The 72,089-nt window shown below is 42.0% G+C and overlaps 1 protein-coding gene across 1 annotated transcript; it reads left to right on the forward strand.

Moving 5' to 3' along the window:
* Nucleotides 1-263: 263 nt before the first annotated feature.
* SPOCD1 (SPOC domain containing 1) lies at nucleotides 264-33,309 on the forward strand. The gene is made up of 13 exons (XM_087939544.1): nucleotides 264-311; nucleotides 2,836-2,940; nucleotides 5,685-5,769; nucleotides 11,086-11,209; nucleotides 13,521-13,680; nucleotides 17,455-17,568; nucleotides 18,666-18,791; nucleotides 19,913-19,961; nucleotides 21,824-21,965; nucleotides 23,915-24,062; nucleotides 26,285-26,374; nucleotides 27,363-27,549; nucleotides 31,724-33,309. The coding sequence occupies exons 1-13, from the start codon at nucleotides 300-302 to the stop codon at nucleotides 32,644-32,646; spliced, it is 2,265 nt and encodes a 754-aa protein (XP_087795670.1). The 5' UTR covers nucleotides 264-299; the 3' UTR covers nucleotides 32,647-33,309.
* Nucleotides 33,310-72,089: the final 38,780 nt, after the last annotated feature.

Consider the following 72,089-nt stretch of genomic DNA (forward strand, 5'->3'; position numbering starts at 1 on the left):
CAATGTACCATTTCTTAGGTGCAAATTTCAGTCCCATCTTTCAGAGAAGGGAAACTTAAAATCAAGAGCAGTCTATGAAACATTTTTATTTGGACCTAGTGCCCAACAGAATAGTCAAGAAGAATCTTTGTGTTTGATTTTGATGATGGATTTGAGGGAAAACAGATCAGGAGACGATCCTTTTGTGTAAACAGGTCACTAAAAAAGAGATAAACTAATATGAAAGGATGACTTAAGGTTTGTATGTTCTTTCTAAGGAAGAAGAAGGCTTTCTGCGGTGTCAGTCTCAGAGCGTAAAAATGGTCTTTTATGTAAGTTCCTTTTCTTTTTGCAGCATAATAGATAGAAACTGCCTTTGATTAAACTTCTCCATTGGAGTAATTGTTAAACGTGCAGCACAGATATTTTGTTCCAGGTTCAAACTGCAATTTCTAGAGTGCAAATTCTGAAGTTACTAGTTTTTAGTGGTCTTGGTGTTACAATCACAACAACAGTCCCACCTGGAGGCAAGAGTTCCAAAACAATTTAAAGAGCCAAATGTTTACAGGTAGCCCTCAGCTTAGGACTGTAAGTAAGCCAGAATTACATTTGTAAGTCATGCTGTTCATTAAGGGTCGGTCCCATAGTCATGTGACTACAATTTATGATATTTTGGTCAAAAACTGACATTTAGCAATAGCTCTTAGACTTATATACCGCTTCATGGTGCTTTACAGCCCCCTCTAAGCGGTCTACAGAGTCAGCATATTGCCCCCAACAATGTGGGCCCCCATTTTACCCACCTCAAAAGGATGAGTCAACCTTGAGCCTGGTGGGATTTGAACTACCAAATTACAGTCAGCTGCAGTCAGCAGAAGTAGCCTGCAGTACTGCATTCTAACCACTGCGCCACCAAGGCTCAGTACATCAAATTAATGGCAAAAAACATCCCATAGAGAACAATAGGTTCATTTAAAAATGAAATTGCAAAAAGAATCACGTGATAATCCACTTTATGATCATCACAATTTACAACTGTAATGGACAGGCTCCATTAAGATCAAAAATATTCATGTAAATATTCATATTTAATTTATAATATCTATGTAGTTATATTGTATACTGAAAAATATATAACATACGTCCTTTTATAGTTAGGGAATAGAGAGCAAAGTACATAGACTATAATTATATAGATTTATGTCTGATTTCTCTCTCTCTCTCTCTCTCTCTCTCTCTCTCTCTCTCTCTCTATATATATATATATATATATATATATATATATATATATATCTATATCTATATCTATATCTATATATATATATCTATGGCATTCAGCTTTGTTCGGTATTCACGTCCTGTAGTTGTGCTTTTAAAGTTGTAGCAACGTGCAGAATCTCATCTGCCATCATCCAGAACATACAGAACATACATCCAGTACATACAGAAGCCTGATGATGGAGATGAGATTCTGCCGAAACGTTGCTACAACTTTAAAAGCACAACTACAATGACGTGGAAAAATACCCGAACAAAGCTGAATGCCATACATGTAAGTACCCGCGAAAACTTAAGAAAACAAATATCTATATCTATATATCTATATCTATATATCTATATCTCTAAATCTAACTATCATCTATCTATCTATCTATCTATCTATCTATCTATCTATCTATCTATCTATCTATCTATCTATCCTTAGTGTTACTATGATATTTTTCTTTTTTGAACCAATGACCTATATTCATGAATCACTTTTTATTAATATTATTAAGGCATTGTGAATTAGTATTACCAATACTATGAGTAACTGTCAAGTATTAATTGTATGTATGGTATTTATTGTACTGTCAAGAAAATGATGTTGAAAAATATTGACACATCTTCTATTATAGAAATTTTTGTAATTTTTTTAATTATTTGAATTTTTATAATGTATTAATATTTTGAATTTCAATAAGGAATTTTTAAATTAAAAAAAGATCAAAAATTGAGGACTATCTGTAGATTTTATAGTTATGCTATAGGTGAAAAAATGGGGAAAATTGTTAAGAGTGTTTTCATGTGTAAGCTTTGAAAGAGTTTTGTGAGTTTTGACATCCTTGTCTGTTAAGATTCACAGATGCAGGAAACAATAAAACTGTTTAGAATAAAACTGATAAAAACCCAAAGCTACTTGGAACTTCACCCAGGCATTTACTTCTGCATCCAGTAGAAGTATTTTAGGATTGCTGTCTAGAAATTTAAAATGTCCTCTTTCCCTAAAGATGTATATTTACAGAAGTGTTTTTTTTTTACAAAATGATATAAATTTACAATCTATAGTACTAATATATTATCCCTTTAAAATATCATTGCTCTTTATGTGATTATTCAGTTCTAAAATAATTCAGAAGAATTTTTTGTCAGAAATTTTTAGTATATGGATAATCCTCGACTTACAACCCCAATTGAACCCAACGTTTCTGTTGCTAAGTAAGGCAGTTGTTAAATGAATTTTGCCCCATTGTATGAGCTTTCTTGCCACCACTGTTAAGTGAATCCCTGCAATTGTTAAGTTAATGACGTGGTTGTTAAGGGAATCTGACTCCCCAATGACTTTGCTTGCCAGAAGGTTGCAAAAGGGGTTCACAGGACCTTGGGGCACTGCAACCATCATAAATACAAACCAGTTGCCAAGTTGCTAGTTCTCTGAATTTTGTTTATGTGACCAAAGAGATGCTGTACCAGTTGTGAGTGAGAAAAACAGTCATCAATCACTTTTTTCAGTGCCGTTGTAACTTTGAATGGTCACTAAATGAACTGTTGTAGGTCAAGGATTACCTGTAATTGTGTGGGGTTTTTTTTCCTTAGGAACTTTTTGGGTCACTAGTGAAACTTCTTGGAAGTCCCAGCGTTAATCAGAAAAAGTCCAGATTGGGAAGACTTACAGAACTGGAGGATTCTTCAAATGCTGAGGTGAATCATTCCATAGTTTCATTCAGAGTTGTTATTTTGCACTTTCCTTTGCAACTTCATGGAATAATTGAATAAATGACAGAACAGAACAGCTGTGAATGACAGAAAGATGGAATAGAATGCACGCATCATTCAGGCAAAAACTTAATAATTTGTGCCAAGAAGAATTCTGATAAATTTCCATCCAGTGAAGTTGCAGGAGAAAAGACCGCTCTCACCAATTCAATATTTAATGTATTGATCATTTATTGGTTCATTTTTTCCCTTCTTCTCTTTCTGGTGGTCTTGAGTGGATTATCAGATTCAAAATCAGAGCATTCATCCAAAAGAGTACCTATACAACAAAATCAATTATTTTGAACATACTTTCCAGGGCTCATTGCTATGAAATACTTTTGGATATCTGAGAGTTTGATGGCTTCTTGTTTGTTCTATAACTCAGTTAAAGTAATACTGATTTATTTAGAAATTCCTAGTGAAGGAAAGATCCCAAGACCCCCTTCCCCTAAAAAAATTAGCATCTGCCAGAAATTCTTGTTTTTGCTTTGCAGACCTTTTGCAATCAGTTGCTAATGTATAAGGGGTGGGGGGTAATGAAAACAGCTTGGTCAGTAAACCCGCAGAAATGCCTGCTCTGTTGAAACCCTAAATGGTGTCCAACCTTTCCCTGGGCCTAGAATGAATTTGGTTTGGGCCACACTAAAATAAAAAACAAGATACGATCATCCCAAAAGCCTAAAAACTAGTAACTTAAATTTTTTGGAATAAAGTAGTGGTGTTTTTTTTTTTTTATTATTAAAAATATTTTTTTTTATCACAGCCATGGTATAAGGAGGCCTCATAAAAAAGGAACTTGGGGATAGTAAATGCTAGGAATTGTTTAAATGATTAATTATATATTGATTTGCTGAATATAGAACAGGGGTGGGATTCAAATTTTGTAACAACTGGTTCTGTGGGCATGGCTAGGTGGGCATGGCTTGCATTTTTTGGGCAGCACCACCCCACCTACCCTGTTTGGGGGGCCTTCTGGGCCTCAGGCAAGCCTCCTGAGGGGTGTTTTTGCTCCCAGGAAGCTTCCCTGGGGCCCAGGAAGGAAAAGAACAGTGCCCCCCTCCATTTTTTGTCTTCCTGGGCCTCAGGGAAGCCTCCTGGGCAAAGCAGTAAGTAAGCGAGGTGGATCCCGGCACAGCTGATCATCGGAACAGCTGATTGTTGGGAAAAAAAGAAATGCCTTAAGGAGTGACTGGGCTGGGGAGAACGCTGCCAGAGATGTTGGGCATGCGCGCAATGTTGCACATGCACGATAAGGACTGACTGGGCAGGGAAGGGAGAGGCGGGCAGAGGGGCGGGAGCCAGGGGCACAATTTGCTGGTTCTTTGAACTGTGCAGAATCAAAACAACCGGTTCTATAGAACTGGTCTGAACCAGTAGAACTCCACCCCTAATATAGGGGATGGAAGTGGGTTGGTCTTTTAGGTCAGGGGTCCCCAACCACCAGTCCCTGGACCGGTACCGGTCCGTGGATCATTTTTTACTGGGCCTCAAAGCTTGGGCGCCACCATCTTGTTTCGACAGTGCTTCCGGGTTTTCAGTTGCTTCCGGTTTTTCAGTTGGAAAGCGGCATTTGGGTGCTCGCGCCTTAGTTTCATCGAAGCGGGGTGGTGGCTTCGAACGAAGAGCCATCCCGATGGCGGTGGAGTCTCACATTACTCAGGTACCAGTCCGTGGAAGAATAAATAATCGTGAAACTGGTCCCTGGTTTGAAAAAGGTTGGGGGCCACTGTTTTAGGTGGTCTTGGGAGATGGCTTCTGGGGCCTGTGAGCAAATAAATCTGTAAAAATGTACTGTTTAAATCAGGGGTCCCCAAATTTGGCAACTTTAAGACTTGTGGACCTCAACTCCCAAAATTCTTCAGCCACAAGTCTTAAAAGTTGCCAAGTTTGGAGACCTCTAGTTTAAGGCATGGAGCGATCCCCCCATATCCTTCTTTTGTGCAGAAAAAAGTCTTTTCAAATCTCCACTTCAGTGTGTGGTTCCATTAGGTGTTGCCCACAGGGCAGGACCAGCTTTCTGGGGCAGTATCATTTATTTTTTTTAAAAAGCAGAATTGTTATTGTTTCTAAAATAAATGCTTAACATATGTGCTAAATGGGAAATTCTGAGCAGCTTCAATATTAGCTAACAGCTAAATACCAGTTGACACCTCAAGTCAAGGAAAGACAAAGATAAAAATAGAGCTTATGCTAGCAAAAACTAGGTTATAGTTAAACTGTTAAACTGGGGATGTGACACAGGCAAGCAGGCTTTTTTGAGGGGAGTAGGTACCATATAAAGTTGATGTCTTTGACAGGATGCGGGGCCAAAGTGGTGGCAGGGGAGGGTGAACTTCTGTAAGGAGATAAAAAGCTGGTGAATGCTTCCTGCTGGGCCCAGCTTGTGTGCACCCGTGTTTGCAAATAAAATGAATAAATCCTTTGCTGCTTCCAAGCTATTGTCTCAAGTTGTTCTGTCTGCAAACTCGTACTGTTTCTAACAGTAGCAATAGTTAAACAATCCATGGATTAATCTGATGCCTGAGCCCATTTCTAGGGTAAACTTCCTTTTTCTCCTATGCAACTGTGGGCTGCATACTAATGACCAACCAGTGGGTAATTTAATTTGAATTCATGTCTGGAAGAGGCCATTAATTTAATCCTGTTTTTTTTCCCTTGCATTATTGTCATAATTCCTGCAATGCAAGAAATATGAAGGCAGTGGGGCCAGGCTCTGTTCAAAGAGAAAAGAAGAAGATAGCCTCTGTTTGCTAAACAGAGCCATATGTTTAGGTAAGTTGCTGCTAGTTTATTTATTTATAGAATTTATAACCAGCGAAGAGATCTGGGCATCTTATAAAAAAGTAAAGGTGACTTTATCTATGTCAGGTTTCCAAGTGATGAAATCCATTTAAAAAGAAAAGAACAAAGCCCATCTTCCACGACAAATTCTTTTATTTAGGAAAGCATCGAATTGGCAAAGTCCATGTTAATTCTGGGTTGTGTCCAGTCTTTTTCTTGAAGACATTTTACTTCTCATCCAAGTAGTTTCTTCAGTGCTGATTGATTGGTGGAGAATGGAAGCATTTTATGTTCCTTGAAGTAACTTAGTGCTAATGACTAGATTGATGGCAAGGAATATAAATCCTTCCATTCTCCACCCTTCAGTCAGAAATGAAGAAGCTTCTTAGATGAGAAGCGAAATGTCTTCAAATAAAAACAAAGCAAGTCCAGTTGCCTTTTGAAAAAGCACCTTTGGGACAGCTATGTCCTGGATGACGGAGAATCTCCATAGACACTGCAGTCCTTCATATTGTAGTAGAAAGGAGACTGTCAGATAATTAAGGACTTGCTTATTTTATATGTTCAGGAGCCAATTAATAGAGTGAATTAAGGTTGAACCCATGATCAGTGACTCCCAGTTTGAGGGCTGGGACAACACTGGGAATGTTGAAATTGCATTTTGGCTGTGTTACCCAATAGCTATCGTGGTCAGCTTCCAGTTTTAAAAAATGAAAAAGAAAAACTAAGGATGCTTCTCACCAATATTGCAGAGTACGTCATTCGGCTCAGCAGCTTATTTTTCCTGTAATTCTCAACAAAGAGGCAGATTTCCAAAGAAAACAGCCCCATTTATTTTTATTTTATAGGAATGTTATGGCCCCTAGAGGCATTTTTTAAAATACGGACGATGCTAGAAGCTGATGTTTTCCTTTATAACTTCCCCATTTCTTCCTTAATTTTGTTTTCTATTATTTTTTAATTGAACATCCCATTGCACATAGGGCCTGGAGGGCGCAAACGGAAATGTCTGTAGTGTTTTTAAACCCTGCCCTGGGGACTTGTGTGATAAGCTTTATGACAGAATAAGGGTTTGAACAAATGTCAGGTTGCTGTGGGCCTGGCCCCTCTATCACATTGACAATCAACTGGGAATTGTGAGATTTATTGGTCATAAAGTGTAAATAGAACTTATAAGAGCTCTCGGTTTGATCCGTTGCAATGGAGTAATGGGATAATTTATGGGATGAGCAAGACTGTCTTGTTTGTGGGGGCAGTTTTTTAGATGCTGATCCTCAACACTGGGGATATCTGTGGATGATGCAGGAGCCACTGTTGAGTCCACCATCACCCTGGAAAATCCTCCCCGGAGGGACCCCAGCATGGGGCATGGCCCATGGCTCGAGGAAGGGAGGCACCCCTCTAGAGTGAAAGGTACCCCCCGGGGTCAAGTTTGATGGGGACCCCCCAACAACTGGAATTTTTCCTCGTGGACGTGCTAACCTACATGCAGGAGTATGGGAGGGAACTCCCCCCAGAAGGAGCCAAAGCCAGTCTTCACCCTGGTCCTAGAAGAGGGGGGTGCATGTTGGATGGTGACCTGCCACAATGCAGAAAGAGTTCCGAAACATCAACTGCTTTATGACGGCTCTGAGGCAAAGATTTGAGGACCCCCTAACTGATCGAAAGGCTAGAGAAAGCATCAGGCGCATCAGACAGGGAGACCAACCAGTGGCTGAATACATCAAGGAATTCTGAGACCTGGCCAGCCACGTGGATTGGCTAAGGAAATACTGGTGAGCTGGTTCAAGGATGGGCTCAACGATAATGGCCTGTGTGGCCCGCGGAGCCCCACTGCCTATATGACTAGCATGTTTTGGCTGAGGAAGCTGAAATCAACCAAGCCCGGAACCAGTACTGCACGAGTCACACCTGGAGGAGGTCCCCACCTGAATAGAGAAGAGAGATGGCCAAATCTTGCTCTGCCCCACCGCATGCGACCACCTCTTTTATCTGCAAGAAAGAAGGCCACTGCATGGTTGATTGTTGTGCAAAGGCCCCTGCCCAGAAGGAAGAGAACCAACCATAGGAACGCCTGCAAAACCACCACAGCATCCTAGGGACAGCACTTTGAAGAGTCACATGGTCATGCAGTTTCTGCCAGAGTCACCTCCGGCACTGGGAACTCTAACCCCTCCAGCAGAAGAACCTGACCATTCAGGGAGTGACTACAAAGACCCATTGGTAAGTGGGAAAGTTGAACCCCATAGAACTGTTAATCCCACTAACGAGGAGAAAAGTAAGATTTAAAGCGTTGTTGGACTCGGGAATGCACAAGGAACCTAATAATCCCTACTTTAGTCGGAAGACTGGAGATCCAACTAAGGTCATTAAAAACTCCAGGCTCTTTTTGCCAGCTTGATGGATCCATTGTGGGAAGCACCCCAGCCACTTGTGCCACTGAACTGTTGGAGCTCACCACGGCAAACCACTCCAAAACCATTGCTTTCGTTGTAACACCAGGGATTGAGTGACTACTAGTTTTGGGACTAACCTGGCTAAAGAAATAGAACCCGAGGGTGGACTGGATAGAAGGGACCCATGGATTCCCTAACAGTGAATCGGCCCAGATGGAGGAGCCTCACAAGGCAGGAATGCCACACCATCTCACAAGGCAGGAATGCCACACCATGAGGAAATAGTTCCTGCTGTGACAAGCAGATCCCTATCAGGCATCCCCAGAGAGTACTGAGACTTAATTGATGTGTTTAGTGAAGCAGCTCCAGACAAACTCCCCTCTCATAGACCAACAGACTGCCATTGAGATTCTACCAGGGTCCAAACTACCTAAGCCAAAAATGTATGCCGTGACCCCTTGGGAACTGGATGACCTGTGCTGATTCATAGACAAAAAAACTCGAGTGCGGCTTCATCGAACCTGTCAGTCCCAAGATGGCAGCCCCAGTACTGTTCCAAGAGAAAAAGGACTGCTCACTACGTCTATGAGTGGACTATAGAAATTTGAATGCTATTTGCAAGGATAATCTGTACCCCCTACCCCTGATAAAAAACATACTGGCTCATTTAATAAAAGGGAGGATTTTCTCCAAATTAGATTTAAAGGAAGCTTATTAAGGGATCTGAATTTGGGAGGGAGAATCAGTAGAAAACAGTGTTTAACTGTCCGTTGGGGTGTTTTCAGTTCAAAGCTTTGGTGTTCCGACTCCAGGGGCCCCCAGCTGTTTTCATGCAGCTGATTAACGAAGTGCTGCATGAGCACTTGTACAAAGGGGTTTTGGTTTATTTTGATGACATATTGATTTACACTGAAACTAAGGCTGAACATATTAAGTTAGTGTGGGAAGTCTTGAAAAAGCTACGAGCAGTTAAGTTGTTTGCCAAACTGTCCAAGTGCAAATTCCACCAAAGTAAAATAAATTACTTGGAATACCGAATCTATCATCAAGGAGTGGAAATGGATTCAGAAAATGTCAGGCTGGTGCTGGAGTGGGAAAACCCCTCATGTCCGCAAGCAATTACACAGCTTCCTGGGTTTTGCCAACTTCTATCAGAAATCCCTTCTTTTGCCCAAATAGCACTTCCAATTACTAACTTGTTGGAAACCAAAGGGGTAGATAAACCAAAACCTAGCTAGCCACCAAAATTGTCTATGGAAGGCCAAGCAGCCTTTGTAAAGCTGAAAAGATTTTTTCAGCCAAACTGGTGTTAAAACATCTTGATCTGGAAAAACTTTGTAGTTCAAGCTGATGCCAGTGATGTGGCAGTTGCAGCAGACCTACTCCAAGAAAAGGAAGAAGGCAAACTGCAACCATGTGCATACACTTCTAAAAAATTGATTGAAACTGAAGAAAGATGGGCAAAAAAAGAGATTCTGAGATTTGCAACAGCTTCCTTGAAGAAGGGGCTATGAAGAAGATAAGGTCCTTCTTGTCATGTTTATTGCAGTCAGCAATAATTCAGGAGCGCTTATCGTGGTCTATAAAATGTTGAAATCCCTTACAGGCTCTGAAGAATATCTGTCATGCATTAATGGGCCATACATTTCATTCAGTGGATGTTTTAAATTCCTCTATTTATTTCTAGAATCAGAAGTGTACTCAGAAAAATACAAAATTCTCTGCAATTTAAATTCATTAAATGTTGCAAAAAGCATTGGTAAAAGCACTGGAAGTGAATGGCAGCCTTTGAGCTTCCAAACCAGAAAAGTTAGAACCCATATCTTCCTGTCACAAAGACAAAGACATGCGTGATTAGTCCTGTTTCACAGACCTTGAAAGCAAAGCTTGGAATTTTCAGAGAAAAAGAGAAGTCCAGGAAAACTGAAATGGAAAGAAGAGGTGCTTCTGATAACGAGCTCAACAATTTCTGTTTTGAGTCTTTTGTGATTTGGAATGGCAATTTGAATTCCTGCTCTAATCTCTTTACAGCAGTTTTTTCAAACTTGGCAAATTTAAAATGTGTGGACTTCAACTCCCAGAATTCCTCGGCCAGGATGGTGTCTGAGGAATTCTGGGAGCCGATGTCCACTTATCTTAAAGATGCTAGCTTGAAAGATGCGGTTTTTTCAGCAAGTTCTTTTTTATTACTTGAAAACAAACAAGTACAAGGGTTTAAACTGCCCCAATCTAATTCTCTCATTTAGTTCTGAGATAATTTTAATTTTTGAATCTGGTTTGATAATTAGAGAGAGCGTTTGAATTGGGACCTGCCTCCCCATAAGATATCTCAGTTGAGGCAAATTTCATTAAACTGATTGGAAGGCTAAGAATGAAGCTGTCAGTTTTGGAAGCCATATTGAGATCTGATGCTCCCACACTGGCACAATTGAGCCTGAGAAAGTGGGAGGGGGGAATTCATTGGAGTATATCTAGTTAGACATAATAAAATTCTTTTTCTGATTCAAGGTCAGGTCATGTTACTTTGGGACGGATGGTGATTGGGCCACGTGATGTGGTGATGGGTGCAAAGGATGGATTGTATTTTTCACTTATTGTAAAGAAGCCCAGAACTTTCAGATTCGGGATTCCACAGTTGTGCCAGTTACTATCCAAATAAAAGGAACTTTTGAGAGTTTGTCTGTCTCAGAGTTATTGGTTGGAGTGGAGGTTTTCTGGAATGCTGACATTAGGTTTTTGGGGTTTTTTTTTTGAGAAGATAGGGAGGCATTCTTCTGTTGTACTGAATGCATATATATGAACTGCCAAAAAGTGGAGCTTTTAACAAGGAAGTAATAGTAGGCCTTCCTCAAATTTCCTTCTGCAAATTCCTCTGTTATATTGCCTCAAGTATGTCCTATTATTTTAAAAGGCTGCAGAACAAAAGAGAAGACAACACCAAAAAGGACTCCCAAACCAATATCTAGGTCTTGGCTCTCTCAAGAACAAAGTCGCATTAAAGTCATGGAAGCCTTGACAGAAACCCTCCAGAAAAGGTAGGTCAGTATGGCTGGACATCCTTGGTATACAGGAGGGGGACAAACGTGATGAGATTAATTTTTAATTACCATGAATCAAATTGGGAATTTAAATTTGATAAATAATAGTAATTAAAAATTAATTGATGCGTGGAATCAAATGCAGGACCCAAAAGCCGATAATCAACGCTTACTGAAGAACAACTCATTTAACAGTGGGCATTGGAGATTATACTGTTTCTCAGCTACTCTTTGGCACAAATGCAGGGAGAAAATAAGACACTCTTCGCTTCAGTATTTCGTAACACAAAAGCTTATTGTTTATTCCTTCCTCCGCAAGGAGTCCGAGATAATAGCTAAGCAAACAAAATAAAGTTGGATCTAACCCGAGTTTCCTGGGACTCAATATTTATAATGATTTCCCCTCATTACCCTTCATTACCCCTGATTACCGTTCTTAATGATAATGATTCGTATGAACTCAATCACATGAATCGTGGTTAATGCATAGAGTTTCACCTCACAGCATTTTACATAGACCGCACATATAATTATGATAGAGAGTTTATTCTGATGAAGAGGAATGCCATCCTTCAGGTTACTGTGGCTTCGATGCAAACATGTGTGTTGCGTAGTCGCGACACCGTTACTGTCTTCAAGAATTATTTTCTTAATAGAAGAACCTGTCAGTTGGTGATAGAAATTTTGATAAAGGTTACTGAGAATCAGACACTTCAAGGATGCTTGAATTAGCACACATTTTCTTTTATGTTTCTGTTTTGCTAACACGGTCCCACTTTACGATGGTGGCAAACGGAAGTCTCTGTAAGGGTCTGCCTCTCCTCACCGTTCAAGAAAGTAAAGGCTCTTGAAACTCCAGCATTTCAAAAGGAACCTTTTATTGGATGAGAGTGGTTGCAGGACCAAGGAAAGCAGGATCTAAAGTCGCCATCAGGAGACAAACAATACAGTTAGGATAAAGTAGTTAGAAACTCCTCTCCTCAGTCTGAGGTTGAATGAGCCAATCCACAGGTGCAAAGATGCTGCTAGAACGGATGGCCTGAGAAAGAGATAAGAGAAGCTTGTCTTGCAGGAAACTTCAGGACTGAGACACAAAACACATGGCCCTCCCCCCCTTATTACATTCCCTAAAAGGTAAATCAATAGGGCACATAGGTGCCAGGATAAAGGCTATAAACTAGGGCAGTGGTCACCAACCAGTGGGCCAGGGACCATTGGTGGTCCATGAGAAAATTTTGGTGGTTCACAGAGAAATGTCACCCCCAAATAATTAATCTAGGCTGCGTGGGAACATAAGGCTCCGCCTCCCACATGGCCCATGGGAACACAAGTCTCGCGTCACTTGCATTGCAAACAACATGAGGAAGTGAGGGGGGGGGGGGGAGGGAAGAACTTGTCCCACTCTCCCCATGCGGCTTGCCTGGCCACCAGGCTGCTTCTTTCTGCTTCTTTCTTCTTCTGCTTTTGGCTACACACAAGGAAAGCAGCCTAAGTCTTTCTTTCTCTCTCCCAAACTCTGCCAGAAATGAGTCTTTGGGACCATGCAAGGCTTCCTGCTCCAAGAGGTTGCGTTGGTGCGACAAGTCTCACAAAGACTTATTTCTGGTGAAGTTTGGGGGAGAGAAAGAAAGACTTCTGCTGCTGCTTTCCTTGCATGAAGCCAAAAGTCTCTCTCTCTCCCCCTGAGAACAAAGCTGGAGATGGTATAAAGAATGATTGATCAGTAGGAAAACAGGGTGGGGAATTTTCCTGCAGACTTTTGGGAGGATTTTCCCAGGGTTTCTGGTCGCAGAATTTAAAATTATGAGTTTGTTGGTCCCTGAGGTCCAAAAGGTTGGTGAGCTCTGAACTAGGGGGATCCAGGATGTATGGGAAATAGGAAGAGAGCAATAAGCTAATATTGTATCCAGACCTTCTCCCCACAGGAATGGTTGTATCACGATAGGGATCTGACCGTCCCTTTTGTTTTACTTACACAAGTGATAGTATAAATAGCATCCCTTACTCATGAAGATACTTTTTGAGATAGGTTAAGATAATGAGGACCGCCAACATTCCTCCGGTATGCTTTAGGATAGAGTGGCCGCTTGAGTTGGCCTCTGTCTGATTCATAGAACACCAAAGCAAATATTCTTCCTTGGTGTTTCCTGGTATCTTCCAATAAAGTATTTCATTGAAAAGTCTTAAGAGAACAGCATTCCAAATAGCCTGTTTGCTAATTTTTGGTGGAAGTGAAAAGAACACATGTTATTTGGTGCGAGCGATTGACTGGTTAGACTAACGTATCCCATGCCTCTCTGTATTTCAGGCTGAATGAGTCCCCTGACTTGGACGTGCAGAAAAATACAGCATCAAAAATAGCAAAGAAAGTGGAGACGGAGATATTCAAACAGTTTGGCCGTGTGGATCGGCTTTACAAAACCAAGTATCGCAGTCTTCTCTTCAATCTGAAATCAACAGACAACCAGGTCGTAAATACACACACACACATAAAAAGCTAAGTTGCCTCATAATTTATTTTGAAACATTTAAGAGAATCTTAACTATGAAGCAAGGAACTTAAAGTATGGCTTGCTTTATTGCCATCCCGGGCTGTCATTCATGTTTTTGTTCCATTTAAAATTACATTTAATCAGAAAAGGTACTTTTGAACCAAATATCTAGTGAGCAGGATAAATTATTCTTATAAATTAGAAGAATCTTTAATAATTATGGTAAATGATAAATTATAAGATAAATGATAAATTATTCTTGTCTGGTTTTTATTCAATATGATATATAAAAGGGAAGGACAAGGAGGCTGCAGTTCAGTGGCTTATGGCTCCTCCAAATTCTGCTAGATTTAGAAGTAGCACTAGTAATAGCACTTAGACTTATATGCTGCTTTATCATGCCTTACAGCCCTTTAAGCAGTTTACAGAGTCAGCAGATTCCCCCAACAATTCTAAAAGTCCTCATTTTACCAACCTTGGAAGGATGGAAGGCTGAGTCAACCTTGAGCCGGTCAGGATCTAACTGCCAAATCGCACCCAGCCAGCAGTCAGCAGAAGTAGCCTGCAGTACTGCATTCTAACCACTGCACCACTGCATAAAATGAGCTTTTCATGCAATTCTTGGGTTTAACTCTGTATTGAGTGATAGTAGAGGTAGCAACTTTGTTTAGCGCCTTCTATGTTTAAGGACTGCTTACAGTCATTAATGATGAAGAAGTAACTTTATGGCCAGTATTTGTATTTATGACCTTTACAAGTCTGTAAATCAAAGAAAAGCTGAAGTAGAACTGTAGGCACTGTTATAATTCTACTTAACCATTTTGCTTAATGACCAAGTTGCCAGTAATATGTACTCATCCTTGAGTTGCCAGAAAGATGTATCAGCATGAAATTTGCTGTCACCCTTGTTGGTCCATCTGCTGCCTCTCCAAGTAGTCCCTGACTTATAATCACAATTGGGACCAAGATTTCCATCTCATTAAATGAGTCACACCTGGTTTTATGGTTTTATTTTTATTTTTTTGCTACAGATAAGTCAATCATGTAGTTGTTAAGCAAATCTAACTTCTTCCATGGACTTTGCTTCTCAGAAATCAGCTGGGAAGTTACAAATGGCAATCCCATGATCCTAGGATGCTGCAACCATCATAATTACATGCTGGTTGCCAGTTGTCCAAATTTTGACCATATGACTGCAGGGACCACTGTAAGAATCATGTTAAGGCCAGTTGTAATTCACTTTTTTTCAATGCCATTGTAACTGCAGCCCTTTTCAAAGTGAGAAAACCAAAAGTACACATACAGATTGAATGAAACCTGGCTTAATAGCTGTAATTGTGAGAGGGATCTTAAGAGTCTTAGAGGACGATCAATTAAACATGAGCCAGCAGTTTTCAGCAGCAGCCAAAAAAGCCAATGCAATCCTAAGTTGCATTAACACAATCAAGATCACATGAGGTACTAATACCACTCTATAAACCCTTATTAAGACCACACCTAGAGTACTGCATCCAGTTTTGGTCACTATACTATAAAAAGATGTTGAGGCTCTAGAAAAAGTACAAAGAGCAACCAGGATGATTAGGGGACTGGAGGCTAAAACATATGAAGAACGGTTGCAAGAACTGGGCCTGGCTAGTCTAGTGAAGAGAAGAATCAGGGGAGACATGATAGCAGTCTTCCAATATTTGAGGGGCTATCACAGACAGAAAGGGGTCAAGCTATTTTCTAGAGCACCTGTAGGCCAGACAAGGAATAGTGGATGGAAACTGGACAAGGAGAGATTTAACCTGGAACTAAGGAGAAACTTTCTGACAGTGAGAACAATCAGCCCATGGAACAGAAGTTTTCCTCGGACGTTGTGAGAGTGCCATCAGTTGAGACTTTCAAAAAGAGATTGGACTGCCAATGGTATAGGGTCTCCTGCTTGGGCAGGGGGTTGGACTAGATGACCTACAAGGTCCCTTCCAACTCTGATTATCTGTTATCTGTTTAGTCTGTGAGAATTAGACATGGTTGAATGGAAGAAAAAATATTAGGAAGCACTATTGATTTAATAGCAGTTATTGCCACTGGGAACTTATTTGATGTTTTCATTAAAATTTTTTAATGCTGGTTCATTTGAAATTAACTCACTGGAGGCAACAGGGGACCACTTTTTCACTTTCTCATTGAAGTCTAAAGCACCTGAAGGCCAGACAAGGAATAAAAAATGGAAAGTGGTCAAGGAGCGATTTAACCTAGAAATAAGGAGAAATTTCCTGACAGTGAGAGCAATCAACCCATGGAACAAAAGTTGCCTTCAGAAGTTGTGGGAACTTCATCACTGGAGGCTTTCAAGAAGAGACTGGGCTGCCCTTTCTTAGAAATGGTGTAGGGCAGGGGTGTCAAACTCGATTTCATTGAGGGCCGCATTAGGGTTGTGTTTGACATTGGGGGCGTGGGGTGTGTGGCTGGGGTGGGTGTGGCCAGCCTGATGTCACTTTGGTCAGGGAGTGCCTGTGCTGGCCTGAGCTCTCTGCCAATGATAATGGGCTCCTGAGCTCCATTTTCAGCTGGGACAGCCTCTTGCAACCCTCTGCCAGCAAAAACAGAGTTGGAGAGGGCCACACAGGGCCCTAGGAAGCTCTGTTTTTGCTGGTAGAAGCATCACGGGCCAGTCCTTCGGTGTTTCCAGGGTAGCTCCATAGGCCAGATCTAGTCCCGAGGCCTTGAGTTTGACATCCCTGGTGTAGGGTCTCCTGCACTGGGTGGGGGGTTGGCCTAAATCAGCGGTCACCAACTGGTGGTCTGTGGCCCACTGGTGGTCCTTGTGAATATTTTGGTTGGCCGCAGAGAAATCTCACCCCCAGAGCACCCCCCAAAGCAATTAATCCAGGCTGCACAGGAACACAAGGCTGTGCGGTCCACATGTCCCACTGGGACCCTCCCCACCCACTCACTCCTTACCCGGCAAACTTGCCTGCTAAGTTGCTATTTTTCCTTTTTCCGACCATCAGCTGTTCTGCTGTGCCGGGAGATTTAGATTAGCTAAGAAGCAGGAAATGGTTGGATTTCTTGCTTTCTAGCGAGTCTTTAGATCTTCGGCTCTGCTTTTAACTCTGAGGTCCAAAGGGTTGGCGACCCCTGGCCTAGATGACCTACAAGGTCCCTTCCAAGTCTGTTATTCTGAGATGACTGATGGATTAATCAAATAAATAGATAAAATAAACAAAATAAACTTCAAACTTTAAACAAATGGTTATAAGTTGAGAACTAATTACATTGACTCAATTCCTAACCTTTCCTGGAAGGTGATATAGGCGATGAAACAAACAAATATGACATATTTGGAGGCCACCCTTGAACAGTGCTGGACTAAGTAATGAATATTACCTTAGTACTTCTATAGCTAAGCACAATTTAAGGCTGTTTTGTGGGCTGGGGGTGAGATAAAATCAATTCATGGGACAGAAAAGACTTGCTGTCCATGGATGTTGAGATGCACTTGGAGGCCTGCCCACCAACTTGAAAGAAAGAAGTTTATCCATCTTGAGTTGGAGAAATCTAGAGAAGGCAGTGAGAGATTCGCTGACCCAGTCAGCTTGCTAGATTACAGATCCTGGTTTGTACTCTATATGACTATTTGTTTCAAAAGTGTTTCTGGCTTCTTGTATTCTTTCACGGACAGGAAAATAAGGCGGTTTTAGGCCAGCTATTATTTTAATTACAGCTCTCATGCAAAACATCTTTTGCTTGTGTTTTTCCCAGCTCTTCCACAAGTTGATGCTTGGAAAAGTCACCCCAAGGAGACTAGTTCAGATGGATTATTTAGAGATGGCCTCCAAGGAACTAGCAGAGTGGAGAGCCAAGAAGAATAAACATGTAAGTTGAGGTTCCTGCGCCCTTTTCAGCTTGATTGACATATTTGGAAGGGTAAGAATTTGCTGAGGGTATAAATACAGTCTTATTTCTCCCATCTGAAAAAGTTAATATTGGCAGCCGAGTTTGTTTTATTAAATTTATACTCCACCCATCTTACTTTCAAGTGACTCTTGCCTCCTCCTAGGAGGAGGATGTGTTGAATATATTCACCACCTCGAGTTATTTGTGAAAATAATAAAGGTGGGATATACATGAATAAATAAAGATAAAAATCAATACAGCTAGTCCTTGACTTACAACAGTTCATTTAGTGACCAAAGTTACAACGGCTCTGAAAAAATGTGACCTATGACCATTTTTCACACTTATGACCATTGTAGCATCCCCATAGTCACATGATCAGAATTCAGACGCTTGGCAGTTGATTCATACTTTGTGATGGCCGTAGTGTGATCACCTCTTGTGACTTTCTAATCAGCAAAGTCAATGGGGAAGTCAGATTATCTTAACAATTGTGTTATTAACAAGTACAGTGATTCTCTTAACTGTGGCAAGAAAGGTCATAAAATGGGGCAAAACTTACTTAACAAATGTCTCACTTAGAACAAAAAAAATTGGGCTCAATTGTGGTCATAAGCCGAGGACTACCTGCATTTCTGCAGCCACAAGGCATTTAGTGATATAGTTTTTCCTGGTGGCACTGAGAACCTGCTCCAGGAGGTTATCTACCTGTTCCCCAAAATGGTTTAGGCATAATCTTCGAAAGGCAAGGAGGTGGCCTACATTTTAGATGGGTTTGCATTATGATAATCTTTGGAGATGCAAACAATCCTGGTGGATCCATTATTCATAATTTTAGTTGCTCTGTGGTAGGAGATAGGCGTTGACACTCATATGTTTCACTGCTCAGTTAAATTTGTGGGTCCTACTATCATTGCTGGGTCTAGTTCAGGTTCTTCTTCTTATCCTTGAGCTTATTTCAGAAGCTGCTGGTCTGTCACCCTCTTGACTACATTCTCAGATGTGTACCTTTGAATGTCATGTGAGAAATGACCCTCCTCCTTGGAGCTATGTCCGTCTCATTCTCTTGCTTACAGGAACTGGAGATAATTGAGAAAGAGGAGCGAGAAGTGCCAAGGCGTTGCTCTGAAAAATTCACCCATAAAGGAATTATAGAGATATACAGAGAGGCAGACATAGATGTGGCATCTGAAGAAATAATTGTGAGTACAGGGTAGTGTTCAGGCAAGGGCAACCAACTGAGTGTTGCTCAGTCAAGATTCGTTGGAGACCAGAGGTACCCTGGAGGTCTTCTCCTGCACTGCTATGTAACTTGGGGGTTGCCTTTGGCCTCTCTGCTTTCCATTGCAATGAATTTATGGAGAAATTTAATTCTTGGGTGTTTTCAGCATTTAGTATTATTTTAATGTATTTACAACTTTTTATTCTGATTTGGTTTTGGTTTAGTTGCTGCCCCCCTCTCCCTCCCTCCCTCCCTCCCTCCCTCCCATAGCAAAAAGACCGTAGCAGATCAACCAAATAAGAAAAAGGTTGGAAATTCCTGGGATTCTATATAATTGGTTGTAGATAGTACAGCTAACATTACAAGAGATGTCTGGATTGGGTGATTTTCCAAGTTCCTTTTTGACTCTTATCATCCTACTAGCAATCTTACTCTACTTGGTATTAACATTTCCTTGAACTGCTGTAGAAGTTAACCAAATGGGTGTTTCTACACTGGAAATCAGAATCTTGGGAAAAAGATGCCTAAAATGTAATGTTTAGATTTTTCATTTCTGACTGCCTTTGCTAATATTGTTAAAGGTGGACCTGAACATTACATTCATTTGTAAATTATTTGAAGTTACAACAGGACTAAAAATGACTGAGCTGTCCTCATACAACCGTCGCCGCAATCTTACAGTCACCTGATCAAAATTAGGGGTTTTGGCAACCATTAAAAATGGCGGAAGTGTCCCAGAGTCATGTGATTGCTACTTGCAACCTTCCCAGCCAGCTTCCGACAAGCAAACCTAATGGAGGAAGCTGGATTTGCTTAATGATGTCACGATTCACAAATGTGGCAAAAGAGTGATGTAAAATCGGAGATAACTCAATTATCAGTTGCCTTACTTAGCAATGGAAATTCTGGTCCCAACTGTTGAAGTTGAAGTCTACGTGTAGCAAACTGTCTTTCTCTTATTAGAGTAGCTTCATTGACTAACCCCCACCCCCCCAGTAAATTATATTAAAACTTCAAGCTTCATTAACTTTATCATAGATGCCAGCTGATGGGGCTAAAAATTAAAAGCACAGTAACTCTCCTGGTGGTACATTTTTTTAGGAATCATTGCTACTCGAGGTGCCATCATTAGTTGGGAGCAACCAAATAAGTAAGTTTATTTATTTATTTGACTAATATTTTATTGATTGAAAGCATTTATCTAGCTGCCGATTTTCTCACCAAGTCTTGGCCACTCCCGATCAAAATCAATTAAAACAACATATAAAACCATATTAAATCTATAAAATTAAACATTAATTAATTAAAAACAACTATATTAGCAATCTCAATTCTCCAAGTGATTCTAAATAGTTCTGTGCATTAAAAGATTTGGGTCTATTTTATTTGTATTTGCAGCTTAGAGTAGGGGAGGCTCAAAACTGCTTTGGTGCTTCTGAATTTGGCATTCAGGTCACTGAGTTCTACAAGAAACACCTGGGTCCAGGCTCTGGTGTAAAATCTACAGGCTGTTTTTCCAGTGAACATCATTCTGAAATGAATAAATGGAACTGAATGTTGGTTTTCAAACTGTTCCTTTTCCATCACTGTGTTGTGATTTGCCAGCAGCTGGTGCAGACAGTAGAGGTATCGGATAGTGAGGACGAAAGAGAACCAGTCAGGGAGTCTGAAGAGGACTTGGACGAGGGTCCTGCATCTGATGCAGCGATGGGGCCAGGACTATCTGAGAGTGGGGTGCTGCCTTCAGAGCCATTGGAGTCTAGTAGCAGCAAAGCAGAGGACCCTAGGGAGCCTTTTCCCAGTGCACACGTGTGCAGGGTTGCTAGAAGGAGAGAGCAGCTGAAGCAGCAGGGGTGACTTGGGAGCAAGGCTGGGAGGTGATTGCCCCTCCCATAAGGGATAAAAGCCAGCCCTCAGTGATGTGCTCTTTGCAGGAAGCAAAGAAGTTCATTAGATTCTGATTCCTCATCAAAGCCCTGCGGACTCTGGTTTGTCTTTGCTGGAACTTCTGCTAATTAAGTGGACATTTGTTTCTTGGCAGCCTTGTACAAGCCTGAAAGGTGTGCTTTTATTGCAGACAATTGTGTTTAATGAGTTTGGCTGGAAATGTAAATAATTCCCAGCATCACATTAAAAAAGGTTTGCTTTTACACACAGCATGTGTTTTCTTAATTTGAACAAAGCTTGGGTCAGAACACACTGTTGGGGAGTCTGCAAACCTTCCGATGATGGAACAATCATACCTATGTTTGTTTGGCTGTGTTACTACTTCATTTCAGAATTAGTTTTTTCACCAGGAAATGGTATTGTAAGAAGGAGCTGTAGGATGATTTGGAGGAGAAAAACTAACCATACAAGAGTCCAGCCCTTTTAACCAGAAAGACATACTGATATTGAGATGTTTGAATAAATAATAGAGTTAATCAGTTAATCATGGAATCTAAGTGACAATCTGTCCCAAACTTTAGGGCTTGCCATTTGTTTGTCCATTTATTAACTGTTTATGTTAGAGTTGTGAACATGGATTTTGAAAAATTGACTGAGGATCATTTAAAATGCCCAGGTAATCCTTGACTTACAACCATTCATTTAGCAAGCGTTCAAAGTTATGACTGGTCCTTGCACCCAGCAATGATTGCAGTGTGCTCAAAGTCATGTGGTTGAAATTTGTACCCTTAGCAACCGGCATGTATTTATGATGGTTGCAGTATCCCTGGTTGATATGATCACAATTTGCAACCTTCCTAACTGGTTTCTGACAAGCAAAGTCAAGGGGAAAAGCTGGATTCACTTACTGACCATGTATTCATTTAATGTGATTTATTCACAATGTATTCACAACATATGATCTGCTTAATAACTATGGCAAAAAAGTTTGTAAATTTGGGCACAACTTACTTAACAACTGCTTTGGTTAGCAATGGGAATTGTGGTCCTAGTTGTAGTCATAAGTTAAGAACTTCCTGTAATTGAAAAAAACACTTATGAGTATCTTTCTTTCTGGTTCTGCAGGAGAGTTGGCTGCTGACAGTGATCGGGTATTTGAGCCAGCCACATATAAATTTACTTTTCAGCAGCAGGAAAATCCCTCTCAGATTTTGCATCAAAACATCACATACTCGGAAATTGACAAAAGACCTCAGGATAAGGGCAGGTCTGTCTATGTAGCTCAATTTATGATTTTCAAATCATGTGGAACAGGGGTGGGATTCAATTTTTTTAACAACCGGTTCTGTGGGCGTGGCTAGGTGGGCATGGCCATGTGACTGGGGGAATATGGCTTCTTTTTTTTGCAGCATCCCTTCCCCCTCTTGCTCCATTTTTTTTGGCCTCCTGGACTTCAGGGAAGTCTCCTGGAGGGTGTTTTTGCTCCCAGAAGGCTTCCCTGAGGCCCAGGAAGGTAAAAAATAGAGTGCGGAGGGGCATGCAGCACCTCCCCCCTGCATGCCCCATTTTGCCTCCTGGGCCTCAGGGAAGCCTTCTGGGTGAAGCAGTGAGGAGGGGGATCCCAGCCCAGCTGATTGTTGGAACAGCTGATCGTCAGGAGGAAAAAAGAAATACCTTAAGGCAGGGTCTCCAACCTTACCAACTTTAAGACTTGTGGACTTCAACTCCCAGAATTCCTCAGCCAGCTTTGCTGGCTGAGGAATTCTGGGAGTTGAAGTCCACAAGTCTTAAAGTTGCCAAGGTTGGAGACCCCCACCTTAAGGAATGACTGGGCGGAGGAGAATGCCGTCAGCGATGTCAGGCATGCACGCGATGTTGGACATGCGCGATAAGGACTGACTGGGCAGGGAGGGGAGGGATGGGCGGAGAGGGGCAGGGCCAGCCAGGGCACGATTTGCCAGTTCTCTGAACTGCACAGAATCTTAACAACCGGTTCTATAGAACCGGTCTGAACCGGTAGAATCTCACCCCCTGATGTGGGATTTATTATTTTCAAATCATGTATTCACATTCCATGAACCACTGAGTGTCTCGACCTTTTCAATAAAAGCTTCCAGAAGTCTTAGAGAATGCTATGTGAATATTCCAGCCTGACTTCAGGTGATTGACAAGCACGTACTGGAGTGTATAACATCAGAAGTGACACTAGAAGGCAAAATCATGAAACTGGATCTCACTTACTTTGGCCATGTTATGTGGGTTTGGAAGAGTTAGTGGTAAAAGGAAACCAGACTGCCAAAGAACATGGCTGGACACCATCAAAGCTGACACCAGGCAGAGTTTTGTAATGACAAAACTTCTCCTTGCCCCGCAATTCCCAGTCGCTGTCACATTCAGGAGAGGAGCACATACTGAAAGTCAAATGCAGTGAAGCCAGAGCAAACTGCGGCACTGTTATTTTCATCGAATGGTCATCTCTAAATTATTTGCGTTTCCAGCAGGTATACCTTGCGTTTTGCATTTTGCAAATTTATTCTCCTAATTTATGGCTGATTGCCTTTCAGTTTCTTTTCTGGTCAGCAAGAAGCATGTTTAACAGAGATTGAAGAGGCTAGAATATTTTCTTTTTCCATCCCATGCAAATTGGTCTGTCTTCTCTCTGAAAGAAAATATTTGAGCTGAGAAAATGGGGGCCCTGCTTATTATGTCTATTTCTTATCTTCAGGCTTTGAATAGGAGATAAAGGCAGTGTTTGCCCTTTAGCCAAAGCAGTCTAATGCATTTCTGTTGGGCAAAGAAAGACATCAGCAAAAACAGGAAAAAACTGGTTAGATCCTTTGGGTTAATGCTAAGCAGTTGGCAGTTAAATATTAAACCCATCTTTCATCTCTTGTTTGCTTGCTTGCTCTGGGAACCATCCCTCAAGTACATCTGTTGTGCATTTCTTTATTAAGTTTTAATTTTACTCAATTATTAAATCTATATGCCGCCCATCTCACAACCAAAGTGATTCTTTCACTGGATCCATGTCAGATAACCCCCATTAAACATGCTGTGACTTCCAGTAGTCATTTCTATTCGAAATTTATTATGTAGAAACATTAGCATATTAAAATTGAGTGGAAACTCACAGGGATTAATTAAGACATGAAATAGGAAGACCCAAAGCAGCTGGTGTGTGGACCATGATCTGCAGATTTGTTTCTCTTCCTTCAGGTCTGCCTTTGCTAGTAGTGCAAATCGACCGAAGGCAAAGCAGTCCAGCTACTCAGTCATCTGGAATGGGCTTATCCAGACATTCAGTGTGAAGCAGTTTGTAGCCAAAGCATACCCTGTTTCTGGTTTTGGTCCTCGTCTCTGTCAGGTAGGGGTAGTATCTAAAGAAGAGAATATTTATAGCTCAGAGTTGAACTGTGTGGTCCTTGGTGCTCTCTGAGCTTCGTTGTTTTCTTGTAGTTGTTTTCTTGTAGATGATAAGTAACACGATCAGTGCTAGGACACCAGTGTTAATCACGTAGCACTGAAGAAGTTACCTAGTTGAGCAATGAAATGTCTGCAGAAAACAGTCAAGTTCAGAGAGCACCAAGAAGAGCACCCACTGGTAAGGGTAGCTTTGAGTAACTGAATCAGCTGTGGGCTACCTGTGAGATGCACACCTGACACCCCCATTTTCAGCCTCTCAGCACGTTAAGACCTGACCTGTTGCTAAAATTCGGCCACAGAATGGTCAATTTTGGCCATGTGATTTTGGGCATCTATCTTTGAAGTTGAAATGGAAATTACCTTCTGATTCCTCTTCTCACCCATAACACCACCAAAAGGGCCAGAATTTTAGTGCTATTCCTCATTGGGATAGCAGTAGACAATTTCCTGATGTCCTGACGTACATAATATCAGCACAGCCACTCCTGTGCCCCGTAGAAGGAGTATGCAATTTCTCCATTATTCCACTTCTGTCACTAGAACAGCATGGGTAAATTTTAAATACATAATTACATAGTGCATTACAATGCACTTTTATAAATGATGTTGCAAGACATAATGTTTGGGGAAAAAAACTGCAGTAAAATTCATTCATTCATTCATTCATTCATTCATTCATTCATTCATTCATTCTTGGCTCCCATCTCAAATAGGTGATTTGAAAAATATTTTTTTAATGAATGCTGGCTGGGGAATTGTATGAGATGAAATCATACAGACTAAGAAACACTGGTTGCAGCAACTTACAGTCATGTGACTGCAATTTTTGCCAGTTTCCAGTGTTTTTTGCTGGTTTTCAACATTTGAAATTTGGAATTCAGCATTACACCCACTCAGGAGAATGCATTTGCTTTATGACTATCATAAAAATGGTTGTAAAATTGAGTCAGGTCACATAATAACCCACCTAATGATTGCAACTACTTATGACATGAATTCTGGACTCAATTGTGGTTGTTAAGTGAGGACTGCCCGTATACATCTCTAATGCATCCATGCTTAGAATAAAATGTGTACTATTTGGTCACTGAACTCCTGCAAGGAGAAAAGAAGGAGAAGTCAGACTGGTTTCAATTACAGAAATGGACCACAGTTATTCTTATATTCTTATGGACTTCTATAAGCTCGAGGCAGGAATGTTCTGCTTCCATTGGGAGCTTATTAGAGAGCCCCAACATATCTGTGTTCTTTTTGCTATGGGGTTTTGGCCCTATTGGTTTTCTTACTATAGTCTATAAGCAACAGGTGATGTGGTGGCTCAGTACATGGTTAAGGTGCTGGGCTTGTTGGCTGGAAAGCCGGCAGTCCAGGTTTGAGACCTGAGCATCATGTGATGGGGTGAGTTCTTGTTCTCATCCCAGCTCCTGCCAACCAAGCAGTTTAAAAGCATGGAAATGCAAGTAAATAAATAAGTACCACTTTGGTGGGAAAGTATAGCACTCTGAGACATCATGCTGGCCACGTGACCACAGAAATGTCCTTGGACAGCACTAGCTCAATGGCCTTGAGATGAAGATGAACACTGTCTCCTATACCAGGGGTCCCCAACCACCGGGCCGCAGACCGGTACCGGTCCGTGGAACATTTCCTACTGGGCCGCCGGTTTGCTGGGCGCTGCCATCTTGTTTGACGAGAAAGTGCTTCTGGGTGAGCTTTTCCGGTTGGAAAGCGGCGTTTGGGTCCTGAAGGAATCCTCGCGCCTTAGTTTCATCGAAGGGGGGGCTTCGAATGAAACTAAGGCGCGAGGATTCTTTCAGCACCCAAGGCAAGGCGAGCTGAGTGACCGTCCTGAAGCTGTCCTGAAGCGAAGCCCATCGACAAAGGTACAAAGGAGAAGTTGAAGGTGCGGGGAGAAGCGGGGGACGGCTGGCTGGCCGGTCGCTCAGCTCGCCTTGCCTTGTCATGCGTGCTGATGCTGGTACCGGGCCACGCACAAAAAAGGTTGGGGACCACTGCCCTATACAGTAGCTGGCAATGATAAACAGATTAAATCTGCAGGGACTTCTTCACCTTGCCATAAGGAGTGCTGATAAAAAGTGTATCCAAATATGGAGCTTTCTTTTTTTGCAACACTGAAAGTTTGCCTCTTTTATTTTCTTGTAGGCTTTACCAACAATTCTTCAGTCAGAGGGATTTATTCTCCCCAAGGATGTCTGGGCTTATATAGACAGCATATGGCCAACAAAGAGAGAGGTATTTTCATTCTTCCCAAATTCTTCCTTTGTTTAGGGATGGTTACTCATATCCTAACAAACCAACTTCCACTTCCATTAAATATAGGATGTGAAGGACATGGGAGGCCATCTAATCCAGCCTTCTCCCCATAGCTGGAATCCCCTGATTTGGCTGAGAGTGTCTGACTGGCCCAAAGTCACCCAGGAAGCCTGCATGCCGAAGGAAAGACTAGAACTCATAGGGTCTCAATTCCTAGTCTATTCTTGCCATCTTCTCCAATCAGCAGACTCCCTGTTGCCTTGACTTTTTTCTGTACATACTTCAAAGAAACTTTGTTGTTATTATTATTATTTTGCATTCATCACTCGCCTCAATTCATTCTCAGCGTTAGCCTTCATGGCTCCATGTTTGGACTCTATTCCAGTTTCATTATACAACCTTTTGTTCCATTTTTAAAAGTTGTCCTTTGTGTTTCTCGGTTTATCAGAGAGCATCTTTTGAAATGATGATGGTCAGCTGTCTTTCATTTTTCTTTCTCTCTAGCACTGTTTGTGTTTGGGGTATAATTAATTTTTTTTTTCAGACTCTCCCAAGCCTCCTGAAGAATTTTTCCCTCCAGGATTTCCATTCTTGAAATCCTCCCTGTTTAGCTTATGAAGTAAACTAGCTGTCTTGAAATCTAGAACACCCCCTGGGTGTAAGTTCTACACTCACAAGGTCAAAGCTTTTGCAGTTTCTACTTCTTTAGCTATTTCTTGGGTTAGGTTTAATTTGCCAACATAACACTTAACATAAAGTAAATCTCCAAACACACACAAACACACACCACATAAACACACACACATACACACACCTCAAAGAATTTGCCCATTCCTGCAGTGTGTTGGTGGTTTAGGCAGTCTCTGCTTTAATTGTTGCAAGAAAACCCATAAATTATATAGACAAATGTTTATGTTGCAAACAATTTCCCATTGGCTAATGGCCTTTTTCTTACCTTTTCATTTAGGAAATGGGGGTGATACGATTCTCCCCCAGTTTATCCAGAGATTTCAGTTCTTACCACACATTGTATACCTACCTGAACAACAAACAGAGATACGGCATTGTGGAAAGCAGCCAGATGGAGATATTCCTGGTGCCATTACCAGCCTACCAATTGGTGCCTTCCCAATTCCACCCTGTAGGTGGACCAGGTAGGAACCAGACCTGGTCTCTTTTAAGTTATTGGTTCTTAGGAAGCTGGACAGCTTAAAACCAGGATAAGCATTCTTTGTAAGATAAGCTTCCTGTCAAGGAAAATTTATGTGTTTTTTGTTTTTATTTCTTTGGCTATTATAATTTAACACAACTTTTGTCTTATGGATTCTCTTTCAAGTGAAGTTCTCTTTCTTTCAGCAGTTTTTATAGAGTTAAAATTTATGGACTGCAGACATTGGAATGGCAACTAGATCAGTGGTGGGATTCAACCAATTCACACCTATTCGGGAAAACTGGTTATTTCTGAGCAGTGCGGAGAACCGGTTGTTGGAAGAAATCTCCTTTTGGTTTTTTTCCATTTTCCTGTCAGGAAGGCAGGAAGGAAACATTCTGGTGTTGTTTCTTTATTGTGTTAATCTTTATTGCCTTCTTCAGAGGTGGTGTTCAACTGGTAGCAGAAATTTTGAGTAGTTCGAAGAACCGGCAAATACCACCTCTGACTGGAAATTTTACAGTATCCTTCCCCTGCCACACCCACCAAGCCACGCCCACAGAACCGGTAATGACAAAATTTGAATCCTACCATAGCACTAGATGACAGGAAAGAGAGTGGACTGCATCTTTTTGCTGCCATCTAGTGGCGCCTGAACTTTTGTAGCTGAGGTATGAGAGCTCAAGTGAAATCAGAGAAATGAAAAAAAAATGGTCTGAAGAAGAAAGGGAATGGCAGAAATCACCTGCCATCCCCCTTCCCCCACCTCTGCCTGCAACCACTGCCGCTGTGTGTCAGAATCACCTGCCTCCACTAAATTGTGTGTCATTCCGTCCCACCATCTCTCGTCTTGCCCACGTTGTACATATTTCCCTGAAAATAAGCCCTAATGCATCTTTTGGGACCCCCAAAATATAAGTCTGGCCCTTATTTTTGGGGAAACATAGTAGATGACAGGAAAGAGATTTTTCTGTATCTTTTAGCTGCCATGTAGTGGTTGGTACCTGAACTTGTGTAGCTGAGGTATGAAAGCTCAAGTGAAATCAGAGAAATGAAGAAAAAAAAAGTTCTGAAGAAGGAGAATGGCAGAAAGCTGCTAATACTGATGATGTTACCTAGCTGGGTCATAAAACCCCTACAAGAAAACAACCAAGCTCAGAGAGCATGAAGGACCACACAGATAATTGCTAGGTTTATTGATATCTGACAGGGCAGGAATAACCAAAAGAAACTGCCATCTCACACGGAGTTGACAGAATTCTCTGATTATATGTCAAGAAAAGTACAAGACAAGTGAAGAGTTGAAGTGGAAGAAAAATTGAACTCGGATTCCCAATCAGTGTAATCAGCCTGGGAATTGACCAAAGTAGATGGCAGTTCTGAGTGTTGCTGTCCAAGCACAATCTGAAGAAAAAGAAACAGAATTCGGGAAAGCTGATAAGAGAAAACCTGAGGGAACACAACACACTGGATCAGGGGTCTCCAACCTTGGCAACTTTAAGACTTGTGGACTTCAACTCCCAGAATTCCTCAGCCAGCATGGACTGCCTGAGGAATTCTGGGAGTTGAAGTCCACAAGTCTTAAAGTTGCCAAGGTTGGAGACCCTGCACTTGATGGTATAGATATGAACATTTCTGTGGTAAGATGCATTAAATAGTGTCAAGACCTTTTGCCATTAGCAAGGTTGTCAGGGAACTCCCTGTGATGTCACTTTGTTAAAGCAATTCAAAATTAAGATCACATTTAAGCAATGATAGTTGGCAAAGGAGACAATACTGAAGAAGACTCAGAAATATTAGCTCCGGTATGTGCACCAAGGAAAATACCATCTATGCCAAGGATGCCTAACCTACAGCTTTGAGATCATAAAATGTCCTCTAAAAATTACCAATAATTTGTTACGTTTAATGTGACCAACGAGGGGAACCACTGAGAATACATGCAGACAGATAACATAAAATGTATATTTCACATGAAGTTCTAAAGGCAAAGATGGACTTAGCTGAAAAAGGTGACGCAACTTTGTGTTACTTCGAAGGGGCTCAATTTTGATTTTGTTGGGTGTGATGCATTCCAGGCCTCTTGGATGATTCACTGTCCTATACTTTTGTATGCTCCAGGGGCAAACATGGGAATGTTGGAACTTTTATTGAATTTAATTGAATCTGCAATGCGTGGGGCCGATTACAACCAACCTCCACATGAGCTGAAACTATTCTGCGCTCTTGCAGAATCTTTAATGATTGGGCCTTCCAGGATGTTTGCTTTCCTCGGCTGTCATCTCCCACCTCCTGCCCCCCCCCGCCAATGCTGTCATTTTCACTGGCTTTGTTACGATGACCTTTGCAAGCCTGTTTGGAGACAACATGGCATTTGATTGTCCTGCAGCAACTGGAACAGGATATTAAAATTTCTCCATCGACATTTGAAATTGGCCTCGTCCTTTCGTTTCACATTGCAAATTGCCAGAGAACCATACGCACAGCTACCAAGTGTGCTATTTACTTAAATCCGGGGTGAGGGATGAAGAGAAAAAGGCAGGGGAGCACATACCCGGTTGGTCAGAGCAATTCATCCCATCATTTTCTAAATAAAGCAGATTAGTCTCCTTTACTGCACTGTTTTGCTTCAGATCTAAGCAAAATATTCCAAGAATTGTACTTCAGGGCGTCTGTAAGGTAAAGCATTGTACAGCATCTATATAACGTTAGTTAAATCTTTGGATAAATAAGGGCCAACAAGTTTAAAGACTTGTTTTGAAATCCCAAGATTACCCAAAAATTTGCTTTTCCTTCCTTCCTCCCCACACCCAACCCTAACCCTGGTCAAGTTCGACTTGCAAACTGTTAGGATGTATTTATTATATCTGACAGGCTTCTCCTACATAGAGCAGTAAATCACTGACTCTTCAGACTCTTACAGAATGTCTGTATTCAGGAAACTGCTTATAGCAGAACTTGGGGACACAACACCCCTAGATTAATTGCTTCAGTGGAGACAGGAAGAAAACCATATACACATAGTTTTGCTTATGGCAGTCTACCAAAATTAATATCTTTAATCTGCTATATGCTAAATAAATAAATATCTCCATCTCTATATCTCATCAATATCATCTGTGTTTGTATACAGTATCTATATCAGTGATGGTGAACTTATGACGTGCATGTCCAAAGTTATACACCATGACATTTTGCGTGACATGCCAGTGTCCACCAACATCCGACAACAACTGTTTTCCCCATTTGAATTACTAAAGAAACTGAATGAATACAAATACAAAAAGTATGTGTGACCCTGCACCACCCAAAGCTTAAAATGGACTCTCCCCATCCATATCAGCATGTGATTTGCCACCTTCAAAGGCATGATTGATGGTGACATGAAAGAGAATGCAGCTTAATGTCTATGGAGATTCTCAGTCATCCAGATCATGGTTCTCCCAGAGGTGCTTTTTCAGACCTTAAGAAGCTTCTTGGATGAGAAGCAAAATGTCTTCAAAGAAAAAACAGAAAGTCCAGTTGCCTCTTGTAAAGGCACCTTTAGGATGAGAGTGCAGCTTGTAAAATGCAACGGGAACATGGCAGCTATATAGGTAAGTTGTTCCCTAGCTGCTGCATGGGGTGGTTGTTTGCACAGGAAAGCTCATTTCTGAGAAGAAAGCGTAGAGGATATCTGCAACCACGGTCTGCAAAATGATCACACTATCAGCAATTGTGTGTTATCAACTTTGTGTGAATGTGCATTAAATTATGAATGAATGTGTAAAGAGTTGCTTCTCTTTTGTTCGGGATGTATGTGTGCGTGAGAATGACATGCCAGTAGAGTCAAGTTAGGCATTTTCCAAATGACATGCCAAGCCCAAAAGGCTCACCATTACATTACCACATATATATATGCATGTGTGTCCAGATTTAAATTGTAGGCTAAATTGCAGAATAGACAGCAGAAAATTGGCTGTTCTCTTCACAGCATTGTGATTAGGAAGGATACGCTTAAGGTTGACATTATGCTTCCGTCTGGCTTGAGAACCACAAGTTCCTGCCCCACTAACTTCATTCTTTTCAGTATTGGCAACCAGCGAAGACAAAGCACTTCTTTTAAAAATGGCTGAAACTCTGGTGAAGTGTCCTTGGGCGATGTCCTTTTAATTCCATGGCTTTGTTTCTTCCAACAGGTCTTGATCGATGCCACCCAGCTTTGCTGTTAGGGCTGATTTTGCCCAAAAGAACTCATCTGGACGTTCTGAAGACAAGTCACGATCTTCCTCCTAAAGCCAAGAGAAAGAGAGTCACTGCTAAGGTCAGCCCGGAAAACAGCTGCTTCATTGTCCCTTCACATTTACAGGTAGATGTTGGTCAGGGACAGAGCCCGCAGCCTCCGTGCACAGAGGGGCTTTCCTCTGGAGAAGGTCTGTCAAGCCTTCCAAGGCAAGAGGAGCTGACAGTCGATAGTCTTCTCAGTCTCATAGAACAGCTCAAAAGAGACATACTGTGTAGAGCGCCTTCCTCTTCTTGCCACCAAGATGCAAGAGATGAAGTCAACCAAACTTCTTTGGGTGATACTGTCCATTCAACAGCGAATTCTGCTTCAACTGGAGAACAATTGGGCAATTTAACTCCTGAAATTTTGGGAGCACGGCCATGTCAGAATGAGGAAGAGAGACAGTTTTGCATTGATCTTCATCCATCAGATTTCTGTAGCGTGCTTGGGCCTCTTTTGTCTTCTGGGGTTTTACATCCAGATCAACATGAAATACATATGGCATTACCACATGGAGCCCAGATAAACACCTTCGAAAGTTTACTTTCACCGGGTGTCCTTTATGCTGAAGCTGTGACACCCTTTGAAGAATGTCAGGGTCAACTTTCAGCCCAGATTCCTGATGCCAACACAATTGGGGAGCATAACCCATCTGTGGAGGAAACTTTATGTCTCCTCCAGTATGTGACACAGATGCAGTCCAACATTCAAAATCTGGAAGCTCAACCATTTAGTCTCCTGAAGCAGGAAATGATCTCTGCCTTGTCTCAGATTCCAGCAGGAATAGAGTCACCTCCAGTCCAGCAAGATGATGGATACTACATAGGATCAACTTGAGCTGCTTGGGACAGTGACAGAGGTGAAAGGGGACAACTCCAAACAGGGTAGAAATAGGGTGGAATAAGATGCAGGTGAAGGAAGTTTCATTACTTTCTTAACCTGCTTGGATATTTATTCCTTATAGTTCTAAGAGAACGGGATAGATTTACATGTTAATTGCATATTGATCGGAGTTTAAAAATTCATCTAGATCAGTGTTTCTCAATCTTCACAACTTCCCCAGCCAGCCGGGAATTCTAGGGAGTTAAAAGTTCCACACAACGTGAAGTTACCAAGATTGAAAAACACTGAGCTGGAAACTGTAAATTATCTGATTCCTAGTGTGTCCATCTCCTACCATGGTTATGACAACAGCTAACCAACTGGCTCACCAAAGGCCATTGTAAACTCAAGACTTAAAATGAGCACATTCCATGAAGTTAATGGAAATTGGCATTCGGTAATTTCCAGAGCTAAAAGAGATGGATAGTTTTATGATTTCATGTCATATGAATATGTATGTTGAGCAAGAGGCAGATTCCATGAGGAAAATGAGAATTGCATTGGGGTTGAAGTTATTGTCTGAACAGAAGACACAACTGTTCCTAGCATTTATTTCCATGTTAAGAAACCACTCTAAAGTGTTTTTTTTAAATAAAGATTTTATTACTTTTGCAAGATTATGGGGTTTTGAGGGGTTTTTTTAAAATCTTTTTTTAATTTGTGCTGAGGTAAGGAAAAAGTTGCAATAGTTGTTTTCTGAATAAAATCTCAGAGCTGTAAGGGGGCTTTAAGTAATTTAATCTTACTTTAGGATGTGTGGATCTCAGTTCCCAGAATTCACCAGACAGCATGCTAGGAGTTGCAATCCACACAGTTTCCAAGACTGCGAAACATTGGTCTAGTCCAGGAGTCTCCAACCTTGACCAGCTTTATGACTTGTGGACTTCAACTCCCAGAATTTCTCAGCCAGCCTCCCCATTTCTTTCAACGGAAAGTGTTGTGGGCCATCTTGGCATCTCCTTGACAAAATGTTCCAAGCCTGTTTTTCCAAGCCAGAAGTCTTAAGAATTCTTTGAGGGTCGATTTATTTTCAGGTTTCTGGAGTAATCATAATGCAGGTAGTCCTCGACTTACAAAAGTTCATTTAGTCACCATTCAAAGGAACAACGGCCCTGAAAAAAGTGATATATGACTGTTTTTCACACTTGCAACCATTGTAGCATCCCCATGGCCCTGTGATCAACATTCAGACACTTAGCACTGGTTCATATTTATGATGGTTGCAGTGCCCCAGGGTCACATGATCACTTTTTGCAAACTTCTGACCAGCAAAGTCAATGGATTTATTTAAACAACTGTGCTACTAACTTTCACCTAACAACAATGGCAAGAAAAGTCATAAATTGGGGCAAAACTCACAACAAATGTTTCATTTAGCAACATACACTTTGGGCTCAATTCAGAGGTGGGATTCAGCCGGTTCTGACCAGTTCTGGAGAACCGGTAGTGGAAATTTTGAGTAGTTTGGAAAACTGGCAAATGCCGCCTCTGACTGGCCCTGCCCCATCTATTCTCTGCCTCCCATTGAGTCCCAGCTGATCAGCTGGGTCTTCTTTGGTTGCCCTGCAAAGGAGAATGGAGCTGGAAAGCAGGTTAGTGGGGTGGGGAAGGAATTGAGATTTTGCAGTATCCTCCCCCTGCGATCCCCACCAACTGGTAGTAAAAAATTTTGAATCCCACCACTGGCTCAATTGTTGTCTGAAGACTAGGTTTACCTCTACTGACACCACTGAATTATTTCAAATGTGAATAACATGAATTTAAATCCAGGTTGCTGTTTTTTTTCCCTCCTGGCACCTCCTATGTTTTGGAGAACTGTCTCAGGTGCACCACTCAAAGGCCATCCTCCTGAAAAAAAATCTTTTACATCCGTTCTGGAATCTGACACTGTAGAAGGCATGTAAGATTTGTGTACCAACAGATATACCAGAAGTAGGTTTGCTAAATCTAACTGCAGAGACCATGATTACTATTGGAGGGTAGCACTGAGGTACAGAAAACTCCGTGCTCCCTTCTGGATTTCAAGGCCAAATTTGGAAAATGTACAACAAAATGTGTTTTTGCCCCAAACTCTTCCAACAGACTTTGAATGAAACATTTTTAATAGATATTTGAGATAGAGATACTGCCCTGGTGTGATCTCAATTAGAATACTGCATCCAGTTCTGGTCACCATGACACAAAAAGATGTTGAGACTTTACAGTAGAAAGAGCGCACCCAGCGGGGCATGTTTAACTCTTAATCTTTTGAGTACTTGAAGTCTTGCAATTTGGGGTGAGGGTTCTGGGAAGGGGAATGATTTTATGTAGATAAAGGATTTCCCTAACTCAAGGGGATTTTCTTAAGTCCTGCAAGTCTCTTGGGTGGTTGGATGGGAAGTAGCCTACAAGCTATAATTGCCTTCTGTGTGATAATAGCTTCTTTCGATTCCCTTGTCTGGATGATTATGAATAGGCTGAGACCTGGTGGGATGGGAGGAGATAGTGTGTGGGAGGTGCTGCGGGTAAACAATGGCAGAGGCACTGCAGTGGTCTTAACTTTGAAATTACTTTTGAAAGTACCTTTTGCAGAGCCTGTCGTAACTTCAAACGGTTGGTAAGTGACCCATCGTAAGGCAAGGACTATCTCTATTTGATCTAATGGCTCTATAGATGAGATTGGACCTGAATCATGAGTGAACGATCCTACATTAGCAGGGAATGGTTCTGGTCCAAGTCTTAGACCAGGATCAGATACGCCTGGTTCACAAGAGATTGGTTGACCATCTTCTTTGTCTGAAGAATCCCCATCAGAGAGTCCAGAGCACTCAAGTCCTTATTCTTGGCTGACCTGATCTTATGTGGTATTCTGGACATGGTACTTGTCTATTGTGGCATTGTCCCATGCAGTGCCTTCTGTTATACATTCAGATCTGGAAACTCATATACTGCAGATAAATAGGGTTCTTAAATATTTGCAAGGCAGGCTTCCAGCACTGCTTCCAGTGGCGTTGGAGGCAAGGACCGCGAGCTCTGCAGCCCCGTTCCAAGCTCTCCCTGTTGGAGGGCTCCGAAACAAGCCATAGCCACCCTGTAGGGGTGGTGAAGTAAAGGGGGGCATGTTGCAGCTGAGAAGAGCTACATCTCTCCTCTTTGACTTGGAAAATCCCCCTCATCCAAAGACGAGGAGCAGTGGCAGTCGGTCAACATGGCTGCCATCAAGCCAGGGGACATTTTAGAACACTTAAGAAAATACAGGAGCAAAGAGAGCAGTGAATAGAGATTGTTGATGGGTGAGATGATTCTTCTTTTACTTAAAAATTAACCCCAAGGAATAAAAAATCTGTGATAAGAGACTCTTAAAACATAATTGTTTAGGCTGTGAAAATAAGCACTTCGGAGATTTTTGTTGAAAAGCTCCTAATAAATCTGGATTCTTTTGAAGCTTGGCTGAAACCAGGCCTAATAGCAGTAACTCTGAGAGGAATCTTGGAGTCTTAGTGAACAACCAGCTAAATATGAGCCAGCAATGTGCAGCCGCCGCCAAAAAAGCCAATGCAATCAGAGGGATCAAGTAAGATACTAATACTATTCTATAAAGCCTTATTAAGGCCACAAAACTGCATCCAGTTTTGGTCACCATACTATTAAAAAGATGTTCAGATTCTAGAAAAAGCAGAGAAGAACAACCAGGATTATTAGGGGACTAGAGACCAACACATATGAAGAACAGTTAACAGGAACTGGGCTTGGCTAGTCTAGTGCAGAAAAGGACAGGGGAGACATGATAGCAGTCTTCCAATATTTGAGGGGCTGTCACAGACAGAAAGGGGTCAAGCTATTTTCCAAGGCACTTGAAGGCCAGACAAGGAATAATGGATGAAAACTAATCAAAAGATTCAACCTAGAAATAAGGAGAAATTTTCTGACAGAACAATCAACCAATAGAACAAGTTTCATCACTGGAGGCCTTCAAGAAGAGATTGGACTGTCATTTGTTAGAAATGGTGTAGGGCAGTGGTTGCCAACTGGTGGTCTGTGAGAAAAATTTGGTGGTCCGCAGAGAAATGTCCCCCCCAAAGCACCCCCCAAAGCAATTAATCCAGGCTGTGCAGGAATACAAGGCTGCACTGCCCACATGGCCTGCCCACCCACCGGCCTCTACCTTTGGCCGAGCGCAAACCTTACCTTGAGCAGAGCCACACAAGCTGGAACTAGAAGGTAAGACCAACTGCAGGAGAGGGAAATCCACCCCGGGGTTGGCTTGGTGACATTGGTGGGAAAGTCGGTCCCATATTCCAGAGCTGCAGGAGTCCCAGGACTGGCCCTTTGGTCATCCCGGAGCAACTGCTCCTCCAGTCCATGGAGGCCGGTGCATCCGGGTGGAGGAGCAGCTGCTCCAGGATGACCAAAGGGCCAGTCCTGGGACTCCTGCAGCTCTGGAATATGGGACCGACTTTCCCACCAACGTCAGCAAGCCACCGTCAATCAAAATTCATATTAGTGGTCTGTGGGATTTAAAATTATGAGTGGTCCCTGAGGTCCAAAAGTTTGGCGACCCCTGGTGTAGGGTCTCCTGCTTGGGCAGGGGGTCCGACTAGATGACATACAAGGTCCCTTCCAACTCTGTTAATCTGAAAATCTGAATGGAAGGACTAGTCAACCTTGAGCCCTGTCAGGATTGAGCTCCAAGCTGTGGGCAGAGTTTTCCTGCAATATTCTACTTTAACCATTATGCCACCAGGGCTTATACATCTTCATTCACCAGAGTCAGTCCAATTGCATAAGTTCTCCAAATCTCTCTTGGGAGAGCATCAATATTTTGAAAAGGAGAAGAAAAACATGTGTGTATAGTTTGGCCGTCCCTTTTGGATCTTTTGCTAGAGGATGATGGATGTGTGAGGAACTGGCTGACAAGCTATCCTTGACCGTAGAACTAAAGCATTGCCAAGCTTCCCAGAGTGATGTATTTCCAGCAATAACTGGAGAAAACAACTTTACAATCTATTTTTCAGGGTTCCCCTGGGTGAGATACTGTGGTACAATCAACCAGGCCGAGAGCTTGAATGTCAACTAAAAAGTCTGTCTTCCTGTTCCTGAATTCTGTGAAAGTGAAGTCACTTTACCTCTGCTGTCACGTTGGTCGAATCCAAGCAAGGGTGAAGAAACAAGACTTGTACAAACTTCAGGCAGGTCTCTTTCATGCTAGTCTTGGGGAAAATACAGATTCTTGGAAACTGCAAGAGGAATTAGCAACCGTCACTGATAGCGAGTTCATTAGAGTGAATGCTTTGAAATGTTTCTTCCCAGTTTTTTAATCACCTGGGCTGCCATTTATAAGTTGCCAGTGGATTTGCCATCCATGTCTTTAACATGCCTTTTTTATTCCTTTCCAACCTCTCACAAACTCTCACGTCTTATGCCATTCATAATTCATTTGGTAAATTTAATTTCATCCACAATTACAAAAAATAAAATATTCCTGGCTAGTCTAGTCAAGGAAGGCATGACAGGTATGGATTGGTGTCAGCATCACAGTAGTTCTCAGAGGTTTATACCTGATATCTTAGAGGACTGGTACAGAAGGGCTTGGTATTCAGCCAAAGAGAAAGAGAAGTCTATTATTCTTGATCACTTTGCTACCCAGCAGGCTTTCAATGTGAAGGATAGCCAGTAATTTTGGAGACATGGAGGGTTCAAAGTCTCCCCTACTGGAACCGAATAACCAAATTGGAACTAGCTCAGAACTGAATCCCATGCATAATCAGCAAAATCCTTTAGTTCACATTCTATCTCTCTCTGCATCAAGGTGATCTGCCACTGATTCAGTAGAAGCAAAGCATTAGCAACATATAATATGAGCATAATTCCAAACTATTTGGGCCTGACCTTTCTCTGAAGAGCCAAGATTTGCCCTGCGAGAAACTGTGTAACAACAGTTAACAAAACATGTTTTAAGCTAGAAAATGACAGAAGATTTCTACTCCTGGCAACAGATTTGTTTGGAGGCCGAGACAGTACAGTCATTCCCCTGTTAATCACTGAGGAATGCAGGTGTGTGTGAATGCCATCGTAGTAATTTGTTGGTGGCCTTCCAAATGGCATCTGATTGAGCCATTGTGGAAACAAGATGATGGATGGGAAGAAATGTTGATGTGATCAAGCAAGATTTCCTCAGGTTCTTATCTCCTCTGATTAAGTGTCAGTGAGTTCTATTCTTCAATGTTGTTTGTTTATAATTAGATGCATTGCACCCCACTTCTATTTTGTACAATTCAGAATGGCAGACGTATATTTCCACATCCTACCATTGCTCAGGATATCAAGCTGTGAACTAGGCTAGTTTAGAGAGCGCACAATTGGCCCCAAATCACCACCAGCTTTCATTCTTTTTTTTTAATGTTTGTTTTACTTCATTTGTAGAACGTATCAAAAATTCCACTTCAATCAAACAGTGTGTTGTCTGGGTACAATTGTTTTTAGGCAATCATAATCAAAATGTTTACAATAGCATTCAGCACAATAACTTTAATACCATAATAACAATAATATTTAACTTGTCTATTTTATCCGAATAAAATAGACAAGCTAAATATTGGCCGGGCTCTTGAGAGACAAGAGTGACTGCGGCGGCTTCTCTTCTTGAGTGCTCCTCGAGAGAGAGAGGGGGATGATTTTGCAGGTAGCTTGGCCGAACTCCTGTCCCTGGGAGCTGTCCCAAGCAAGGTGGGGATTCGGCTGGTGTGAGGCACTTCGGGGAAGAGCCAAGGAGAATTCTGGGAAGCCTCACTAGCCCACCCCCCATTGCTGCCACCATCCTGTCTGAAGTGCCACCGCAAGCATCCCAAGCATTCGGGGCAGGGTAGTTGGCTGGTGTGAGGCACTTCAGGGAAGAGTCGGGGAGGGTCCTGATGCTGCCATCTCCCATGCACTCAATTCTCTGCATGCATCAGTCCAACCACTGGCATCACCACTTTGCCAGCCAGCTGCAGCTGCTCCCCTGCCTATCGGTGCCCCTTGGCTGAGCACAATGGGCGTGGAGCGTGTCTTCCTCCCCCACGTGGAGCATGTTCCCCTCATGCCCCCAACTGCAGTGCCAGGTGCACGAGAGGGGTGCTTTGCCTGCAGGCCCTGCAGGAAGTGGGGAAGGATGCACCATTTCCCCATCTGCTACCAGACCAAACATGTGGAGCCCAGCTGGGCTTACCCAAAAGGGGGCAGGGTAGGAAGCAGCACCCCTCCCAAGGCTGGAGGAGCCTCAGGCACCAGTTCAGGCAGTGCCCTGCCAACTTGCCAACTTGCCTGCTTGTGCAGAGGAGGGGCTCTTTATTCCCAAGCCACATCTTCCCAGAACACCGACTGAGCAGGGAATTTGGCTGCAACCCTCAGCTCGGAACAGAGATGTGGTGGTTTAACTATGACCCCTTCTTGCCGCAAGAGAACCATTACCTCGTCCTGGCGGGTGAGGACTGTGCTGCTTTTTGCACATTGCACCACCTGCAAATTTGCACATTACATGTGCCACACCCTATGGCAGAGATTTCCAACCTCACCATGGGCTGGTCCCATATTCCAGAGCTGCAGTAGTCACAGGACTGGTCCCTTGGTCATCCCGGAGCTGGTCTGGGATGATCTAAAGGCCAGTCCTGTGACTACTGCGGTTCTGGAATATGGGACTGACTTTCCTACCAACATCAGCAAGGCACCCCTGAGTGGATTTCCTTCCCCTGCCGTTGTTCTTACCTTCCAGTTCCAGCTTGTGTGGCTCTACTCAAGGTAAGTAAGTTTGCACTCTGTGAGCCTCGAAGGATGGGGACCAGCAGGTGGGTGGGCTCCTGTGGGTGGCACAGCCTTGTGTTCCTGTGCAGCCTGGATTAATTGCTTCGGGACGCATCAGTGTGTGTGCTTGGGAGGGGACATTTCTCTGTGGACCACCAAAATTTTGCGACCACTGGTCTATGGTATCTAATCTATGCTTTTTTCCATCCAAGTCACCAATATTCCCCCAGGCATAAGCCATCTAAAGTTTATGTCACATTTTATTAGTTGTCTTGTCAGAAACTGATACTGTATCTCTTCCTCTTCTGGGTATTTGTTTCAAGACTGCTATTTCTCTCCCTTTGTATTTCAGTGGTGCATCTCTTGCTCTTTGAAATATTTCCGCTCTTATTGCCTTCTTTGAAAATCTCATATGTGCCTCTCTGGGAAGTTTGTTCCTTCTAGCATAGCTTGTGTATATTCTAAATATTTCATCAAACCCAGAGAGGGCTTCCTGTTTGCTCTTTTCCAATGTATCTGCCAACAATTCTGTCATTTTTCACCAAGATCTTCCCCTTTTTCCTCCTCAATATTCTGAAATCTCAGGAAGTATTCTGCTCTACCCATCTCCAACATAATTATGGATTGCCCAAGCTCATTATCTACCTTAGTCAGTCTGTAATCCATCTCTTCTACTTTCTTATCTGTTTGCTCTGTCTTCTTTTCCATTTTCTGAATCTGTTGTTCATTTTTAGTGATCATTTGCTGGATGTTATTGATTTTATCTTCCATCTTTTGTTCCATCTTTTGCATCCTATCTGCCAAATCATCATGATTCTTAGCCATGGCTTCTTGTAGTAGTTCGAATATAGTTTTCATTTGTGACTGAAAAGTATTTAATCTTTCATTCTGTAACATCGTATCTATATAGCATTGACTCACTGGGCTTGATGCTGCCGCTGGTGGTGGTGCAGATGATGCATTTTTTTTCTCCCTGTTTTGCTTAAATTTGAATTGCTCATCATTTTGATAATTTTAAATAATAAAATATTTTAAGTAATAGTTATTTAACAGAGATAACCAATCAATAATCAAACAATCAATAATCAACAACTTAACAACAAACAATCAACTTAATGAGTACACTGGAAACAGTCCAACATTTTCCTTTTTTGTTCCCAGTTCTTGTTTTCAGTATTCAAGTTACTTCACTCTTTTAGCTGTTGTATTTCACAAAGTAGATATCTTTATCCATAGTCCAAACTTCTCTTCAAAAAGGTTGTTTTCCTTTTGATAAATTATAATGCGCAAAGGCCCACCAAACCCCAAGATTGTATCAAACAAGTTATAAATTACCAAAAAGGAGAACCTGAAAGATAAAAGCCTTCACTTGCTTTATATTATTTTCTTTTTTTCCCAGTTGCTTAGATTATAAAATCCACATCTAGTCAGAGAGCTACAGCGTTTAAAACTTACACTGTTTCCACTCTCTTTCTCTACACTTCTCTCTGTAAACATTCCCAGGTGCAGGCAGTTTACCTGAGTCTTGTAACAATGTTCTTTCAATAAACCACCCAAGGTCAATTGTTAATCTCACTTTTTTTCCTTCACTTTCACTATAACAGCAAGTGTCACTGTGGCTCTATTTCTCTTTACTCCTTTCCTTTAACTTCATTTAACATAAGCCAAATCCTTTTCTTTTAGGGGTTCCAGAGCCCAAGTTTTATAGTACATTTTTTTTTTAGTTCAATAAAGTCCAATTAATATTGTCCTTAGAATAACCAGTCCAATTTTCTTCTTTTAACACTTATTTCTCTCAAATAGTTCAAATAGTTCAAGTTTTTTATTTGGCTCTATTTCAGCTTTGTGCTTATTTGCTGTTATTCTCAGGGGGTGGAAGATAGACAAATATTTTTGTCTACCTTCTTTTACAGTCCCACTTTCACTCAAGCCAGTTTTAAAAGGGACAAATTCCTCAACAGAAGTTGGAAAATTCTCACCCAGTCGCCACACTGTTCCTCCTCAATCTTCACTCATTCTTCTCCGGTCGGCTGTCACAGTCTGGGTCAGGCATACAATGGCCGTCTTTTTCTTCCTGATGGATTGAGAGTGTTCTTCTGGATCAAACAAGGAGTTTGTGATCTCCTAGTGATCTACTGAATGTCCTCTCTTCTTCACCACCCCTCCAGGGTAGCTTAGGTTTCTTTTTTTAAAATACATTTTATTAAACGTTTTCCAACAATTCATAACATATCAATACTTTCAACAACTACAGCATCAACATTCATATTCATATATTAGTTGCTATACTTTCGTATATGCATAACAGCAGAAAAATAAAGAACCAGAAAATTATCAAGGGAACCAGAAATCAACAGTTTATGTTAGTGCCCAGAACCTTCTGAAAAAGCCAAATTGCATCTCATGCATGAAAACATGCCCTAATCAACTTTCAGTTTGTTAAAAGATAATTTGCTTTTTAAATCTTTTCAAAGGGAAACAGAATTTAGAAGAAATTGTCCTGGTGAAATGTAAAATTCTTGCAGTGATGAGGTGGCCATGTGACATGTGTGGCCTGCATGACTTCTTGTGCATCCATTCAAACCTCTCCACTAAGAGATGCTCTTCTTGGCATGAATGAAAGCTAGGCAACCTGTGATCTGTTGAGTCATCTTTTCAAATATATTTCCTTTACTAGATTCTTATGTACCTTCAACAAGGGCAGAGCTTCTAATGTATTGGAAAAAAATTCTTAAAAATTCAGGGAGATATTCAGAGTACATCTTGAAAGTAACCAGGGGTGGGATCGAATTTCTTAACAACTGGTTCTGTGGGCATGGCCTAATTCGTGGGTGTGACTTGGTGGTCATGTGACTGGGTGGGCATGGCTTGCTAACTGGGCATGACTTGTATGTAAATATTTATGTAAATATTGATTCTTTTTAATAAAAAAGAGCAACTTTTACCCAAAATCAGGCAAAGCAGGCAGGCAGATTGAGTTGCTCACAGAATCACAGATTCACTCAGAGATCTACCTTTCTGCAATCGGCTACCTGAGTCTGCACTGAAAAGCTTCAGTCTAAGGAAGGTTCAGGTCTGCTGTTAGATTAGCTAGAAAGCAAGAAATCCAACAATTTCCTGCTTTCTAGCTAATCTAAATCTCCTGGCATAGCAAAACAGCTGATGGTTGGGGGAGGGGGGGAAAGGAAAAATGGCAACTTACCAAATTCAGGCAAGCATGCTAGGTAAGGTATGAGTGGGCGGGGAGGGAGCCAGCCAGTGGAGTGATTTGTCGGTTCTCCGAACTGCACAGAATCATAACTGGTTCTATAGAACCGGACCAACCAGGTAGAATCCCACCCCTGAAAGTAACTCATGTTGTACTGTACAACAGTACATCAGCAGTTGACTGCATGAAATGTTTTATGACATTTTGTACTGTGTCAAAAAAAGTTTTATGAAATTTGCCAAATGTTAGTTCTACAGAAATCTTGGATCTCAGATTTTGGATGCATTCTGTACATTAGCCCATTTGATTTGGTTCAAATCACCTGTTGCCCTGTGATGCTCAGTTTCATCCAGTTAAAAGTCACAGACACAAAACGAATTTTAATAGTATATTAAACAGGGCCCCCATATTGGCATTTGTTCCTCAAGGACTAATGCGAGCAAGCATTGCACTATGACATCACTTGGGTTGATGGTATGGATGGCTTAGTTCATATGACAAATTTGCTGAATTCATGTTTTCCAGATGGAAGCCAGAATTTCTTGGTGCTCCATAAAGTCAGGCTTTAAGACAAATATTTTCAAATATATGCAAATATCTTCAAAGCCATTAATTTGTCTGGAGATACCCCTTTTTTCTTTGACACATCCTTGGAGAGTGAAATATTTTTTGGAAGGAGATTCACTAAGAGTCCTGTCTCAGTACACTCAACCTCATTTTTGATAAAGGAAGTTTTAATGTTAATTTCCCCAACCTAACAATCAACTTGACCTAAAGCAGCAGCAAATTTTCAAAAGAGCTTTCTCTTATGCCAGCATTAATTGCTTTAATGACTATTATTAAAATGCAGGCCGGAGGCAGAGGAATCCACATTCAAAGTGATTTTAAAAAGATGTCCTACTTTTTCATCAATATTTCTTGTGTTCTTTAGACAGTGAATGAATGGTTGAAACAATAGCAAAAATCACAAAGCTGGTTTAACCAGTTATAGGAAAACCCTGATTTCTGTTCAAATTATCTTCAGGGTTTTTTTTGAAGTTGAGAATCAGATCTTCAGGTTTAGTGGGTGAACTAAAAGGATTTTGAAATAGGTCATTTTTTTAAAAAGCCACCAAATCATTTAAACTTCTCAGCCCTATCAATGGATTTCACCCGTAGTGATTTAAAACATTAGAGGCCAAGACATGGCTAATGTTTATGAAAAGAAAAAGAAATTTCTAGCTGAGGAGAACAAAGGGCTACCAGTTGCTGGAAATCTGTATTTAAACAACATCCTAGAAACAAAAGATTATTTTAAAAGACAGTGTCATTTTTCTGGAGGAATTCTGTATCCCAGAGAGGTGTGTTCTGTCTTATTCTGGCTCTAGTCCATTGGGGCCTTGACAGATGTTGCTGCATTGTAAACAAAACAAATTAATTAAAGGAAAATCAGAACAACCACACTTTCATAATTGGTTAATCTACTGGCCCCCTAATATAATTAATTATGTTAATACAGCTGGCAGCTGCCATCAACGGAAAAATGCCGCTGACTAACTCGATCGGAGAGGGACAGTTTTCCTAACCAGGGGGCGCAATCTGAAGCACCCCTCTTGCATTTGACTCATCAACATTTCAGAGATTTTCCCAAGACCCTCAGATGGTTTTCACCTCTTTCTCCATCCTTCGCAGGCCAGACAAATAAAAGAAAGGAAAAACAGATGATGGATTTGGTGTGTCTTTCCGGATAATGGGGTTGGAGAGAGATCAATTCTTCCCCTAAGAGACCAAGGAATCATTCTTACACCCCATTACCTATCTCGACTTATGACTGCAATTGAGGCCAAAATTTCCATCGCTAAGCAAGACGGTTGTTAAGTAAGGTTTACCCCATTTTGCAACCCTTCTGGTTAAGTGAATCACTGCAGTTGTTAAGCTAGTAACACCGTTGAGTGAATCTGGATTCCCCCTTTACTTTGCTTCAGGGGTGGGATTCAAATGTCTTAACAACCAGTTATGGGGGCGTGGTCTAATTTGTGGGTGTCACTTGGTGGTCAAGTGACTGGGTAGGTGTGGCTTGGTGGTCATGTGACTGGCTGGGCATGGCTTGTATGTAAATATTATAAATATTTATGTAAATATTGAACTTTTATTAAAAAAAGGAGCAACTTTTACCAAAAATCAGGCAAAGCAGGCAGGCAGATTGAGTTGCTCACAGAATCACAGATTCACTTAGAGATCTATCTATCTGCAATCGGCTACCTGAGTCTGCATTGAAAAATAGAAGCTTCGGTTCTAAGGAAGGTTCACCTCTGCTTTTAGATTAGCTAGAAAGCAAGAAATGCAACTATTTCCTGCTTTCTAGCTAATCTAAACCTTCCAGCGCAGCAGAACAGCTGATGGTCAGGAAAAAGAAAAAGGAAAAATAGCAACTTAGCAGGCAAGTTTGATAGTGCGCATACCAGGTAAGGAGTGAGTGGAAGGGTAGGTGTGGGGAGGGGCCAGCCAGTGACGCGATTTGTCGGTTCTCTGAACTGTGCAGAATCGTAACAACCAGTTCTAAAGAACCAGTCCGAACCAGTAGAATTCCACCTCTCCTTTGTTTGTCAGCAGGTGGCAAAAGGTGATCACATGACCCGGGGACATTGCAACCGTGATGAACAGATGCCAGTTGCCAAGTGTCCAAATTTTGATCATATGACCACGGGGCTGTTGCAATGGTCATAAGTGTGAAAAATAGTCATGAGTTACTTTTTTCAGTGCAGTTGTAATTTCAAGCAGTCACTAAATGAATAGTTATATGTTAAGGACTGCCACTAGTGCAAGGACAACTTGACTAATTATTTTCAGAAGTCCTGTCCTTAGGATGTTGGCTTTCTCCCATGCTTCAGACCCTCATTTATAGTTAATTATTCTCGTTTCAAAGTACAGCTAGTCCTCAACTTACAACCGCAATTGACCCCAAAATTTATGTTGCTACGTGAAAAATTTGTTAAATTAGTTTTGCTCCATTTTGTGACTTTTCTTGCCACATTTGTTAAGTGAATCACTGCTGTTGTTAAGTTAGTAACGTGGTTGTTAAGTCAATCTGGTTTCCCCACGGACTTTGCTTTTCAGAAGGTTACAAAAGGGGATTGCATGATTCCAGGACACCGCAGCTGTCATAAATGTGTCAATGGTCAAGCATCCAAATGTAGATTAGTGACCCTGGGGATGCTGCAATGGTCATAAGTGTAAAAAATGGTTATAAGTCATTTTTTCAGTGCTGTTGTAAACTTTGAATGGTCACTAAGTGAACTGTTGTAAGTCAAGATTTGCTCCTCCTTCTATGCAAAAATTCTATATATTGACAACATAATCTATGGGCAGGCTCACTGTTCTCCAGGCTCTGTGCAGTGACTTCAAATATGTGATTCACTTAGTGACTGTACTTGATAGGTAAAAATGGTTGTAAAATTGGGTCTGGTCCTGGGATGGACTCACCTAATGACCACATCGCTTACTGATCAAAACTTTGATCCCAAGTTTCGTAGGTTGAGAACTAGGCCTAGGGACAACTTGCAGGCATGCCTGCAACCTGTCCTTTGGCTATTTCTTTTTTAATTTTTTCTTTTCTTTTTATAAAATAAAAGCTGGGAAAGTTGCAAATGTGATCACGTGACCCTCGGTCCTTGCCAACTGTGGTAAAAATATAGGCTGGTTGCCAGAATTGCCTGCATTTGGGTCACCTTTGGTGATGCTGCAGCGATTCTCAGTTCAAGGACTACTGTAGGTCACTTTTTCCAGTGTTATTGTAACTTCAGACACTAAACAAATGGTTGTAAATGATGGACTACCTGTGTAGGAAGGTGTGTGTTTGGTACCTGGCACAATTTATTTTACTTAACCATATTAGTTTTTAGAATTTTATTCCTTCTATTTTTTCACATAAAACTCAAGATAGCAAACTTTACCTGATACACCTGCCTCTTCCTGATTTCCCCACAACTTTCCCCTACTTTTCCCTGTGAGTTGGGTTGGATAAGAGAGACCGATCAGCCCAAAGTCACTGTTGGAATCTGACTCGGAGGACAAAGCTGAACAGCTGACAGGGAGCGGGAGTGTGGCTCCATTGGCTGTGGAAGAAACTGGGGAAGGGCAAAGTCCAGCTGAGTAGAGCAGGGGAGAGGTAGAACAATTGAGAGTTCAGAGGAAGACCCAGGCCCACCCCCTCTTTATCCTCAGGCATGCAGGGAGGAATGGAGAAGAGAGCAATGTGGGTTGCATGGCTTGGGGGGAGGAAAAGGCCCTGATTCCCTTCATTAGCTGCAGCTGGGAACACAGTGTATAAAAAAGGCAAGTTGAGTGCAGCAAGCTGTTGAGAGCAAACATGACTTTATCTTGTATCGTTGTGGCTTATCTGCATTCCTGGCATCTTCCCAACTGTGTGAGTTTGGCCGTGCTTTCAAGTTTGAAATTCCTGCCCTGCCAAGCTAATTACTTCAGTTTGGTTTGTTTGGATTTTAAGTTACAGTTTGTGTGTGCCTTGTTTTGGACTGAATTTTCTATAGTCAAAGGCTATTTCTGGGAGAGTTTTTCTTCAGCCTGAAGGTAACCTGGACATTGGGGGCAAAGTTGGAGATAATAAAGGGACTCTTATTGATTATGTGACTGTGTTGCCTTTGTGCCACGCCCCGGGTCATCACAGTCACCCAAATGGCTTTCATACCAAAGATGAGACAAGAACTCGTGGTCTTCTGGTTTCTAGCCTGATTCCTTATCCACTACCCCAAACAGGCTCTGTTTCATTTACTTATTTATATTATTCTTCCGAATTGATGCTTTCTTTTTTTTTTTTTTTTTACATAGAATGAATTAATAAACCCTGCTCCCGATTTGATCTTAGCCACCAGGTCAGCACAATTATGCCGGCATCCTTTCTTGCTGACTTAAGGCCTGGAGGAAAACACCTTAACAGGACTCTGAACCGAGCCTGATCAAAAGAAAATGAAGGACATGTGGCCTTGAGAAAGGATGTCTGTCGCACAGAAGCTCAATAACTCCTCTCCCTTGTTCCAGAGCCGAGGTCCCCAAACTTGGCAACTTTAAGACTTGTGGACTTCCGCAGAGCTGGCTGGAGAATTCTAGGAGCTGAAGAAATCCACAAGTCTTAGTGGCCAGTTTGGGGACCTCTGTTCCAGAGGAAGGGATGCAGAATAATGAGCCTGAGTTACAGAAAGGTAGAAAATGAGCGTTGAAGGCCGTGGTCAGAAAAGTCAAGATGTTGATCATTGTGGTGAGACTGAAGCTCCGCCTGTATTTTAAAATATATTTTTTATGTAAATGTGGATGCTTGGATTTGAATTTGGATTCCTGCCCTCCACAGAACTCAACTTGATGGCATCCTTGACTTACAACCATTTGTTTCATAACCATGGGAAAAAAAATACTTACAACCATCTTTGCACTCTTGACTGTTGCAGCATCCTCAAAGTCATGTGATCAAAACTCAGGCACTCGCCAATTGGTGGGTACTTAGAACTGTTGCAGCAACTTTCCCAGCTGGCCTCTAAGGAGCAAAGTCAATGCCAGATTTACTTAGCAACTGTGTGCGATGAGGATCCCTTAACAACTCTAGGGATTCACTTAACAATCATAGTAAATGAAGTCGGGAAATGGAGCATGACTCACTTAACAACCCACTTGCTTAGCCACAGAAATTCTGGTCGTAATTCTGGTCGTAAGTCAAGGATTACCTAGATCTAGGATTCCGGTTTAGATCCGATACAGTTTCCTGCAGAAGAGTTTACTCTTTGTTCTTTTACCTGCTGTGTTCATCCAGTGACTTGACACATGGCAGTTTGAGCTCCCCTATTTTTCCACATTTGGGAGGAATAACCAGAAATCACCCAGCCAAATGCAAAAAAAAAACAGCTGTTAAAACTCTTGGAGCATACTAGTCAGGACTAACCATTTCCAATAGTTACTTGGCCTGGAAAAACCACATCTTGCTTCCTGTTTAAACCAGCAGGGGGCAGCAAAGCCCTGCTGAATGGTACTTTAACAGACTTGGAGCCCGGTTTCCTGCCCCCCTCCCCCCTCCAAAAAACAAAACAAAAATGGAAAGTAGCATCTGGAGAATTTGTAGCAGGGATTTTGGAGAAGCAGCTCTTGAATTGGGTGTAAAGCGCCAAATTTCTGGGTTTCTTATCACTTGCTTGAGCCTCCTAAGAGTGATCCTGATGAATATCAGCTCTCCAGGAGTTTAAAGAAAGACTTCTGGAGATGCCATCTTTGTGGCAAGGGAGACATATCCTTGCATCAGCCACTCAGCTCTGCTTACACCCATTTCTCCTCCGTGAGGGTAACTCATCAGTAATGACAAGATGTTGCATCAACCCCCTATCATAATGGCCAGTTGCCAGGAGAGTGGCAGGAATACTATAGAGTATAGAATTTTTTATTGGCCAAGTGTGATTAGACACTAAGGAGCTTTTCTCTGACTGTGAGGTGTGATCTTTTCATCTGTCATGGCCCTATTTCGATCCCGGTTTGGAAGAGAAGGAGGAGTTGGGACCAGGACCGTCTGCTGGGGATGGCATGTCTCCCCTGGAATGTTTGGAGAGGCTAGGGGCTGAGGACAACGCTACCCCAAGCCCAGGGGTGGGATCCAAATTTTTTAACAATTGGTTCTATGGGCGTGGCTTAGTTGGTGGGCGTGGCTTGATGGTCATGTGACTGGGTGGATGTGGCTTGGTGGTCGTGTTATTGCCCGGGGCGTGGCCAACTCAATATCACTCACTCTCCTCGCCTGGCCTCTTCATGACTGTGGGGATGCTGCAACAGTCATAAGTGTGAAAAATGGTCATAAACCACTTTTTTCAGTGCCATTGTAACTTTGAATGGTCCCTCCACACAAGCAAAGTACCAGCAAAGGAGGGGGAAAAAACTCCAGAGACGTTCCTGAGACAGGAAGTCTAGTCCTGCCAAGAATGTAATAAGGGTTAATGGAGAGGCAGTAAGCAACACCAGAATGTTTCCTTCCTGCCTTCCTTACAGGATTAGGCCAGTAATTTCTTCTAACAACCGGTTCTCCGAACTGCTTAGCATGTTAGCAACTGGTGCTAGCGAATAGGTGCAAACCTGTAGAATCCCACCCCTGCCCAAGCCCTTCAGGCATTGGGGGAGGTGGTCAACAGGACGGGGACCTGCCTGGGGGAGGATCCACTGGTGACTGGTAGGGATGCTGAGAGGCAGAAGATCCCCCTCTGATAAGGAACAGCTCCCTGAGGGTACGGAGAGTGGAGCGGAGGCAAGTTTGAAGGAGTTCTGTGAGGCTGCATGGGAGAAGGCCACCTCACTCCCTCCTCACAAGGAACAACTGGTTTGGGTTAACTTAAGCAGAGGCTGAGGGAGGGTTTCTTTGTGAGGAACAATTGTTTTGCTTTTGCATACACTTCCCCAAGCTTAGAAAAACAATGCCTTGAATCATGTTTCTGCCTGTGGAATCCGACCCTTGCTTGAGGACTCTTGATCTTGTCTTGTGGATCTGGAATCTTGTGTATGACTTACGGATCTTGCAAGTTGTTTTTGGACTTTCTGCCTTGGCGATTCAGCTCTGGTGATTACTGGCTTAATAATAAATAAGGTGGACCTTTCTGGCCGTTGTAGGGCCATTTGTTGTGGAATTAGCAGAACCAAAGGGACTCTATTGATGTGTTTATGACCAATGCCTAGGCGACATTGGTCATAACACAACCTTTCAAGGTATGCTAGGTTTAAAAAAAGGCAGATATCATAGGGATTCCAGGAATACTACAGGTAGTCCTCGACTTAGTGATAGTTAGAAATTATAATGGCACTGAAAAAATTGACTTATGTCTGTTTTTCACACTTACGCTCGCTGCAACATTCTCATGGTCACATGATAAACATTCAGACTCTTGGCAACTGATTCATATTTATGACGATTTCAATGTCCTGAGGTCATGTGATCCCCCTTTGCCACCTTCTGACAAGCAATGTGGGAACCAGATTCACTTAACAACCATGTTACTAACTGAACAACAAGTGAGTCACTTAATCATTGTGCCAAGAATGTTGTAAAATGGGGCAAAATTCACTTAACAACTGTCTTGCTTAGCAACATAAATTTTGGGCTCAGTTGTGGTTGTAAGACAAGGACTACCTGTTCTTTGGTATTGTAAACCATTGTAGGGTATAAGAATGGAAGCTTGAAAGAACAACTCTGCCTCCTCTTAGAGCAAACAGAATTAAAATAGGGTTATTTTAAGTTTCGTTTTCATGCTTCCTCCTTTCCCAGTACTAAATCTCATGTTTTCCATCCTTAATGGCATATTTTCCTTCCTTCCTTCCTTCCTTCCTTCCTTCCTTCCTTCCTTCCTTCCTTCCTTCCTTCCTTCCTTCCTTCCTTCCTCCCTCCCTCCCTCCCTCCCTCCCTCCCTCCCCTCCCTCCCTCCCTCCCTCCTCAATGTTAGAAACCACTGGATTTTTCTGAACTTCTGTTGATCCTTCATGTCTGGGTGGGGTCTGCTACTTCTCTTTTGTGCTCTGTTATCTGAGACAGAAAATCTGCTGGGTTTTTCTGTATGCAGAACCTGTTGCCTTCTGCTAAGCCAGCCGTGACCAGAAGCTGTTGGAGTTGCCTTCAAGAGTGCACAATGGATGACGTCATCCTCTGCTAGTGACAACGATGACAATGATGTACCTGATCTCAGGCCAGAGGTCAAACCATAGTCCACAGACATGTTTCTCAGCTTCAACCTATAAAATGTGTGACTTCCACTCCAGAATTCCCCAGCCAGCATTCTGGGAGCTGAAGTTGACATGGCTTAAAGTTCTTGACAGTATGAAACTCTGGTCTACAGGAGGATCTCCCCTCCCTCCTCTCTCCAACACACTCTTAAATCTCCGGAGTCTTCCTGCCTTGAGGAGCCAGGCATGGCTGCCCTGAGCAGCAGCTTTTCCTACTTGAGAAGGCCAGATAAATCACAAAAGACCACAATAAATTGACAGGACACCAGCTTTTTAGCAGATGTCTCCAGATTCAGTTCCTGCTGTCAACATCCCGACTGACAAACCCAACAAGCACGGTTGAGCTGACCCAAATTTCACTGAGTACGTTATCTGATGAGGACAAAACCAAATCTAGCCAATTCCCACACAAACCCAGATAATTAAGTTATAGGATTCACCCTCATTAATGCAGGTCACATTGTCCAATTTGAGTAGTATTGTATTTTTATGAGAAAAAAGTCTTTGGGTTTGGCAAACACCTGCTAAAGTGGCTCTCACAGATCATCTTCTTGATGTCTGGAGCCTACATTCCCTCTCCCCCTCCTCCCCCTCCCCCCGGCTCTTTGGCAAGCTTAGAAGTGATAATAGCATGAGCACCTTTCAAACTTGACACTTGCATTGGCATTTGAAAGAATGCAAGAGAACTGGGTGGGTGAGGCTATTTCTACTTAGGAATTTCTATTTAGGAATCATATGCCCATTTCACAGGATAAATTAGCCCTCTCCACTCTTGGTGCTTCCAAATAGGGTAAACTTGCCCTCTGGGAATTATGGAAGCTGAAGGACAAACATTTCTAGAGAGCACCAGATTGGGGAAGAAAGGGCTAGGTTGAGGTGAGTCCCTTTTCCTTGATTATTAGTTCATTAAACTATTGAATATGTTAAGGAGGAGAATGCAAATTGAAATCTAGCAAAAGGACAAATATTTTGATCATGCTTGCTGTTAAGAGACTGAATGTGCCACAATGTCTACTTCTCCAAGTGGCAGGAGAATTCATTCTGGGGGTATCTGGGGGACAATAAAAGGTCAAGATGGCCACTGAGTTTGTATAGTCAAAGCCCTTCCTCCAGGGGGTTCTGTGGGTGTGGCTAGGTGGGAATGGCTAGATGGGTGTGGCTATGTGCCTGGGCAGGCATTTCTTCCTCCACCTCCTCCTCCTCCTCCTCCTCCTCCTCCTCCTCCTCCTCCTCCTCCTCCTCCTCCTCCTCCTCCTCCTCCTCCTCCTCCTCCTCCTCTTCTTCTTCTTCTTCTTCTTCTTCTTCTTCTTCTTCTTCTTCTTCTTCTTCTTCTTCTTCTTCTTCTTCTTCTTCTTCTTCTTCTTCTTCTTCTTCTTCTTCTTCTTCTTCTTCTTCTTCTTCTTCTTCTTCTTCCAGCACTCCCCCCCACCCCATTTTTTACCACCTGGGCCTCAGGGAAGGCCCAGCACACACACACCCCTGCTCAGTTTTTGGGCCTCCTGGGCCTCAGGGAAGCCGCCTGGATGAAGCAGTAAAACAGCAAGGGGAATCCCGGCACAGCTAAGCATCGGAACAGCTGATTGTCGGGAGGGGAAAAAAGGGAAATACCTTAAGGAGTGACTGGGCAGGGGAGAATGCAGTCAGCAATGTCAGGCATACATGCGATGTCGCACATGCATGATAAGGACTGACTGGATGGGGAGGTGAGGGGCTGGCGGAGAGGGGCGGGGCCAGCCAGGAGCATAATTTGCCAGTTCTTTGAACTGCGCAGAATCATAACAACCGGTTCTATAGAACCGGTCTGAACCGTTAGAATCCCACCCCTGCCTTCCTGTCTCCAAATGTTATAGGTTCTCTTCAGCCTGCTTTGCCCTGACAAAAGTCTTCCCCCAACAACCGATCATTCATTCCTGTTTGCCTGACCTCCAATGCCTTTTTCTGCCATACTGTACTCTGGACAAATTGAAACAGTTAATTTACCACACAATTGAGATTGTCTTCCTCTTATTCTCTTTTTTTCTACTCCTGTCTTTTTTCTTGCCAGTTTTGTACTGTGAAGCTTGGGAAAAAAATTCCGCTGGATTGTGATGGAGAAGAGAGCAGTCAATAAATCTCTTGGCTGCTGTGGATGTGACCAGAATAATCTCCCTGGCCAGTTGAGAAACATTGGCCAGGATAGCTGAAAACTGACTAGAAAGCTGCTAGGGATCCTGCTGCTGTTCCCACAGAATGATCCTCCCCCCCCGCCCCCCCAGCCCAGAAAAATGCCTCCCTGGACCTCCCCTGATTCATTTTGATGCTTTGCATCAGTTGCACTCAGCCAGGTAATGACTTTGTGGCTTCCAGCCCACGTTGAGCTTAATTACTTTTATTCTTGTTTCTGTTCAAACACGAAGCATTGTTAGGGACTCCACACACCCACTTCATGGTTTGCTTCTGTTGCTCTCCTCTGGGTGGAGATCTCAAAGTATCTATAGCAGGACTATTAGATTCTGTAACATCTTTGTTCCTTATACCATCTGTCTTGTAAACTTGCAGGATTCTTTTATTTCACCGTGTATAGGTATATTTTTGAATTAGACTGTAATGTTTCTGTGTGTCGTGTGTGTGTGTATATGTGGGCATGTGCATAATGGCTATCTTTTGAGAGCTATTCTATTTACTCTACTCTATTCTTAGTGCAAATCCAGACTGCTTGAGTAACTTGCAATACAGTGAGTATATTAAAGATGCTTAAGTCACGTAGTCACTAACTTCACTGTTTATTCCTACTTCTGATTCTATCAACAGACTTTAGATGTGCAGGTAGTCCTCCACTTACAACCATTCGTTTAGCAATCATTTGGAATTACCCCATTGAAAAAAATGACTTACAACCAGTCTGCACACTGGTTGCAACATCCCCTTGGTCCTGGGATCAAAATTTGGGCAAAATAACTAGCATTTATTTATTCACATGCAGCCCACATCACTATCAAGTGACTCTGGGCTACATATACATTTACGACGGCCACAGTGTCCCGGGGTCAAGGAATTGCCTCCTGCAACCTTCCCAGCTCACTTCCCACAAGCAAAGTCAATAGAGGAAGTCAGATTCACTTAATTCCACATGTTCCATATAACAATTGTGGTGAGTCACTTAATAAGGGTGGTGAAAATGATAGTAAAACCGGGCACAACTCAATTAATGATTACCTTGCTTAGCAATGGAAATCCTGGACCCAATTGTGGTCAAAGGTTCAGATTTTTAAAAAAGGTGAAGGCTTCTCCTGTCCAGTTGTGTCCGACTCTTTGGGGTGATACCCATCTCTGTTTCCTAGCTGAGGGAGTCAGCATTGTCCAAAGAAGCTTTCGAGATATGTGGCCAGCATGGCTATATGCTGAGACACATGAAATACTGTGACCTACCCAACAAAGTGGTACCTATTTATCTACTTGCATTTGCATGCTTTCAAACTGCTAGGCAGACAGGAGCTGGGGCAAGAATGGGACCTCACTCTGTCATGCAGTATTTGGGTCTCAAACTGCCAGCTTTCCAGTTAACAAGCCCAGCGTCTTAAGTGCTAGGCCAGTGTGCCCCTCAAAGTTTGAGGACTACCTGTAATTGTTGTCCATCTAAGACCATTCCTTCTTGTATTGGGTCACAGCTACTCTAAACTAAGTTGGGTGGGGACAGGGGGAAGTCAAGGGTTGGAGAAGATTGTTGTAGAGGCATTGAATCTCTGTCCTACCATACATTGTTTGTACTCCTTGATCTTAATTTCTATGGGCCAGCAAGACTTGCTGATTCACTTTCTCTCTTGTCTTATTCTTATCCCAAAACAAAGGAACAGCCCCAGTGCTCAGGGCCTCTAAATCCAACAAGTAACAGGAACAACTATAGCAGAACAAAAACAACAATGGGGAGAAAAGCATAAACAAATTCCCCTACCTCAAAGATGTAGACAGACTTTCTGGACTTTGACACATCTGGTCAAATGTCCTCAGGATTCATAGGCAGCCTTCCAAATATTGCTTCTCCTTCTATAGATGGCAGAAGACTCTTAGTAGAGCAGGAATCCACAGCCACGAATGCAACCAGGTTGATGGTGAAGTGCAGTTTCTTTTTCCCCAGGATGGAAATAAATAGTTTCCAGTTTTCAATTCCACAGTTGATCTTTCATGCTCAGCATGGCTCTGCATCCTCTTCTCTTGTCCTGATATTTTTTTCCCATGTCTTTTGCTCTGTCTCGCATCAGGAAGCATGATAACATTGTCCTCTTTTTAAACTTGGCTCTACTCCGGGGTTTTTAATGCTAGTCTGCCAAACAGAAATCCAGCAGCTAAAGCCTTCTCCCTTACTTGTTAGAAACGGATCCCCTTTTTAGTAAGTGAGGAGGATGCAGGTGGAATGGGGTGGATGAGAGTGTCTTCAGCAAACTCCTATTTGCCGGGCATAATTGTTGTCACACCAAAGGCTTATTACTAGATTTCCAGATGTATACAAGCTCCCTTGAAGTCTTTCTTTGGAGACCTTCCAGAGCTCCTGGTCCATGGCTGGACCTCCTACCAGTACGTTGGAGACTGTCCAGTGGCAGACCATTATTGTCACTGAACTCCAATCAATCCAATGGATAATTAGAAGAGAACCAAATAGGTAAGCTAGATGTCAAGTGTTGCTTTGCTATTTCCCCTCTGTTTATTGGACTCAAGGGGTAGATGAAGAGCAAAGAGCTTTCTAAGAAGCATCTACCCTGATATAGAGTTACATAGTGCTTTTACAGCCCTCTCTAAGTGATTTACAGAGTCAGGATCTTTCCCCCAATAATCTGGATCCTCACTTGGAATCTCAGGAGAATAGAAGGTTGAGTTGACCTTGAGCCGGTCAGGATCGAACTGCAGGCAGTCAGCAGAGTTAGCCTGCAATACCACATTCTAACCACTGCTCCACTGTGGCTCTTCCATTGGGATATTGTATTGGCATCACCAACTAATAGCAACTTTCCAGTTTTTCAGCCCTATCTGGGAATGCAGAGGATCCAATTTAGGATCTTCTCCAGACCAAACAGGTGTTTTGTTTTCAATGAGTTATAGCCCTTGCTTTGCTTCCCTTTTAATGGATTTCTTGGATCTTGGGCCACCTCTGGCTGTTCTTCCTTGTTCCTCCCCAATTGTCCATTTGGTTCCAATCATTCTTCAACAAGAAATTCATACTATGATCTTTCCAAATTCTGATACTGGAGCCATTTTTTGAACAAATATACAGCTTTAGATCCACTAGTATGTTTACAATATTCTGACGCAATACTCAGTGTAGTAGAAAAAAAAAAAAACAAACAATAATGAAATGCAGGGCTTTCTAGTTTTACCTTTAAAAACTAAAATCACAAATAATACATCAATAGGGCGAAAAAGACTTGTGGGCAACTCTATTTTCTGGAGGCACAAACTGGCAAGAATGAGCCCCTGGAGCACAACAGTGGTTGTCCTGCACTGCCAGGTAAGCAGGGAATGGACGGGCAAGCAACCTACACATACACAACACCAGGTGCACCTGACTTTCAGTCTTTAAGATCCTCAACTGTAGGATAAGAAGGACAGTTTCATGTCTAAGGTCATATGCAAAGTCAGATTACCCAAGCCCCTCCCTTCCTTTTGCGCTTAGGTACTTAATGTTTATTGATTGGTCAATCAACCAGATCCAATCACAAACTACCATAGCATTTGCATTGGGGTGGGATTCAAAAACCCCAGCAACCGGTTTGCTGCCCAGTTGCTGGGTGGGCGTGGCCATGGTGGCCATGGCCTACTGGAACTTCCTGTTTCCGGCGTCTGGTGGGCCTCCAGAGCCCGGAGGAGGCTGTTTTTGCCCTCCCAAGGGTCTAGAGGCCTCCCCCGGGCCTCTGGGAGGGTGAAAACAGCCTCCCCCAGCCTCTGGAGGCCCTCCAAAAGTCGGAAACAAGCCCATTTCTGGACTTCCAGAAGGCCCTTTTCCCCCTCCCAGAGCTTCCATGCGGACCCTGCACCCTCCATAGACAATGGACCAGTTGGAGACTCCTGAGAGGAAGGGCAGGGCCAGCCGGTCAGTTGAAATACCGGTTCGGCAAACCAGCTGTAACTTTAACATCCGGTTTGCTCAAACTGGTCCGAACTAGTAGAATCCCACCCCCGATTTGTATGTTACAATAGACTATAATAGATACAACATGTCAAGATACAGGAACAGTATTCAGTAAAATATTCAAATAAGATATCACCTTGGCAATTGACCCCGGTATGATCTGGATAGGAAATGCTCACCTGGTTGGTTTACTTATAAGCCTGACAACCTTTCTGACTGCCCAAGTATTGGTACCTTGAGGAAAGGCCTCTTGATGGGTGACAAGTTAACGTGTTGTCCTTTTGATTGGTGGCTCTAAATGCTGCCCCCTGGCCAAGGCACCTAGTTAGAGATCTAAGAGAACATTTGCGGTGTTTTCTACCCATGAAGGACATTTCCCCCAATGGATACTGACTTTGATGGACTTGCCTGTGTTTGTCTGTAGAACCCAAGAACTCAAATCTTGCTCTACCTTTCTTCGCTAGAGAGAAAAGCTGTTTGTATGTTAAAAGCAAGAGTTGGAAACCGAGGCTGAGAAGAGAAGCAAGGCAATCTCCAGAATTCACGGACTCAAATCCTCAGGGATATGGGGATGGGGATGCATTGGGATGGGAAGAATTGAGAGAAAGGAAAATCTGTTTCAGGAACAATGGAGGGAAAAACGTTTAGTTACAAATATTCCATAAAATATTTTTGACTTTGGGTATTTAAATCTCCCATCTTTGATCATTATTGTTTATACAAACTCAGTTCCATTTTTTGTGTGTGCAGCTCAGGACATCTGAACGCCAGAAGCAGGCCAACAGCATCCTGTGATCTATCAGATCCTTATCTTTTCCTCTCGGTTTTTCTGTTGCAGGCTCTTTTAAGCTGCTGCCTGTAATTTTAGCAGGTCTATATTTTTACCTCCTCCACTGATGAATGTCTTGCGTGTGACTACTTAACATTAAAAAGAAATGTTTATCTCTTCTTTTCTTTACTTCTTTTTCTTTCAAATAAAGGTTGGTTCTATTTATACCCTGTGAGACTGATCTGTCTCCCAAAGGAGTGTATGGAGGTTATTTTTCCTAGTTGCATGTCTTAATACTGGCGCAAAGAAGTGGTACAATATTTCATTTTTAATCAGACTTACTTTTAATTTGCCAGGGATGTACACAGGTTATGTGGACCCTATACGTCTCATGTGCTGGGTTAAGGGGAAAGAATACCAGGCAAAGGTATGCCCCAGAAGTAGCAGTAATATGGGAGCAGTAATACTGGGTGAGTTGGAAGAGGGCAAGATTTATGGATTTGGAGCATTGGCCCCCAACCTTTTTTGTACTATGGTACCGGCATCGCAAAATGATCCACGGACCGGTACCGGCATCAGCACACATGACCAAGGCAAGGCGAGGCGAGCGACCGGCCAGCCAGCCATCCCCCGCTTCTCCCCGCCACCTTCAACTCCTCCTTTGTACCTTTTTTGTGCTTTTCAGGCTCTTTCTTAATCTCCTCCTGAGTAATGCGAGACTCCACCACCATCGGGATGGCTCTTCATTCGAAGCCTCCCCCCTCTTTAACGAAACTAAGGCACGAGGATTCCTTCAGCACCCAAACATCGCTTTCCAACAACCGACGACCGACAAGCTCACCCAGAAGCACTTTCTCAAGCGCCGTCAAAACAAGATGGCGGCGCCCAAACAAACCGGTGGCCCGGTACAAAACGATCCATGGACTGGTACTGGTCCAGGGCCCGGTGGTTGGGGACCACTGATTTGGAGAGTTCCTGGACCAGCCTTAGGCACCATGACTTCAGCTCTGCCATTTCACAGTGAAAACTTGTTTTGCAATACCGGTAGTTGATTTGGGGGAGAATTTTCTATAATGGTGAAGGTGCTCACCTAGGAACCAGGAGACTGTGAATTCTAATCCTGCCTTAAGCATAAAAGCTAGCTGGGTGATTTTGGGCCAATCAGCAGGAGAGATTATGTGTTCTAGTCTTGCCTAAGGAATGAAGGCCAGCTATATGACTTTGGGCCAATCATCAGGAGATGGCGAGTTTCTGTCTTGCCTTAGGTATAAAAGCTGGCTGGGTCACTTTAAGCCAATCACTCTTTCTCAGCACTCTTCCTCAACTTACAGGATTGTTGTGGGAAAAATAGGAGAAAGAAATAGTATTAGGTATGTTTATCTCCTTGAGTTACTTATAAAGGGTTAAAAATCCACTAACCAACCAACCAATCAATCAAGACTTATTGCAGTGTTTATCAGACAGCGTATGCTTGTGGGACTCCCTCCAAACAGTATTGAGATATCCAACAAAGGGATGCACTTATATTTATACTTCTTGGAAAGGTAGGAGAGACTAATGCATAAGCAACAAATGATGTCAGCATACATGTTCATAGGTAAAGGGTCCCAAGGCCGTCACTGTAGGTAACAGAGTTCAGATTATATCCTGTGTCTGTTTTCCTTCAGAAACAAACAAACAAACAAACAGAAAAGGTATGTGTGGGAAATAGAGCAACAGAGCAGGGAGGGAAAACTCTCCCATAAATCAAGCGAAGGCGGGAGCTTGGCAATGCCAGACACCCAAAGAAAAACATTTCCCATGGCAAAGTTTTGGGATTGTTCCAGTAAGATAACAAACTGTGGCCTTACATCTCTCTATATATCAACTTGATACAATCGATTCCATTCATCTGAGAACTGATTTTCCCCCACAAGGAGAGAGCAGAAATGCTCAAATCAGCTTTGGGGTGAATCCTGCTGACCCAAATGGCTGATAATGCCGTCTCCATGTTCATAATAATTGCTTCATCTGTGCATTTGCACACATCCATTGCTGAAATACCAATGGCTGTATTTATTTATGTATTTAAAATTCTTCTATATTATTTCTCAGTATAGAATACCATTACCCCTTCCAATATGCAGTGGTTTACAATAAGTGTAAAAACTTTTCAGAGGTGTTTTTTTTTAAAATGTGTACAATCGATGCATTTAAATGCGTATGTAGAGAGAGTCAATAACAATAGAAATACGAAAATTAAAAAGGCTTGGCAGAAAGGGGGAATCTAGTACATTTTTTCCCTTTTATAGCAAGCATAACTAGGCAGGAGGAATGATAAAAAGGTCATAACTACCATGTTTCCCTGAAAAGAAGACCCAACTAGAAAATAAGCTCTAGATTTTTTTCAGGATGCTCGTAATATAAACTCTACCCCCAAAATAAGCCCCAGTTAAGATCATCAGCCAGACACATTTAGTACTATATCCCCCCAAAATAAGACCTAACTGGACAATAAGCCCTAATTCATCTTTTGGAGCAAAAATTAATATAAGGCCTGGTATTATTTTTTTGATAAACACGGTAGTAAAGTAAATAAAATTCTGGTTAATTGTAACATCTCAGATTAAGTGGGTGAGCAGTTGTAACAATGCCTTTTTGTTTTGACAAACAGTTGAATAACCTGGTGGGAATCAAAAATACCAGAGAGAAAATTCTTAGAGAAGAGAAACTTGAGCTGGATTTGATCTGGGCAACAGGCTGAGTTACAGAAAGCAAAGAAGGGTGAAGTAATTACATGTATTAACTCAATCTTGAAATTTTTATATTTCCAGATGTTTATATTCCATCTCAATCATCTGCGAGCAGACTTCTGGACAAAAGAAATGAACTCATAATAAAAGACTTACTATCTTATATGTTCATGTAGATTTTTATATCACCAGAATATAAAAAAGATGTGGAGACTCTAGAAAGAGTACATAGAAGAGCAACAAAGACGATTAGGGGATTTGAGGCTAAAACATATAAAGAACCATTCATTGCTAGAATTGTGTACGTCTAGTTTAATGAAAAGAAGGAATAAGAGGGACATGGTAGCAATGTTCCAATATTTGAAGGACTGCCACAAAGAAAAAGGGGTCAGACTATTTTCCAAAGCACCAGAGGGCAGGACAAGAAGCAATGGATGGAAATTAATCAAGGAGAGAACCAACCTAGAATTAAGGAGGAATTTTCTGACAGTTCGAACGAATGTTTTCTGACAGTTAGAAGAATGGCTTGCCTCCAGAATTGTGGGTGCTCCAATAATGGAATTTTTAAAGAAGCGATTGGACAACCATTTGTCTGAAATGAGACAGGGTTTGCTGCCTAAGCAAGGGGTTGGACGAGGACACCTTCACAGTCTTTTTCAACTCTCTTATTCTGTTATTCCAGGGGTGCCCAACCTCTGTGCCGCAGATCAGCACAAGCACGCTGATTAAGTGTTACTAACTTAACAACTGCAGTCATTCACTTAACAACTCTGGCAAGAAAGGTTGCAAAATGGGGCAAATCTCACTTAACAACTTAGCTTAGCAATGGAAATTTTGGGCCCAGTTATGGTAATAAATTGAGACCTATCTGTAATTTTTTTTAAGCAGAGAAGGGTCATACTTGTATCATTTGCATGGGAGAGACAAGGAACTCCGAGTTTGGAGACTTGCGATGTTAAAAAAAACGTAGAAAGAAAATCCTAGAAAAAGACATTTGCAAACTACTTTGATCTGTTTCTAAAACAACTCACTGAAATTTTCCTTGTACTGTTACCAGGGTCACATTCGGGACAACCACTTGCTAATCTTTTCTGCATATTTCTGTTTTATCTCTTCTTTTTTTTTTATATTCTCCTTTCCTTCTGAATGATCTTTTTCCTCACCTTAGACTTGAAGGTTGCTGGATGAACATACGGAACATTTCAGAACCAAAGTAAAATCAATTCCACGTATTATTTTTTAAATAGAGAACTATGCTGGGTTTTGGCTCACCAGCAGTCGGCTGCGTCACTTTTGAACTAGTCCCAATAAATCACACTTCAATGAGAAAGTGAAAAAGTGATCCCCTGTTGCCTCCAGAGAGCTAATCTCAAATGAACCGGCATTAAAATTTTGTTTAATGAAAACATCAAATCAGTTCCTAGTGGTAATAACTGCTATTAAATCAATAGTGCTTCCGAATATTTTTGTCTTCCATTCAACCATGTCCAATTCTCACAGACTAAACACATAACAGAGTTGGATAATCAGAGTTGGAAGGGACCTTGTAGGTCATCTAGTCCAAACCCCCCGCCCAAGTGGGAGACCCTACACCATTTCTGAGAGATGGGAGTCCAATCTCTTCTTGAAAGTCTCAAGTGATGACGCTCCCACAACTTCTGAAGGCAAAAGCTGTTCCATTGGTTGATTGTTCTCACTGTCAGAAAGTTTCTCCTTATTTCTAGGTTGATTCTCTCCTTGATCAGTTTCCATCCATTATTCCTTGGGTACTTTGGAAAATAGCTTGACCCCTTCCTCCTCCCTGTGGCAGCCCCTCAAATACTGGAAGACTACTATCATGTCTCCCCTGGTCCTTCTCTTCACTAGACTAGCTAAGCCCAGTTCCTGTAACTGTTCTTTATATATTTTAGTCTCCAGTCCCCCAATCATCCTGGTTGCTCTTCTCTGTACTTTTTCTAGAGTCTCAACATCTTTTTTTAAAGTGTGGTGATCGAAACTGGATGCGGTACTCTAGGTGTGGTCTTACTAAGGCTTTATAGAGTGGTATTAGTACCTCACTTGATCTTGATTGTATCCCTCTGTTTAGGAGGGATTTAGGATTGCATTAGCTTTTTGGGTTGCTGCTGCACACTGCTGGCTCCTATTTAGCTGGTTGTCCACTAAGACTCCAAGACTACCTGGACAAGCCCTTGCAGTTTTCTTGGCAAGGTGTTTCAGGAGCGATTTGCCATTGCCTGCTTCCTAGGGCTGAGAAAGAAAGTGTCTGTCAACTGTTCCATCTTGGTCAGTTAGGAAAGAAAGACTCCTGGCCCAATATACTTCACTAAAGCCAAATTGGTTAGAGAAGAGACAAAACAGAATCTAAGCTTTTCATATATGCAAAAGATCCAATTAACTTCCCTTTGTTCCCAGCCAACCTCCTGGTTATCAGTCAATATCCAATTAGGTGCTACCAGATTGTTTGGGGAATACCATGTTTCTTGCGTTCACAGGCTCTGCATTATTTGACCTTGAGACAACTGGTGCTTGTCATGGGATGGGACAGCTTGGTTTCAATTCCTCCCTGCCTCCCTAGCCCCACTGCTCCCTCCCCCCATTACTAATGTCAGGCTGCCAGCTTGCAATGCATATTGCATAGCTTAGTTGAATGGCAGCCATGACAGTGACTGGACTAAGGTCACTCATCTGACTAAGGCAAGACTTTAACTCGTGTTCTCCCAGTTTTTAACTTTAACCATTAAATCGAACCCTCTCTCCCCCTTCTTATTATAACTCCCGAAATGCAGGAGAGAGGGTGTGAAGAACTGGCTAAATTAGATAGGATGTTCCTTACTTAAGCATGTGGACTACTCCTGATAGTCTTGGCTGAAAGGTAAAAATTCAAAAATTAGGATTTAGGATTGAAGGACAGAATGATCCTTTCAAGCAGATAGGAGCATGGATGAAACACTCGCTTGCATCAGCTTACATCAACCAGATGTATTGGACGGAGACATTTTGGGGAGTTCGGATTATATGCCTGCATAGGCTAAAAGTTAAAGCGTTGGACTTAGGCCAATTGGGGGTCAGAGTCCCAACTGTTTTGTTCCATGATAGAGTTGAAAAGGTTTCTCAATTAAAATATTTTCCGACAGAGATTGAATTTTTATTTGTAGAATTAATTAATAAAAAGTAGAGGCTCAAAAGAGAAGGCTCGAGCTTAATTAAAAAAAAACTTTACAACTCTATAGTTAATATAAAGTTAAATGGTTAATCTACACAACCACTCAATCAACATGAAACGTACACGGCATACTGGAATGCAGTTTCCATGTTGTCTTCAGGGGCAACAGCACATAGTATGCATGCGGTAATCCTGTTGATAAGTGATCATGGCATGAATGACTATGAGGAAGGTTTCCTGACGCAGGAATGGGCACAATTGGCACATGAGATGGATTTGTAGGAAGAAAGTCTGAGTCACAGTTGCCACTTCTTTTTGCGACTTTTGCCTGTCTAGGGTACAGAAACCCCACTCAAAACAAAATATGACCCACCCCCCCAAATCCATAGTCTTGTTGAGCTGAACTTGAGCTTGTTTTGCCCTATCCATATGTCCTTCCTTGGCCTCCAATATCAAGAAAGAACTGCAGGGACATCTTTTGGATGGCTCAGTTGTATGACTAATTATCAGTGATTTAGATGAGGGGACACCAAGCTGGCGGGAATAGGCAACGCTCCAGAAGATAGGCGTAAAAGACAGAAGGATCTTGACAGACTTGAACATTGGGCCTTATCTAACACAATGAAATGCAATGGTGAAAAAAGTGAAGCTCTACATTTAGGCAAGAAAAACCAAATATACAAGTATAGTATAGGTGGTACCTGGCTCAACAATATTAACTGTGAGAGGGATCTTGGAGTTCTAGTGGACAATCACTTAAACATGAGCCATCAGTGTGCTACAGCTGCCAAAAAAAAGCCAGTGCAGTCCTCGGGTGCATTAACAGAGGGATAGAATCAAGATCACATGAAGTGTTAATACCACTTTATAATGCCTTGGAAAACTGCATCCAATGTTGGTTGCCACGATGTAAAAAAGATGTTGAGACTCTGGAATGAATATGTTTCTCCTCCAGAAGAATATGAGTTTATTTTAAGCCCCTTTCAGACTTATTTGCATAATTTATATAAAAAATCTAAAGGAATTCTTCCACTTCGTTATACTCTACCTCCATCTCCTTTATATACCTTGAAACAAATACAATTGAACAAAACTCATTAAAACTGTAATATTTTGTGGCCTGGAGATTGGACTAAATTCCAGATCTTGATTAAAATACAAATATTTGTGGAAAAAAACCTGAAACATCTACAATTATAATGTAATCTTATTGTAATAAATTCTCAAAATAGGAAAAAAGAGAGAAAGAAACAGAAAGTGATTGTGGCAAGAGTCACAGTCATTACTATAAACCAAATAACATACTATTTAGGGTCTTGGACTCCTCTGAATCTACATCCTGTAGACATTCTGAGTGAAGGTGTCATGCCCCTGGTGGAGATTGACTCTGAGGGAGAGGAGGAGCAGCCGACAGGGAGTGGAAGTGTAGCTCCAGAGGTGGTGGAGGAGGCTGGGGAAGGGCAGAGGCTGGCTGAGCAGTCAGAGGAGGATCCAGGCCCATCCCCTAGCCATCCTAGGGCACGCAGGGAGGAGAGGATAAGGGACAGATGTGGTCTACTCGGGAGGAGAGGGCCTTGATCCTCTTCATGGACTGCAGCTGTGACAACTGCATAAGAGTTTGGACTTGCGTACTGGAGAACACCGGAAACAAAGTGTGTAAATCAGGGGTGGGATTCTACCAGTTCGCACCTATTCGCTAGAACCGGTTGTTAACGTACTAAGCAGTTCGGAGAACCGGTTGTTAGGAGAAATTACTGGGCTAATCCTGGAAGGAAGGCAGGAAGGAAACATTCTGGTGTTGCTTACAGAAACTGCTTCTCCATTAACCCTTATTACATTCTTGGCAGGACTAGACTTCCTGTCTCAGGAACTTCTCTGGAGTTTTTTTCCCCTTCCTTTGCTGGTCCTTTGCTTGTGTGGAGTGACCGTTCAAAGTTACAATGGCACTGAAAAAAGTGGCTTATGACCATTTTTCACAGCATCCCCACAGTCATGAGAGGCCAGGCGAGGAGATGCGTGCCTCGATGTGAGTGATGTTGAGTTGGCCACGCCCAGCCAATAACATGACCACCAAGCCACGCCCACCAACTAAGCCATGCCCACAGAACCAGTTGTTAAAAAATTTGAATCCCAGCCCTGGTGTAAGTACCTCTAGTTTATAGTTTCTCTCTGAGTTTTGTGTTCTTCCCAGTGTGTGTTATCTGTGGATATCCTCCAGTCCTTATCTTGTCTGGTTTGTGTTGCTTTTTTCCTTCTTCGTGTAACTCTTTGTGTGGGAGTGTTTTTGTCTTCTGTCCAAGATATTTGGAGCTGGGAAGCAAACTGAAGGAATGAAAGGGGTTTCATCAGTTTTCTGTGACTGTGTTTGTTTTATATCCCACCCTGGGTCATCATAGAAGACCTTGCTCTCCCCCAGACTCTGAGGCATCTGAAGATCACACATGCTCCGTGTGTGTGTATATGTGTATGTGTCTGTTTATGTGCGACATGCCAGTAAAGTTGAGGTAGGCATTTTCTGAATTTTTGACACACTGAGCCCAAAAGTTTCAACAGTGTTGCTATAGGACTCATTTGCAGAAATGTTGGTATAGTCATTTGGACACACTCATGTCTCTCATGTCTCGTCTGGGTATCTACAAACTATTCAAGTTACAAGGTTGCTAAAACTCTTTGAACTCACTAAACCTGAAGTGCTCTTAGTCTACATACAGGTAACCCTCAACTTATGACCACAATTGAGCCCAAAATTTCTGTTGCTAACTGAGATATTTGTTAAGAGAATTTTGCCTCATTTAATGCCACAGTTGTTAAGTGAATCACTGCAGAGATTAAATTAGTAACATGGTTGTTAAGTGAATCTGGTATTGCCATTGACTTTGCTTTTCAGAAGGTCGTGAAAGGTGTTCATATGAATCTGGGACACTGTCAAAAGGTGACTCAGTTGCCAAGCATCCATATTTGGATTACATGACCAGAGGGATACTGTAACAGTCATAAGTGTGAAAACTGTCATAAGTTACTTTTTTCAGTGCCGTTGTAACTTCGAATGGTCACTAAATGTAAGTCAAGGACTGTACCTGTTTCATCACTGGTTACTGTTGGAAGATTTAAAATACAGCCATAAAAATCCCCAGACTTGATACAACCTTATATTATGTTTGAATCAGGTTGCAAAAATGCTTTGTGTATATGTGTGTGTAAGAGTAGGCCACTCTCCAGAACAGAATATATGCATAAAATATAATATCTTAAAATCTTTGTTCAAGTAAATAATTTCCCAGTGGAACTGTTGTAATATTCCAACAATCTTGGTGTCCGTCGCTTCTTGGGATAATTAACAGTTACATTCAGGACAATATAATTTTCTCATTTCAATATCCAGGATAAATCAAAATCAAAAGTTGCAGATTTCTCTGTCAATATATATATGTGTCTGTCTGTCATATGTCTTCCTTCCCCCTCCCCTTGCTTATATATTCATACATTCTGATTTCTCAGAAACATTTATTCTTTTATTGCTTTTAAAATGATGAAAAAGGAAAAAAATCCCGCAAAGATAAAAATATATACATTATCAAAGAAAAGGAAAAAAGCACATACAAAATGTTTCAAATAACAATTGTATTAGACAATGATATATAAAACTGTAAATATTTATTGGTCAAATAATATATTTTTTCCTTCCTTTCTTAGAATAGAATAGAATAGAATTCTTTATTGGCCAAATGTGGTTGGACATACAAGGAATTTGTATTGGTGCAAATACTCTCAGTGTACATAAAAGAAAAGAGACGTTCGTCAAGAGTCAAGAATCATCAGGTACAACATTTAATGATAGTCATAGGGTACAATAAGCAATCAAATCATACTGGGAAACAGTCAATATATATCATAAGGATACAAGCGACAAGGTTACAGTCATACAGTCACAAGTGGGAGGGGATGGGTGATAAGGAGTGATGAGAAGGTTAATAGAATAGTAGTGCAGATTTTGCAAATCTGGACAGTGTTGAGGGAATTATTTGTTTAGCAGAGTGATGGCATTCGGGAAAAAACTCCCCTTGTGTCTAGTTGTTCTGGTGTGCAGGGCTCTCTAGCGTCGTTTTGAGGGAAGGAGTTGAAACAGTTTATGTCCGGGATGTGAGGGATCTGTAAATATTTTCACAGCCCTCTTTTTGACTCATGCAGTATACAGGTCCTCGATTGAAGGCAGGTTGGTAGTAATTGTTTTTTCTGCAGTCCTAATTATCCTCTGAAGTCTATGTCTGTCCTGTTGGGTTGCAGAACCAGACCAGACAGTTATAGAGGTGCAGATGATAAGACTCAATCATTCCTCTAGCTCATTCTTGTATTTGTTCATATTTTTTTTTCATGAGATAAATTCTGCTTGATGAAGTTCTTTCACTTTACCATTCTCGCAGGCAACTCTGGAGAAAATATGTACTCCCTCCCTCATATTCCAGTATTGTTTCATTTCTGGCTGCTTATCATATTTTATCCTTAATCAGACCCTCCCCAAAGTTCAACAATTTCTGGATTAGGAATCTGAAAAGAATTACCCTTCCAGAGCATTTGTAAAGCACCAATCAAATCTACTTGATCTAAGTGAGGCAGCTCCTGAAAAAAATTTTCTATAGCAACCATCAAAGTTTGTTTACCTTTCAGATAAGGGAATTCAAAATATTTTTCTCTCTCTCCTTGTTTATTGACCTTGGATCTAATCCAATTCCTGGCAGTCAACCAGCTTATTATTTTTAGCATGGTCTGACTCTTCTAACTTTTCTTCTCATAAGGCTCATTCTTATTTTCTTGCTCTTTAAATTTTTAAAAATTTATTATCTTATTAGCAATCAGCAGTCAGAAGGCATGATGAAAATTATTTAATTTGACAACATATAGACAGATTTAACCATAGTTTCAATTGGGAAAATGTGACCATCCAAGATCAGACCAAGTCCAAAAATGCCAGGGAATTTCAACATCCATAGACTATGCAAAAGAGACAATACCCCGGCCCAACTCAAAAAGAAACCAAAAGACACAACCACCTCTCCACCAGCAATCAGGCCCCAGATCAGCATAGATTAACTCCAAGGTTAACATCAGACTAACAATCAATACCCCAATCAAGAAACAGACAAAGAAGCCAAAAGCAAATAGTCCAACATATAATATAAACTTGACAGCAAACAGCACTCCTTACTAGCACTGATGATGTTACCTAATTTGGGTAATGAAACATGTGCAAGAAAACAAGTAGCTCAGAGAGTTCCAAAGACCCCTTATTGTTTATTATATATAGACATTCATTTGCAAGTGATGCTACAATCAACTAATCTTCATCTTTTAGAATAGCTGTTGAACTCAATATTTTAAGGATGTGTACCTACATACTACCCACAGATATATATATATATGGCATTCAGCTTTGTTTGGGTATTTTCCCATGTCATTGTAGTTGTGCTTTTAAAGTTGTAGCAACGTTTCGGCAGAATCTCATCTGCCATCATCAGGCTTCTGTATAGTGTTCGTCTGTGAGTCAGGCTTTTACAGTGGTTTCAGATTTAAATTTGGGGCAGCCTATTGCTGTGCCAGAATGGTTTTTTCTTCATCCTGATTGGTTGGGAGTCTCGGTCTGTGTTTATTGGTCTTGGAGTTTGCTGTGTTCAAGACCAATATTGACTCCAAGACCAATAAACACAGACCAAGATTCCCAACCAATCATGATGAAGAAAAAACCATTCTGGCACAGCAATAGGCTGCCCCAAATTTAAAACTGAAACAACTGTGGGGGCCTGACTCACAGATGGACACAATATAGAAGCCTGATTATGGCAGATGAGATTCTGCCGAAACGTTGCTACAACTTTAAAAGCACAACTACAATGACGTGGGAAAATACCCGAACAAAGCGGAATGCCATACATGTAAGTACCCGCGAAAACTTAAGAATATATATATATATATATATATATGTGGATCTTTGGTTGTTCGGGTTTTCTCCCGCGTAAGGTTCGAAGTATCTAGGCAACGTTTCGATGAAGTCTCATTCATCATCTTCAGGCTTCTGTCTCCGGCTCTGTGCTTCTCAGAGTAATGGAGATTGCAGCTGCTTCCTCCTTTTAACTGCCAGTGGGGTGGGACTTGATTGGGTGGGGGCTTGGCTGTGTTCTGATTGGGTGGGGTGTGTTCTCATTGGTAGGGGTTTGGCTGTGTTCTGATTGGTTGGGGGTTAGCCATGTTCTGATTGGTTGGAGGCGTGTTCTGTTCAGGTGGGGGCTTGGTTGTGCTCAGGTTAGTCTTAGTTGCTGGGGGATTTGAGCTGGAGAGTTGTGATCTTGCTGTTTGGCTTCTAGTTCGTGGTCCTGCTGCATCTTCATAGTGGGTGTCGGTTTGCTTCATGTATGGCTCAGAGGGGTTTGAAGTGGGTAGTGATGCAGCTGCAGTGCAGCTTCTGGTCCATGGTCGTTTCTCATTTTCTGAATGGGTGGGAGTCTGTTTTCTACATGGAAGTGTGGTGGTGGCATCTTGTGTGGCTCTCATGGGTGTGGGTCCGGTGTCCTTCTTCATGTTAGGTACTCGTCTGTTCATGAGGGCAGGTTTCCAAATGGCTGGAAGGCGGGAGGTGTCATCTCGTTTGTTCATGCTGTGTGGGCGTTTTTCTATCTCTATGGCTTCTCTGATTATTCTGCTGTTGAAGTGTTCGGTTTTGGCGATAGTTCTGGTATTTTTAAAAGAAACAAAACTTACAACCTAGCGACCTACTAGTAAGCTTCGATGTATATCCCTCTTCACCCAAGTGCCAATAAAAGAAGCCTTGACAGCCATCCAAAACAAATACAACCCCCCCAAGCACATCCTAGATCTAACCAACCACTGCCTATTCAATACATACTTCACCTACAATGGACAAAAATACAAACAAATAGAAGGAG

This window comes from Pseudonaja textilis, chromosome 10 (assembly GCF_049901715.1).
Source record: "Pseudonaja textilis isolate UNSWEBS1 chromosome 10, rPseTex1.2, whole genome shotgun sequence".
NCBI lineage: Eukaryota > Metazoa > Chordata > Lepidosauria > Squamata > Elapidae > Pseudonaja > Pseudonaja textilis.

What these genes read in the sequence shown, in the direction of transcription:
- SPOCD1 (XM_087939544.1), top strand. An exon ending in ACAGAAACCCTCCAGAAAAG is followed by an intron (nt 11,210 to 13,520) that starts GTAGGTCAGTAT and finishes TCTGTATTTCAG; the next exon opens with GCTGAATGAGTCCCCTGACT. An exon ending in GAGCCAAGAAGAATAAACAT is followed by an intron (nt 17,569 to 18,665) that starts GTAAGTTGAGGT and finishes TCTTGCTTACAG; the next exon opens with GAACTGGAGATAATTGAGAA.